The sequence below is a fragment of the Bidens hawaiensis genome, unplaced genomic scaffold, assembly GCF_021521415.1.
Source record: "Bidens hawaiensis isolate Kalapana, Puna unplaced genomic scaffold, B.hawaiensis_p1.1 tig00000905_1, whole genome shotgun sequence".
Classification (NCBI taxonomy): Eukaryota; Viridiplantae; Streptophyta; class Magnoliopsida; order Asterales; family Asteraceae; genus Bidens; species Bidens hawaiensis.
Genome location: NW_027491053.1, coordinates 4,728,101 through 4,789,048, shown reverse-complemented (window position 1 = coordinate 4,789,048; position 60,948 = coordinate 4,728,101). Strand labels below are relative to the sequence as shown.

The 60,948-nt window shown below is 39.2% G+C and overlaps 3 protein-coding genes across 3 annotated transcripts; all 3 read right to left on the bottom strand.

The window, feature by feature from the left end:
* Positions 1-2,117: 2,117 nt before the first annotated feature.
* LOC143547147 (uncharacterized) lies at positions 2,118-3,974 on the bottom strand. Its single transcript, XM_077038642.1, has 2 exons — positions 2,989-3,974; positions 2,118-2,228 (listed from the first exon to the last, which is right to left on the bottom strand). The coding sequence occupies exons 1-2, from the start codon at positions 3,959-3,961 to the stop codon at positions 2,119-2,121; spliced, it is 1,083 nt and encodes a 360-aa protein (XP_076894757.1). The 5' UTR covers positions 3,962-3,974; the 3' UTR covers position 2,118.
* A 27,499-nt stretch (positions 3,975-31,473) lies between these two features.
* On the bottom strand, positions 31,474-36,873 carry LOC143548107 (calcium-dependent protein kinase 1-like). The gene is made up of 8 exons (XM_077039363.1): positions 36,136-36,873; positions 35,824-35,967; positions 35,584-35,736; positions 35,357-35,472; positions 35,089-35,256; positions 34,877-35,004; positions 34,699-34,798; positions 31,474-31,662 (listed from the first exon to the last, which is right to left on the bottom strand). The coding sequence occupies exons 1-8, from the start codon at positions 36,812-36,814 to the stop codon at positions 31,579-31,581; spliced, it is 1,572 nt and encodes a 523-aa protein (XP_076895478.1). The 5' UTR covers positions 36,815-36,873; the 3' UTR covers positions 31,474-31,578.
* An 8,894-nt stretch (positions 36,874-45,767) lies between these two features.
* On the bottom strand, positions 45,768-48,779 carry LOC143547615 (aluminum-activated malate transporter 9-like). The gene is made up of 6 exons (XM_077039000.1): positions 48,438-48,779; positions 48,197-48,337; positions 47,084-47,353; positions 46,854-46,993; positions 46,229-46,375; positions 45,768-46,155 (listed from the first exon to the last, which is right to left on the bottom strand). The coding sequence occupies exons 1-6, from the start codon at positions 48,700-48,702 to the stop codon at positions 45,805-45,807; spliced, it is 1,314 nt and encodes a 437-aa protein (XP_076895115.1). The 5' UTR covers positions 48,703-48,779; the 3' UTR covers positions 45,768-45,804.
* Between the last annotated feature and the right edge of the window lie 12,169 nt (positions 48,780-60,948).

Genomic DNA, 60,948 nt, shown 5'->3' with positions numbered 1-60,948 from the left:
TAGAATAGACCTCATTCGCTAAGCAACATAGCGAATGAGCTCATACAGTAAGGATTTAGCGTATGGCAAGAAACATTAGCGAATGGTCATTTTCCGGTAGCGAATGAACACATTGATGAGTAAACTAGCTAATAAGAGGTTGGAAGCAGTTACTGTAGTCGGAAAACCGTAGCTCGCCGGAAAAGTTGGTTACGGTGGCCAGAAAAATGGTTATCATCACCGAAAAATTCAAATCTTCATCAAATCATCAAATTAAACCACCAAAATCATCAACGAACATGAATCAACCTTCAATTTCATCAAGCATCCACTAAATATTCTCAAAATCGATCAAACAGTAACATGAACATGAAGAACACGATGAACATCTCAAAATCAGAATTTAGCGATGAATTGATGTATCACGAGCAACCGTCTGCTCTGATACCAATTGTGGAAACGCCATACAAGCCAAGATCTAGTTGCAATTGGATATACAAAGATCAATGAGACGATAAATAACATAGAACGATATTCAATCCGAATGATTACAAGGATTCATACATGCATACATACATACAGTTAAGCTCGATGTGCACCTCGAGGCGGCCTATCATTGTAGAGAGAATTCAGCATGGTAACGATATGAATAGTGTAAGAATGACACGGATCTCTAGGTCCATTCTCTAGGAAAGGCCTATTTATAGGCAATCCCCATTCGTTGGACACATACTGGCGAATAGGGCTTTTCCACTAGCGAATGGCCTCCCATTTGCTAAATCTCTTAGCGAATGGGCTCTCTAAATAACGAATGAGCCTCTATACGCCAACACATAGCGTATGGGCTCCAATGGCTAGCGAATGGGCTGTCATACGCTAACATCTTAGCGTATGGCCCTTAGTCTATAGTGAAAGGACTCCATTCACTAAACACACTTAATGAATTAGTCATATTGCATCATAGAATATTGACTAAACTACCCCTAGGCTATTCGATTAGCTATGGACAACAAATCATGCACTAACACACTCTTAACAAATTTTGAAATTGAATATAAAACTTGATAAACAAATACTTTTGAAATAAACCTAACCAAACATCAAAGGTGAATTACATGAATGAAAGTGGGTTTTTAACCATTCGACCCAAGTGACATTCAATTTTCTGTTCCTATTAACTATCCAAAGTAAAGAATAACTAACAAGCGACAAAAAGAGAAGCTCCCTTTTCATATCACTAGCTTGAAATATCACCTTATTTCTTGTCTTCCAAATAACCCATCAACTCATGAAAGCAGTGGCCTCGTTAAACTCTCTCTTTTATCATCCCAATCTAAACTTCAACAATTCACTTTTATAATAAGATGTCCCAAACTAGATGTGTAAAACCTAATTAAGCTTAAGATTAAGTAACACGCTGAAAGGGGTTTAATTAAGTGCAACTAAGTCCCACATTGACAAGGTTAAGGTGATGAGTGGACCACTTTCCCCCATATTTGACCTCTTTCCTTCCATAAAAGACCACTTTTTCTTTGCTTTAGTTCCCAGCATATCCTTTAATCAAGAACAGACGACGCAATTCAATATTAATAAGTTACAACCCTTCATTTCTAATCCTGTGGTTACTAAATATTAAAAGTGTTACATTCCTTTATAACATAAACAATGCTATATAAGCAAATAATCATAGTTTTGTGTAAACAGCAATGTAGTTATAAACAAAAACACCTTTTTAGTAATTATCATCTGGATCCAAAGAGATATTCTAAAGAGTTTCGTTAATTATAACGCTCATATACCAGTGACATCTAAGAGCTACGAAAACCGTATATACCAGTGGCATCTAAGAGCTATGAGAACCGTATAATTATAGTTATCGAATATCCATAGGAAAGGAATTTAACAAAACCTATATTGTACAACAATATAAATACATATAAAATATAACATCTAATAATTTATTGTCACAGAAGCTTTGCAGAACCCATTAAAATCTAATTTACTACTGCGGGGACTATCCTAGACTATCAAATGTACCAACTGCGGCCCTCACTACTTTGATTCATCATTCAGAACTCATGTCATCTTCATTTCAATCACAAATCAACATTAAAATCCACAAGATTTTCCCGCTTTTCATCAACTTTTATTCATTTCCGGCGTCTCCTTGCCCTCCGCCGCATCCGAATTTAAACCGTTTTCGCATTTACCGTCCCGCGACGTCACTTCATTCGACGAACAATCCGAATCTGAAAATTTTAAACAAAATTAGAAAACAATCATGATAAATCAATTCAAATAAAATTCGATTTTTTTTTCCTTCCTTTTTCTAAAGGACTATAATATATTATAAAGCACCGACTAGCAAGAAATATGCGAAAACAGACAAAATCACATGACTAAGAGCATTCTCATCCAACCCCTCATTTTATGTGAGGGGTGTTTGTATAATTTAGAGAGTGATTTAGGGTGATTGTGAGTGAAGAGTTTTGTCTGATTTTGTCTGATTCAGGGTGTTGTGAGCGATGAGTTTTTATATTTCAAAGAAAGTAGTGATTTTTCTGTATATTTGAAAAGTTACTGTTCACCCCCTATAATTTTTTAATATATTTTGAGAGTGGTTGTGAGTGAATGAAAGAGAAAAGGTAATGATAAAAGGTATAAAAAGTATTATTTAATTGAAATTGATAGAGAAAATGTAACGAGTTTTTAGTGTAAATTTTGATTTAGAGATAGAGGATAAGATGAGAATGCTCAAAGAGAAAATTTGATTTGTTTTCTTTTCTTTTTCCAAAACCACTGTAATATATTAGAAAGCACGGACTAGCAAAAAAAAATATGCAAAAGCGGAATAAATCACATGACGACTAAAAGAAAATTCAATTTGTTTTTTTTTTTTCTTTTTTCTAAAAAACTGTTATATATTAGAAAGCACCGACTAGCAAGAAACATACGAAAACGGAAAGAAATTACATGACTAGGAGATAAATCGATTTGTTTTAATTTCACCTCTTGAAGCTTTGAATGATCGTTTGCAGTGAAGAATTGCACTCTGGATCCCATCCTGTTGCTGTAGTAACGAATCGTCACGGCGGTTGGACGAAATTGCCCCCAGAGGAGCAGCCGTAATAGCCGACCGGCTCTTTCTCAAATGGTTGCAGACGACTCGAAGTCCTGCGGGTAAATTACCTTGTTTGAGCCCAACAAGAGTAGTCTGCAGTAGCGGTGGTTCTGAAAGGTTGGAAATCGACTGATTCACCCTTGTAGGCTTTGCTACCAGAGACTGCTTCTGTACTGAATTTGGTATTTGAATTTGAATTAGTGGTAAGCTTAATTGCCCCGTGAACTTCAGTTTGTCACCATATCGCTTGGAGTATAGAGGCTTCACTTTCCTCAGGTATTCCTGCATCGCCTTTTTGGTAAATTTCTTCTCCTCGTTTTGTGGCTTTGAACTGTTGGCCTTCTTCGACTTGTCTGTCGATTCGGAGTTGGTTTTCAGTTTTGATTTCTTCAGCTTTAGCATCATGACTCGAAGCTTCGTAGCACGAGACGACTGCGGTGGTGGATTTGACTTCATCTTCATTTCCTCTGCTTCTTCAAAACCGAACAAGTCATCTGATACGGAAACGACGACGTCACCCGTACTATCACCGCTCGAACCGGACTGGAACAGTGGCGTCAGCTTCAGCTCACTCTCATCATCATCATCTTCTTCTGACTCAAGAGATCCATCTGAATCTTCTTCTTCTTCATCTTCATTTTCCTCACAATTTTTAACAAGCTCCTGAACACCAATTTCGTCCCCTGGTAAACTGAACTCCAAGTCGAAAAACGGTCCGTCGTCGTCGTCGTCTTCGGTTTCTGACGTCTGGCTGCTGACTCCGGTGACAATGGTGGTGGCGGTGGGAGTGCTTACGAAATCATTCTTGGTTGTGTCAACACCGTTGGTTCTCCAGTATCTTAGCAAGCTGAAAGCCTCCATGGTTGGGAGAGCCAGAATATGGAGAACTGGTAGGGTGAAAATGGTGTTATTTAGTAGGTGGTATGGTGGTTGTTTATGGCAATCAAGTACAGAAGCAGAGGCTGGAGAGTGAGAGTATGTATTATTTATTCTTTTAGTTTTGCCTGCAATATTATCAAAGTTATTATAAATATATATAGGATTTTATTTGTTTTTTTAATAAAAGATGGTGTCTGAAAATTAACAAATTTGGATGGTGGTTTTAATTTTTAATCACTTTAGGGATTTATTTACTGGGAAAAGTTAAAATACAAACAGAGACAGAAATGAGAAGTGTGAGAAGGATTTGTGGTCATACAAAAAAAACCTCTCAAAAAATAATTCTAAAAAATTAATAAAAAAAATCATAACTCAAAATATAAATAAAAAATTAAAAAAAATGTTTCCCTTATCATTCTCGTTAAAAAAAAAGTCGAAAAGACACAATGCAAAGACAAGACACAATGACGAAAATGAGCAAAAGATACAATTATAATTAAAAAAGACACAATAAATCGTAAAATATAACACAATCCCGAACAACATATAACACAATGTTGACTAATATAATACAATATTAAGAAAAAAAACACAATGTTAATGAAAAAAGACACAATCAATGATGAAAATAAACACAAAACACAATAATAAACAAAAAAATACAATGGTGTTTTTCATTCAACATTGTGTCTTTTTCGAGTTTTTTTTTAAGAATGAAGAAGACGGTGGAAACATTTTTATATTTTTACTTTTTTTGTTTTTTTATTAAATTTTGAGTTATGATTTTTTATTTATTTATTTATAATTTTTTTTGAAGAGTTTTTTGTATGGCTATAAATCCTTCTCATCCTTTTCATTTTTGTCTCTTTTTGTAGAACAACTTGACCCTTATTTACAATATGCGTCCTCTAATGTTAAATTTGTTTAAAGTGATTAAAATACTATTTGACAAATTAGAGGTGTTCTTTATGTCGTTTATATATTAAAGCGCACGCACACACACATATACAAAAAACACGTAATCATTGGGTTCATTCACCCAAAACTAGAATTAGACGTTGCAGATGACTTATGTTGGAACATCTCAATTTCGTTGACAAAGTCCAAGAACAAAAATTCGCAATCACAATTTTTATCAGACAGTCAAGCAAAACTATTAAAATAGGGAGACAATCAAATTAGCCATTAGTCAGACTAAGAACATGTTATCAAATTAATGCCATGAAATTTGTAAAATTACCAATTTATCATTTTTGGTGCTAGAGGAAGAAGAATGACGCACAAGTATTTGGTGGCGCAAGAGACGTTGGCACATGAGTTTAATGGCGCAAGAGATTAATGAATGACGTATTGGTGAAGGAGAAGAAAAATAATGGAACATAACGTATAAAGGTGTTGTCACATGAGATAAAAGGTTGACGCATGACCAAAAACCCGAGGCTATTTTTGTAGTTTAAAAATGTAAAGACTATCTTCATAGTGTTTTCGGTCAACGAGATTGTTTTGGTTCCTTTCCCTTTTCTTTTTTTTTTCTCTTTCTTTTTGAATGGTGAATTTCTTTTAATCGTTGTCTATCGTCAGAGATATTTGAACTCAAGACATCACCCTCCAAATCTCAAGTGTTTAAAGACATTGTCTTTGTCAATAGGCTACCACTCCATTGGTATTTTGGTGACTTTCCTATTATATTGTTACTGTTTAGCCGTGACTTTTTGTTTTACAGTAATATCGTTTGACTTTTCTTATTGTTAACTAAAATATGAAGAGTAGGTTAACTAAGATGGTGTTTGTTTTTTTTAAAGGTCTGTGCGGCCTCTTTTGTCTGCCCGCGAAACCACGCACAGACATTGTCATCTATAGACTGTTTATTTTGTCGAAGACGTTTCATTAGTGTTACCTCTTAACAATTAAGAGGTTATGAGTCATTAAGAGGTAGCCTTTTAATGACTGTTAAGAGGCTACCAAACAGCCCCTTAATGTTACCTCTTAACCATTAAGGGCGTTTGTTCTAAAGATAAAAATCTACGATTTTGAAGAAGACAACTTACCCCGGAGATGAATAGAAGAATGAGAAAATCGAGGCCAAAGGGATCTTAAACACCAAAGTCAAACTTAAGCTTAAAGTTCTTGAAGAAATCGACAATGGAGGAGAGGGATTTCAAGTTATAGAGGTGATGGCTGCTGTTTTCAATAGATTTTAGGGTTTAAAACATGTTTTGAATAAATACAAACCCCTTATATTCTTTATTGAGTTACTAACTCGTTTAAGGAAAAACTGAATAATCAATTTTTATGACAAAATCATATCCAATATCTTAAAAATCACATATTGTGCATCAGGAAAACAACTTGGGCTATTTTAAAACATTAATTGACATATCTTGGAGCTTAAGTTTATTAATTTAGTCGAAAATATGAAAGACTTGGCAAAATTAGTCCCTATACTTTCATAAACGCGATTTTTAGCCGTTTTAAGCGATTTTGAGAGTTATTAAGGACTATTTGGCATGATTTAAAGTTATGAAATTACAAAATAAGTTAAGCCAAGTTAAATACCAATAAATACAAGTTTTTATCAATACAAAATATCATAATTATATTCCCGAGTCGGGTAAACGAATACGGTTATGAATATGAAAAATCCGAAATGTTACAGATTTCATTATCCCATGTTAACATCATCTGACTCTTTTAATAAACAACCTATCTGTTTGTAAGAGTAAATCTGCCTGGTAAAAGATTTAAAGTTTAGCACATTCACTTTTCTAATCTGCTAGTGAACTTGGTTATGTAGTCACTCCTTTCTAATGCTTGACCAAGCTGCAGACGTTTAATAGGTATGCATAAACGTCTAGATCTTCTGTTGATCTAGCTGCAGACATTTGATAGGTTTGGTTTTACAGTTTTAAGCCTTTGATAAACATTCGCTTGTTTTATAGTTTAAAACTATTTTCGGAAAAAAAAATAATATATGCCATCAGTTAATCACCTGTCCAAATCCTTAAGACAGAGTGACATATAATGTAAGATTATGCAATAGTTCCTCTCACTTTGTTTAATCTCCTCTTGCTTCTATTTGTTGAGACCTTGACTGCAGTGTGAATAATCACTCAAGAGTATGTGAGATTTTTCTGTGTTTTTAGTGTTTTTAGTATTTTTATCAATGTGTTGTAAGGAGTGTTGCTTGTATTGACATGTAAAAGCCAAGAAAGGGTGAATATGTTCTTTTAAGTTTCTTTATGTTCTTAGCAGCTTCTTTTTCTTCTAGAAAATAATAAACGTTTTCATGTAATAAGAAAAAAGATAAGGGAAGAGGTAACACTAGACGTATAGTGGTTCAAATGGATGTTAATAAACTCATCACACATCTACTTCTCGAGTGATCACCTCTTTAATACCTGAAGAGGTAGGTCCCAGCAGAGCCCAGTTGGACCCGCAAGACTCACCTTGAAGAGGGACGTTTGCGCAAGGACCAACTGGTTCCGCAGGACCCACCATGCTCAGAGATGACGACCTTATGCGCAGTACGCCAGCTGTTCACGCAGGGAAAGCCTCCCAATGGTGAAGTACCCCGCCTGTCCCCGCAGCTGCGGATACAAGCCATCAGAGAAGGCTACCCGCACTAATAGCAAGGCTACACGCACAAGGCACTAACTCAATAATTCAGTGTCACCTGAAGGAATGAGCAAGGCGGGAATACTCCCGCCCAAATGAGCCAGTCCGTATGCTTCTGGAAGATCTTTTGTACTATACCTGCCAAGGTATGGACAAAATAGACAAGATCTGACCAAAGCAGCCCATGAACCAATCACAGAGTGACAGCTCACCGACAAACAGTACGAGGAGCATGCTCTAGTACTGTTTGTCACTATTAGCCGCTGCCTGCTCACCAACCCTTGTCGTGGCACGCACATAGCCTGCAGTTGGTGGAAAAGGAATAGTACACAGGCGGCCTGGTCACTATCAGCCGCTGCCTACCCACCAACCAGCATGGCACGTGCGTAGCCCGTAGTTGGTAGAACAGGAATATTATACAGCTGGCTGTACCTGCTTGGAAACCTACCTTCGGCTATAAATACTCCAACACCTTGGAACGGTATGATCATCTGGTATTTTACCTTCACTAGCTATTTCTCTCAATATACACTTATATTCGAAGCAATCTAGTCTGATTCTCACGCCGGAGGGTGGTCACAAGGAGGAACCCCCCCCTTCTCAGTGACGAGCTCACGGTGTCTGTTTTGCAGGTCATCTGAACAACATCCTTCTTTGCCGGACCTAACCCTCGTGGGAAACATTACTTAACCCCCAGATTATCCATAATCCACTCGGGGTCGATTAGTGTTTCTTCATTGGCGCCATCCGTGCATAAAAGCTAGAACTAATTCAGTTTTTTCAAAACTTCTGAAAAAATGGTTAACGTTACTCCGGTCCCAAGGCCAGTAAGTGACCAAGAAACCCCGGTAACCACAACCCCAGCTACTGGGGGGAACACCGGTGGTTACACAAATTTTACGAACACTACCCCGGTTACCCAAGCCGGGGCAAGTGCAGTAAACAATATTTCACTGGGGGTTCACTGATGCCCAGTTGGAGAAACAGACGAGGCTCCCTCGCCAAACACTCGATCAAGTTAAGGCGTGGGCCGAAGCACGTCAGAAGGAATTCCAAGCTGAGTTGGATGAACGCTTGCGTTCACTCCAACAGGCTGACGAATTCGGGAGCACTCGACAACACCTCAACATGAACAGTGAGTGCGAGTACTCGGACGATGATCGGGAGGAATCCGACACTGACGCGAACCCTCGCCATAGGGCGAAAGGGAAGCGTAAAGAAACGGACTTCCAACCAAGAAGGAATTTCGGAGAAACCTTCAAACCAAGGAACGCGGGGGGAAACCCACGCGACTTCTCCAAAACCTTTAGACCAACTGCTGCAAATGCGGGAACATCCAAGTTTGCAAGGGACATTGCGGAAGCAATCGCCCCGAGAAGTGCCAAACAGATGTCCAACATCGACACTTATGATGGTCTATCCGACCCAGACGATCACTTGAACAGATTCATAGCGGGGGCAACCGTTAGTAACTGGACGGAACCCACGTGGTGTTATATGTTCCAGATGACGCTGGTTGGAGCGGCCAGGGCGTGGTTTGATCGTTTACCGGTCCACCACATCTATGATTGGGCGGACTTTCAACACAAGTTCAGCCAACACTTCAGTCAACAGAGGAAATATACTGAAGAGCAGTGGACGATCCTCAACTGCGTGAGAGAGGAAGATGAATCTTTACTAGACTTCATCATTCGCTTCAACTCCAAAAAGCTGAGTCTGGGCAACATAAGTGAAGATCTTGTTCGCGCCGCTTTCATCCAGGGCGCCGAATACCCAGAGCTTATCCTCACGTTGACGGGTAAGGACGGCATGCCATCCACATGGGATGCCATCATGACGGCGGCCAAGCGCTTTGCCGAGACGGAGAAGCAACTGGGTAGGGATCTTCCCCAGAGTACACATCTCTACACGCAGAGGACCAGAGAAAACAATGTTCGGATCGCCCGGCAGAACAAGAAGAGGAAGCTAGGTATTTGGCAGTCAGGGGTAAACTTTGACACCTCATCCAGCTCTCGCCCTCTTGTTGGCGGAAGGGATAACACGCACCCTTCAAGCCGAAAACACCGGTGGTCGCCACTCACCAAAAGCGTCACGGAGATATTTGCCACCGAAAAACTCCCATGGCCAAAAGCTCCAATGATCCGACAACGACCTAATGCGGATCAGAGCAAATTCTGTGACTTCCACGGGACAAAGGGTCACAGTACAGAGGAGTGTACATCCTTGAAGGATATTGTTGAAACATTCGTCAAGGATGGAAGACTTGCACACCTTGTGGCATCAATCAAGAATGGAGGAAGGAATGATAACCGGTATAAAGGCAATGGACGAAAGCCCGTTGACATCAGCATCCACATGGTTCATGGCAACATCAGAGGAAGAAAAAGACGAACGACAGAACCATGCGAATGGAAGGAAGCTGAGGTGCGCTTCCCGCGAGTGCCAGGAGGACCCAGCAAGGAAGGCCCCATCGTCATCAAAAGCCAGCTGGGGCATTACATAACTTCCCGCACTCTTGCTGACAACGGCGCCTCGTCAACGGTTATGTACAGGCAGTTCTTCGACAAGCTAGACGACGAAGACAAAGAACGCCTGTAAACGGTTTACGCCTCAATGGAAAGGTTCGACGGCAGCACAAACACCCCCCTGGGTATCCTATCTTTCCCCGTCATTCTCACGGACGGGAAATACTCGCGCACAGAAGACGTGGACTTCGTCGTAATGAGGAAGCCACATCACACATACGACATTCTCTTCGGGAGAGACGGGATGGCAAGATTCAACGCCGTGGTATCTTCAGTCCACGGCATGATGGGATGGCCAACTGCTGAGGGTGTAGCGATGATCACCGGTATCCCCCAGGTATGCATCGCATCCGTCTCATCTAAACCCAAACCAAAGATGGCTAAACCAACCATTACCGAACCAGAAAAATGGGCCCTCAATGGCAGATACCCTGACCAGGCTGTTACAATTGGCCCAACAATCGCTGATCCTACGCGCACCTTACTCAAACGCTTATTACAGAGAAACGCTGACATCTTCGCGTGGACACCAGCTGACATGACTGGTGTACCTCGAAGTAAAGCAGAGCATAAGCTCAAGTGTGACCCGGCTTTTACGCCAGTCATACAAAAGCGCAGAGTAATGGGGGCGGAACAGGCTAACGCGTGTAGAACCCAAGTCAAGGAACTCCTTGACGCGGGCATCGTACGCGTTAGTACATATCAAACATGGGTTGCAAATCCCGTTATGGTACCGAAGGCTAACAAACAATGGCGCATGTGTATAGATTTCAAAGATTTAAACAAAGCATGCCCCAAAGATTGTTACCCGTTACCCGAAATTGACCTCAAAGTGGATTCATTAGCACCGTTTCGCCTTAAATGCTTCCTTGACGCATATAAGGGGTACCATCAAATCCACATGGCTGTAGATGATCAGGACAAAACCGCATTTCGGACGCCCGATGGCACATTTTGTTATCAAATGATGCCATTCGGACTTAAGAATGCAGGGTCCACATACCAACGCCTGATGGACAAAGAGTTTCATGCCCAAATTGGGAGAAACTTGGAAGTCTACATGGTTGATTTGGTCATCAAAAGCCCTGAGCCAGAAGCGATGTTGAAAGACATCGAAGAAACTTTCAACACGCTCAGAAAGATAAACATGAAGCTCAACCCGAGCAAGTGTTCCTTTGGGATGGAAGAAGGGAAGTTCTTGGGAGTCATTGTTATTAAAGATGGCTTCAGAGGGAACCCTGAAAAGGTCGAAGCCATTATCAAAATGGAATCACCTACTACCATCAAGCAAGCTCAGACACTGAATGGACGCCTAGTCGCACTTAACCGCTTTTTGTCAAACCATGCGGATAGGTCGTTCCCATTCGTGTCAACATTGAGAAACTGTTTAAAGAAAACGCACTTCCGCTGGACACCAGAAGCGGAAGCAGCTTTTCAGGAAATTCGGCCACGCTTGATCGAACTCCCAACGCTCACAGCACCAGAAGCGGGGGAGGAATTAATCATATACCTTTCTGCCACAGATAGAGCGACCGGGGCAGTCCTGCTAGTAGAGCGGAAAGGTATCCAGATGCCTATTTACTATGTTAGCCGTGTCCTAACAGACGTAGAAACCCGGTACTCCACCCTGGAAAAATTAGTCTTAGCACTTGTACAAGCTTCACGCAGACTAAGACGATATTTCCAGGGTCACCCAATCATCATTCCCACCAACTTCAAACTCGCAAACGTTCTAGGCAAACCCGAATTATCGGGACGTCTAGCCAAATGGGCAATTGAGTTGGGGGAATATGCGATAAAGTACAAGCCAAGACCAGCTATGAAAGGCCAGGTCTTGGCCGACTTTATTGCAGAAGTCCCCGCTTCGCGGGAGAAAGAGTGCCAGGAGGAGACTCAACCCTCCCCAGCACAGGACATCAATGATGTCTGGCGACTCTACACTGATGGAGCAGCCAGCAACGAGGGTTCAGGCGCAGGGTTGAAATTAACCAACCCAGCAGGCCAAGAATACACTTACGCTATTCGACTGGATTTTCCAAGTACGAATAACGAAGCCGAGTATGAAGCATTCTTGGCAGGGCTGAGAATTGCGCGTAAAATGGGAGTGAAAAACTTGGAAGCCCACGTGGATTCCATGTTAGTAGCCAACCAGATAAACGGAACGTACACGGCCGTGAACGACACAATGGCCCTGTACCTCGCACAAGCAAAAACCCTTATGCGCGATTTTAATGATTGTAAAGTCATACACGTCAAGCGTAGCGAAAACAAATCTGCGGATGCGTTAAGCAAGCTTGCATCATTAGCCTTCACCCATTTGGGAAAGGACATCCGCATTGAACTCCTTGAAGCACTATCAGTCCCGCACAAGGAAATTTGTGTCATCCAAACCGGTACAGAAACGTGGATGACACCAATAATAAATTACCTTGCAGCGGGTATACTACCAGAGTCAAAAACACAGGCAAGAAAAATACGTTGTAAAGCATTAAACTATCAACTCATCGATGACATCCTTTACAGACGTAACTTTCTTGGCCCACTCTTAAGATGCGTGGACAACCAAGATGCTGACTACCTCCTAAGGGAAGTACACGAAGGCATCTGTGGAGTACACGCAGGTCCACGCGCTGTTGTAGTTAAGCTAAACAACGCGGGATACTTTTGGCCGGGGATGCATACGGATGCGCTGGCATACATCAGAAAGTGTAGGTCTTGCCAGCTCTACGCACCTAACACGCATCGCCCGAAGAATGAACTTGTTCCAGTCACCTCTTCATGGCCATTTCAGAAGTGGGCCATCGATGTGACAGGCCCATTTCCTACAGCAGCAGGAAACGTTCAGTTCCTAGTGGTAGCCATCGACTACTTCACCAAGTGGATAAAAGCAAAACCCTTAGCCCAAACAACCGCAAAACATATTAAAAAATTTATTTGGGAATTTATTATTTGTCGTTTTGGACTTCCACAGACTTTAGTGAGTGATAACGGCACCAACTTTGCTGACAAGAAGCTACAAAAGTGGCTAGAAGAACTTCAAATCAACCACACCTTTACCTCAGTGGCACACCCGCAAGGTAACGGTGAGGTGGAAAGAGCAAATAAAAGCATCGTCGAAGGCATAAAGAAAAGACTCCTGGAACTCAGATCCGGCTGGGTAGACGAAGTTCCACACGTCCTTTGGGCAAACAGAACGCTAAAAAAGGCCAGTACGGGAGAAACCCCGTTCAGCCTCACTTATGGCACTGAAGCCATGGTCCCAGTCGAAATTGGTTTGCCCTCACCAGGGGTCTTGATTCAGCCAGAAGACAATGATGCGGAAAGACGGTTAGACCTTATGCTAACCGAGGAACAAAGAGACTTAGCCGCAGCGCGCGAAGAAAACTACAAGCGACAAATGCAAAAGTACTACAACACGCGGGTAAAACTCTGCAACTTCAATGTAGGAGACTACATATTGCGTAACAACGAGGCTTCAAACCAAGAGCGCCCAGGAAAACTGGCACCGGTCTGGGAAGAACCGTACATTATCAAAGAAGTTTTGGGAAAAGGCGCATACCGGCTCGAAAGGCTCGATGGCACTCCTATCCCAAGAACATGGAACGGAGCTCAATTACGCAAATGTTACATGTAGATCAATTCCAAACTTGTAAAGAAAAGGCCTAGAGCCACTTCTAATGGAAATGATTCTCCTTTCACATTGTGTTGATAGCCTTACCTTTATACTTATGAACTTCCCACGCTGATATGCCGGTATTCACCGCATAAATATGGGAAAAAGTAAGTCGTTGCGTGTGGAAGGCGGCAAAACCCGCATAAACACATAAAACGGTAAAAATTTCTAAGGAAAACCTTCACGCAGGTCAGCTATAGGTGAAGTTTGGTCATCCCAATAAATGAAAGTGACGGTCCTACCCGCACAATCATGATAAAGGAAACTGAACATTGACCTATTGGCAACCGCGCGTCGAAAGGTTAACTTATTCAAAACACATAAAAAATTTCAAAGGAAAAGATGAGGAAAACTTCAACGCAGGTCAGATATAGGTAAAGTTTAGCCATCCTACTAAGTGAAAGTGACGGTCTTATCCGCACAATCACGAAAGAGGAAGCAAAACTTTAACTTATTATCTGCCACGTTGAAAAGTTAACTTATCTAAGTACTAAAGAAATTGCTAAGTTAAAACAAAATATGAGCGAAATAAACAAGGCAAGGCATTAACAAATAATTTTTATTCCATCAACATTCAAACATTACAAGAATTGCTGGGTACATACCCGCATACAAGATTAGAAGTCTACAAACATAAAAATCTACTCTAATGGTGGAAAGGGATCTAAAGTATCAAGCTTCAGGACCACTCCCACTTGGACCTGCACCATCAGTAGAGTGTGGCGGTTCAAGGAAAGCTTTGAGGATAGCTAGCCCATCATCAGCAGCAGCAATCTCGTTTACCTTCTCCACCACCGGATGCGGGAAGACGGCATACTGATTCACTGCTTGGTCATACGCAGCTTCAGTATCCACATTGTAAAGAGGGAAGTTGGAAGACGGAATGCCTTGTTCAACAAACCCTAGACTAAGCAGGAAGCCAGCCTTTTCCCCATCCTCATGAGAAGCGTTGAGGGCTGCGCTCATCGCATCGTCATATGATGTGTTCGTGAACACCCGATGCACAACCTAAAAAACAGAAGTATATCAAAAACTCTTCAAAGTGCAAGGAAAAGCGTAAAGAAATTGTGAAACTGCGCATACCTGCGACAACGCTTCTCGAAGAAGCCATTCCTTGGTAACCAGAGCCTCCTGGAGGGCAGCTTGAGCTTCATTACGGGCGCGTTCGGCTTCGTTCTTTGTAAGGTTGGCAAGCAACACATCTTTGGCTGCAGCCTCTTCGACGCCCTTTAGCTTACGCTCAGTGTGGTCAAGCACCCCCCTCTGGTCCAAGATCTCTTGGAGCTTCTTGGCATCTTCCATGGCAAAAGCATCATGAGCCTGCTGGAGCCTCTCTAATTTGGCTTTAAGTTCCTCATTCTCGATGCGTAGAGGCTCAGCAGCAGCTTCAGCCTTGGTGGCCCTCTCGGTTGCGTTCCGTGCAGTTTCCTTAGCCAACCGAAGCTGTTCATTAACAGCTTGGGCGGCCTTGGAACGGGCCTCGAGACGAGCCTGAACGTCAACCTCAAGGGCCTTGAAGGCCTTCTCCTTTTCCGCAGCAACGGCGGCAAGCTTCGCATTCTCCTCCCGGATAGCCCGCGCCTGAGCCACTTTAAGGCTACGCGCCGTCTTTAACTTGTCGTTTTCACGACAAAGTAGCTCGACGCGCGGCTGCATCCGGGCGAGGAGGATTCGAAGCTCGTTGGACAGCCTACCTTCCTGGTAGCTGGCCATGGCCTCCTACAGCGCACCGCTTGGGGCGGCGTGACGCGCCCATTCGACGCAATCTTCAGCAGTCCGGAGGGTCGTTCCCCGGCGGATCTTCCACCGAGGAGCGTACACCTCGTTGGAATCACGAACTGCAATAAAACAAAAAACAGTTAAGAGAGAAATGATGAAAGGGATATAGGCCAAAATAACCCTACGCACCTGTAGGGTCGATAACAGGCCGATAGCCACCAAACCCATCACCTGAACCTAAGGGATATCCATCCAAAAGGTCAAGGAGACGGGAAGGAGGCAGGGATTGGCTAGACGCCCCAACCCCAAACGTACCTGAAGGACTGGCCGTAGTCGCAGGCGCCGGAGGAGGCATGGTGGAGGCTGCCGCGGTGGAAACCAACGGAGGTGAACTCACCGGAGGTGAACTCACAACCGTGGCCGCGGCTGCGGAAGAACCCGCAAGAGAAATCACCGCCGGCTCAGTGATGGATTCTGTGAAAATGGCACTGACAGCCGGCGGTGATAATGTTACAGCTGGAACAGTTGGCTCAACGGAATGAGCAACTGAACCAGTACTGCAAGCAGGCGTAGCCGCTTGGGTCATCGCCTCGGGTAGGTTGACCAAACCTACCTTCATGGGTCCAGAGCTGCTCCCTCCCGCTCCACTCTGGAATGCCGTAGCATCCACGCCTGCACGAAGACAAGATATATAAGTATAATAGCGGAAAGATATGAAGTTAAAGTTATGTGCACTTACGGGTCTTTTTGAGCTTGAAGGTGCGAACAGGCGGGGACGAACCCGATGGAGCCGGCCTCTTCGTACCGGTCACCGTCGTCGTCCTGGGCTGCTCGGAGGTGACAGCCGTTTCAACCTCCGGAGCAGTGGTCTCAACACCACCTGGGTTCCTCGCCGCCTCTTCACTCTCGGTCTCCGACTCAGACCTGTTCACCTGGTCGGCGGTGGAGGCTACCTTCGCCTTGCCCTTCCCGTCAGCAGCCTTCTTCTTCCGCGCAAGAAAAGGACCATCTGCGGATTCCTCATCAGAAGATGACAAGATTAGAGGAATTCCGGCAGAGGTTTCAGCATTCAGAGGGCAAGGGTTAAATAGTCTTTTACCTGGCCGCGTGGCGCTCAGTATTTCGTGGCCTGGCGGGTAGGCCTCCACAAACCGATCCGCAGTCTGCGCAAGGATGGGCAACTCGTTCTCGTCAAGAGCGCAAGTACCCAACCGAGCGGGACCGTCAGCTTCCCGCGGATGCAGGAGGGACTGCAAGTCATTTCCCTCTGAAATAAAAAGAAAAACAGTTAGAAAAAACCTTAAATCAACAAAGAAGACGGAGCATACCGTAAGGGATAAAGTTCAAACCGTATTCAAGTACGATGGGAATCTGTGGCGCATCCGCCCCAGCATCCTTACACACCCTGTTCATACCGAGCATCACCATCCCGGACTCCGGAAAGCAGTAAACCGGAGTCTGGATCCGGGAAATCTTGGAAAACCATTCCGCCTCCTGGTAGTTGGAGGCGTGAAGGCTGGGGAGAGCTCTCCCGTTCTTAAATTTCATCGCTATAGGGACGACACGGGCAGAGATGTAAAAGAACTCCCGCTTCCAAGACCGAAGACTGCGCTCGGTAGCGCAGATCTTCAAACCCTTGATCCGGGTGACCTGGGTGTACCAGCCTTGGATGCACCTCCAGGAGTAGAAGGTCATCAGGCGGTCGACGTGGGGATCCACGCCAAGAATGAGGCACACCCACTCAAAATGGCGGATCTTGGCGATCGCCATTGGGTGTACCTCCGTCAGGTGCACACCGTGTCTATCCAGAACACGGTATATAAACTTCGTCAATGGGAACCTAAGATTCCCATAGACGAAGAAGGCGGCATATACCCCTATTTTGCCCTTGGGGGCATCTTACACCGTCTGGTGTGGCTCCGGAAACTCAGGCTCGAACGGCTCGAGCATGAACTTCCGGACGATGTACCGGTAAAGCTCGATGGGAAGAGCACACTGGCATTCGCCAGCAGTGCTCTTATCGTCCTTATCGGACGTAGACGTCGGGTTCTCGACATACAAGTCAGACTCCTCGACGATAGCTTCTGGATCATGAGTAGACGACATGTTTTGGAGGTAAAGAACGATTTCAGGAGAATGCTCGACAGAAAGAGTATTCGCCGGAAATCGCTTAGAAGGAGAAGAGAGAAGTGAAAGTGTAGATTACCAGGAACCCTCTCCCCCTTTATATACTCATCGCAATGAATGCGATGAATTTAATGCGGAAGAGAGAGAAATCGCAGGTGCAATGAAACTATGACACGTGGCAAAGAGCAGGCTGGCAACAGCTGTTGACGGGACGCGCGCCGTAAAATCCGCACCCACGCGCCCGAAAAATCGCGCCCACGCGCCTGAAAAAGCGTCTGGAATGACCATGTACTGTCACGTCGCCATAACTTCCTGCACGTCCTGAAACTGTCAGAAGAAACCGTCGGACGACGTTTCAACAGTTTGGACTGTTCTTATCCTTTCACCAACTCTTCGAATTTCAAAAAGATTAAAAAAGATTCAAAAGTAGGCAGGACTATACCCCTTACCTTGGCAACCAAGTAACTATAAGACAGGTGCGAGTACAGCGTTAAGGCAAAACCCTTCACATACTTAGCACCTGCAGGGAATTGAAGCCAATAATACCTCGGCAACCAAGTAACTATAAGACGAGTGCGGGTACAGTGTCAAGGCAAAACCCTTCACATACTTAGCACCCGCAGGGAATTGAAGCCAGGAATACCTTGGAAGTAAAGTAACTATAAGAAGAGTGCGGGTACAGTGTCAAGGCGAAACCCTACACATACCTAGCACTCCGCAGGGAATTGAAACCAAGAAGGATCTGGGCCATGCTTGCGGAAACGGGAATAACATCCCCGCATAGCGGGAACGTCGAGAACTAGATTGTTTGAAGCTCCAAGATGGAATTGGTTGTTTTAACATAATTGATCACTATGTTCAAAACTACCAGAACCTCATGGAGAATCTACACAAGTGGAACTCAACGCTCCTGACTTGCGAGGAGGTTACAGACCTACCCGCATCATACCCAAAGATCAAGCAGAAAAGTCGGGAATTTCTGCACGTGACATTAGGAAAACCGCGGGAAGAATCCCCACGGAAAACCTTAAAACTTAAAACCCTTTTCAAAACCCTTTGCTTAAGTCCAAAAGTTCACCTCACTTATTTACAATTCATGAGAAGAACATTGGACTGGGGGGACTTGAAGAGGTAGGTCCCAGCAGAGCCCAGTTGGACCCGCAAGACTCACCTTGAAGAGGGACGTTTGCGCAAGGACCAACTGGTTCCGCAGGACCCACCATGCTCAGAGATGAAGACCTTACGCGCAGTACGCCAGCTGTTCACGCAGGGAAAGCCTCCCAATGGTGAAGTACCTCGCCTGTCCCCGCAGCTGCGGATACAAGCCATCAGGGAAGGCTACCCGCACTAATAGCAAGGCTACACGCACAAGGCACTAACTCAATAATTCAGTGTCGCCTGAAGGAATGAGCAAGGCGGGAATACTCCCGCCCAAATGAGCCAGTCCGTATGCTTCTGGAAGATCTTTTGTACTATACCTGCCAAGGTATGGACAAAATAGAGAAGATTTGACCAAAGCAGCCCATGAACCAATCACAGGGTGACAGCTCACCGACAAACAGTACGAGGAGCATGCTCAAGTACTGTTTGTCACTATTAGCCGCTGCCTACTCACCAACCCTTATCGTGGCACGCACATAGCCTGCAGTTGGTGGAAAAGGAATAGTACACAGCCGGCCTGGTCACTATCAGCCGCTGCCTACCCACCAACCAGCATGGCACGTGCGTAGCCCGTAGTTGGTAGAACAGGAATATTATACAGCTGGCTGTACCTGCTTGGAAACCTACCTTCGGCTATAAATACTTCAACACCTTGGAACGGTATGATCATCTGGTATTTTACCTTCACTAGCTATTTCTCTCAATATACACTTATATTCGGAGCAATCTAGTCTGATTCTCACGCCGGAGGGTGGTCACAAGAAGGAACCCCCCCTTCTCAGTGACGAGCTCACGGTGTCTGTTTTGCAGGTCATCTGAAGAACATCCTTCTTTGCCGGACCTAACCCTCGTGGGAAACATTACTTAACCCCCAGATTATCCATAATCCACTCTGGGGTCGATTAGTGTTTCTTCAATACCATACCCCTTTAAAATCTCACTAGTCGAGTATTGATCACCTTTTTAACATCTCACTAATAAAGATAGGAATCATTTTTACCTTTCTCACTTATAAGATGACTATCACCCCTTCAAAATCTCACTAAATGGATAGTGATTACCATTTCATTCTCCATAATCTTTGTAGGGATTATGTCTCTCAAACCTACATAGGTGTTCAGTAAGCATATTACATGAAATATGCATAGAGTGGATTAGTTGACGTCTACTTAAACCTTTATAAATATGGTTTGTCATCTTTATCCGTTAATTCTTTACTTATTGCATATCTTATATCTTGAGTTGTAAAAAGAAAGTTCGGCAAACGGATTAACATCTTTAATTAAACAAAACCAAGAAAACCTATTTACCCCATTATAAGTTATAACACTAAATGATGTCAATGATCAACTGTGTGGTGCCGAATTTCTGTTGTGCAATATAACCCAAAATTAAAATCTAGAGTACAACATGCTCTGAACCATATTCCTTGCCGTTCTATAGAAGGCAACATTTTAGGTAAATTAAAAGAACATTTTGAGTACCAACCCCACGAAAAAAACTCAATTATTACTCCTAGGGGTTAAAAAAGACTTATAATTGGATATATCTATGCATTCCTGCCCTTGTAATTGCACTTTACGTAGCTTAGAAACCGATTTTGATATTAAATTCATGGATTCTTCCTTTGTTTTTATGTGAGACGTGTTATTTAAGATATTTTTTATACATCTGCAATCATCTATTACTATTGCGTAAACTCTTTGATATAAGATTGAATGTAATAAATAGACTCAGGGTATGGTGGTCCAATAGTCTTTATTTCTCTTACACATGTAGAGTTTGGAATATAAGGTTGAAGATGATAAACACATAATAAATTAAATTAAAGGTCAAATTATATTTTATTATGTCTAATTATCCTTTCACTAATATTATACAATGGCCGTATAAAAAATGTATTTATTTATTTATTTATTTTCAGAATTAAAATTTGACATTATTAAACTGATAAAAAGAACAACATATAAACATCTTTATTTTATTTAATAATATAAAGTTCTGAAATATATTAAAATAGTAGTTGTTTTCTTGTTACAAATCGGGGTAGAGGGTTTGTCTGGTTGTCTGGGAGACGTGGTTGAGTGAACAGAGCGGTCATGTGAGTGCACAAGTATGTGTAAGCGTGTGTGTCAGGGGAAACAAAATTCACACTTTCACCCATTTGTCTTTTTATTTAATCCTTTTCCAAAATCTCCAATTTACTCAATACCAAAACATCTTTAGACGCACACATATATATAATGTAGGTGATATTTACTCATCATCTTTAGTTACTCATTAGTATAATATTTATTTAACTTTAACAAAACAACAACCGTACCATTTAAATTCCACGAATATCATAAACTATTGGTAGGGTTTAAAAAGTTTAGGATGAAGGCAAACATTATCTCTATCCATGAGGATAGAGAAACTGTTTCCATAAAAACCTCCGACTCCAAAAGAAACAACATACAAACATGCATTTACCAATATCAAAACAAATGATGGCATAGTGATAAAGTAAGCTACAAACACGTATAAACATCCTGTAACACCATTTTTAGTTAAACATGTTCTCTGAATGTATTTCATTTGGATAGCATTGACATAAGAAGTTAATAGGTCTATAATATCGATTGACTAGATACTTATATTTTGTCTAGTAATAGTAATATAGTGATTTCTGAGTCAAGAGGTCAAGATTTGTGGTCAAATATGTTTGTTAAGTCAAACATAGTGGCGGGAGCTTGTGAGATTGATAGTAGCAACTGAAGACCATTACCATTCTAAAAAAAAACTAGAAACGGCTTGTCTAAAAATGGCATAAAAAGAAAAGAAAAGAAAAGAAAAGAAAAGAAAAGAAAAGTGTCAAGGTGGAAGCCGCCGCGGTAGAAACCAACGGAGGTGAACTCACCGGAGGTGAACTCACAACCGTGGTCGCCGCTGCGGAAGAGCCCGCAGAAATAGTCACCGCCGGCTCAGTGAAAGAATCAGTAAATATGGCACTGACAGCCGGCGGCGATGTCATCACAGTTGGAACAGTTGGCTCAACCGGGTGAGCAACTAAACCAACTGAAGCAGGCGCAGACGCCTGGGTCATCGCCTCAGGTAGGTTGACCAAACCTACCGTCATGGGTCCGGAGGCGCTCCTCCCCGCTCCACCCTGGAATGCGGTAGCATCCACGCCTGCACAAAGAAGATATATAAGTATAATGGCGGAAAGATATGAAGTTAAAAGTAAAGGAAGTTTGTACTTACGGGTTTTCTTGAGCCTAAAGGTGCGAACAGGCGGGGACGGACCCGATGGAGCCGGTCTCTTCACGCCGCTCACCGTCGTAGTCCTGGGCTGCTCGGAGGTGACAGTCGTCTCAGCCTCCGGAGCAGTGGTCTTATCACCACCAGGGTTCCCCGCCACCTCCTCGCTTTCGGTCTCTGAATCAGACCGATGCACCGGATCGGCAGTGGAGGCAACCTTCGCCTTCCCCTTCCCGCCGGCAGCCTTCTTTTTCCGCACCAACGGAGGACCATCTGCGGATTCCTCATCAGAAGATGACAAGATTAGAGGAATTCCAGCAGAGGTTTCAGCATTGAGAGGTCGAGGGTTGAATAACTCCTTACCTGGCCGCGTGGCGCTCAGAATAGGGTGGCCTGGCGGGTAGACCTCCACAAACCGATCCCTCGTTTGCTCCAAGATGGGCAACTCGTTCTCATCGAGAGCACGAGTACCCATCCGGGCGGGACCATCACTCTCCCGCGGCTGCAGGAGAGACTGCAAGTCGTTTCCCTCTGAAATAAAAAGAAGAAACAGTTAGAAGAAAAACCTATATCAACAAAGAAGAAAGAGCATACCGTAAGGGACAGAGTTCAAACCGTATTCGAGGACGATAGGAATCTGGGACGCCTCCTTCCACACCCGGCTCATCCCAAGCATTACCATCCCAGACTCCGCAAAGCGGTACACCGGAGTCTGGATCCGGGAGATCTTTGCGAACCACTCCGCCTCCTGGTGGTTAAGGGCGTGAAGGGCGGGGAGTGCTCTCCCATTCTTAAACGTCATCGCAAGGGGGACGACGCGAGCGGAGATAAAGAAAAACTCCCGCTTCCACGACCGAAGACTGCGCTCGGTAGCACAGATCTTCAACCCCTTGATCCGATTGACCAAGGTGTACCACCCCTGGATACACCTCCAGGAGTAGAAGGTCATTAACCGATCTACGTGGGGCTCCACGCCCAGAATGAGGCACACCCACTCAAAGTGGCGGATCTTGGCGATCGCCATCGGGTGTACCTTCGTCAAATGCACACCGTGCCTCTCCAAGACACGGTATACAAACTTCGTCAATGGAACCTGAGATTCCCATAAACGAAGAATGCAGCATACACCCCTATTTTGCCCTTGGGGGCATCGTACACCGTCTGGTGTGGCCCCGGAAACTCAAGCTCGAACGACTCGAGCATGAACTTCCGGACGATGTACTGAAAAAGCTCGGCCGGAAGAGCACACTGGCACTCGCCAGCAGTGCTCTTGTCGACCTTTTCGGACGTCGACGTCGGGTTCTCGACGAACAACTCCGACTCCTCGGCAGTGGCCTCAAAATCACGGGTAGAAGACATGTTTCGGATGTACAGAAAAACGATTTCAGAAGAATGCTCGACGGAATAGTGAGTATTCGCAGGTAATCGTTTAGAAGATGAAGAGAGAAGTGAAAGTGTGGATTACAAAGGACCCTCTCCCCCTATATATACTCATCGCAATTAATGCGATGAATTTAATGCGGAAGAGAGAGAAATCGCAGGTGCAATGAAACTATGACACGTGGCAAAGAGCAGGCTGGCAACAGCTGTTGAAATGACGCGTGCCATTAATTTCGCGGCCACGTGCCCGAAAAATCGCGCCCACGCGCCTGAAAAAGCATCTGGAATGACCATGTACTGTCACGTCGCCATAACTTCCTGCACGTCCTGACACAGTCAGAAGAAACCGTCGGACGACGTTTCAACAGTTTGGACTGTTCTTATCCTTTCACCAACTCTTCGAATTTCAAAATTTCAAAAAGATTCAAAAGTAAGCGGGAAAATACCCCTTACCTTGGCAACCAAGAAACTATAAGACAGGTGCGAGTACAATGTTAAGGCAAAACCCTTCACATACTTAGCACCTGCAGGGAATTGAAGCCAAGAACACCTCGGCAACCAAGTAACCATAAGACGGGTGCGAGTACAGTGTCAAGGCAAAACCCTTCACATACTTAGCACCCGCAGGGAATTGAAGCCAGGAATACCTTGGAAGTAAAGTAACTATAAGACGAGTGCGGGTACAGTGTCAAGGCAAAACCCTTCACATACCTAGCACTCCGCAGGGAATTGAAACCAAGAAGGATCTTCTGGGCAGTGCTTGCGGAAACGGGAATAACATCCCCGCATAGCGGGAACGTCGAGAACTAGATTGTTTGAACCTCCAAGATGGAATTGGTTGTTTAAACATAATTGATCACTATGTTCAAAACTACCAAAACCTCATGGAGAATCTACACAAGTGGAACTCAACGCTCCTGACTTGCGAGGAGGTTACAGACCTACCCGCATCACACCCAAAGATCAAGCAGGAAAGTCGGGAATTTCTGCACGTGACATTAGGACTTCCGCGGGAAGAATCCCCATGGAAAACCTTAAAACTAAAACCTTTTCAAAACCCCTTGTTCAAGTCCAAAAGTTCACCTCACTTATTAACAATTCATGAGAAGAACATTGGACTGGGAGGACTTGAAGAGGTAGGTCCCAGCAGAGCCCAGTTGGACCCGCAAGACTCACATTGAAAAGGGACGTCTGCGCAGTTGAACCCGCAAGACTCCTTAACGGACGTCTGCGCGGTTGAACCCGCAAGACTTAACTAAAGGGACGTCTGCGCAGAGACCAACTGGATCCGCAGGATCCACCATGCTTAGAGACGTGACGTCCTTACGCGCAGTACGCAAGCTGTTCCCGCAAGAAAAGCCTCCCAATGGTGCTCTGCCTGTTCCCGCAGCTGCGGATACAAGCCATCAGGGAAGGCTACCTGCACAGCAAAGCTACACGCACAAAGCACTTAGCTCTCATAATAATTCAGTAATGTCACCTGAAGAAGGAATGAGCAAAGCCGGGAACTCTCCCGCACAAAGCTGGGAGAACTCCCGCCCAAATGAGCCAGTCCGTACGATACTGGAAGATCTTTTGTACTGTACCTGAGGAGGTATGGACAAAAGATCTGACCAAGGATACGACAGCTCACTGACAACAGTATGACGAGCAGCACGCTCTTGTACTGTATGTCACTATTAGCCGCTGCCTACTCACCAACCTGTCGGAGGACGTGCATAGCCTGCAGTTGGTGGAACAGGAATAGTACACAGCCGGCCTGGTCACTATCAGCCGCTGCCTACCCACCAACTACCAGCATGGCATGTGCGTAGCCCACAGTTGGCAGAACAGGAACACTATTCAGCCGGCTGTACCTTCTTGGAAACCTACCTTCGGCTATAAATACTCCAACATCTTGGAATGGTATGGCATCTTGTATCTTATCTTATATCTTATACCTGATATCTGCTCTAGTCATCCTCTTAATATACACTTATATTCAAGAGCAATCTAGTTTGATTCTCACGCCGGAGGGTGGTCACAAGGAGGTACCCCCCCCCTTCTCAGTGACGAGCTCACGGTGTCTGTTTTGCAGGTTATCAGAAGAACCATCTTTGCCGGGTCTAACCCCTCGTGGGAAACATCTATTTAACCCCCAGATTATCCGTAATCTGCCCGGGGTCACTTAGTGTTTCTTCAGTGATAAAGTAAGCTACAAACACGTATAAACATCCTGTAACACCATTTTTAGTTAAACATGTTCTCTGAATGTATTTCATTTAGATAGCATTGACATAAGAAGTTAATAGGTCTATAATATCGATTGACTAGATACTTATATTTTGTCTAGTAATAGTAATATAGTGATTTCTGAGTCAAGAGGTCAAGATTTGTGGTCAAATATGTTTGTTAAGTCAAACATAATGGCGGGAGCTTGTGAGATTGATATTAGCAACTGAAGACCATTACCATTCTAAAAAAAAACTAGAAACGGCTTGTCTAAAAATGGCATAAAAAGAAAAGAAAAGAAAAGAAAAACATGGTGTCAAGGTATTAGCATACACAAAGTTTGTGACCAAAAGTATTATCCAAAGGGTACCAACAATGACGGTTACATAATACATAACGTCAAGTACCAAGGACTTGGACAAAATAGAATACAAATAATGCATGTCACCTTTCGTTATCATGTCAAAGGTTGGCAAATGAAGGTGGCTCCAGTTTCAAAAGTGGTTCTTTAGAGTGGCATAAGCCTAAGAACAAGAGGCCCAAAAGATCAAAGGCTGATGTTACGTAGTTTTATGCTATATAGAGAAATCCTTATGACAATCACTAGTAGATACAAAGTTACGTCCTACTAGAGTTATATATATGTCTAGTGTTTATATTCCTTTAATCCTTTTTTACTTCTTTTTTTGTTCTTAGAGATGATTATACTAAAAGTATGCATATGTTGAACTAGGGAGACGAGAAGTAACATAGATCGCCAAAAGGTCCGACCCATTGACTAGCATAACCAAAAGAGATTCAGAGATTCAATGGGTTGAGGCGGCAACAGAAGAACCCGTTTATCTTCGTTATGCTCTTATACATATGAGAGGGGTTAAGCACGAACCTATCCACTCACTAAACCTAACCCGATAACCTAGTTTTTTTATTGATCACAAGGTGCTCTATTCTAAGTAATGTTTTTGAAACCGGACCAGACCGGTCCGATGGGATTCGGTCCACTGACCGGTCCAATTTTGTGTAGTTTGCTCGGCTCCCAAAGAACCCGAACCGGTTCAACCGGTCCGACCGGAAGTCCGGAAAACCAGAACGGTTGAACCAGTTTACTATGAAAAAAATAATTTTTTTTTTTTGAAAAATCATTTTTCCAGCCTTACCCGTCGTTTGTTTACCAAAGTTGTTCGGCAGATCTGACCGGTTCAACCGGTTAAACTAGTTAACAAGTCGCCTGTCCGATCCAAAAACATGGATTTTAAGATGTTAGAAATCAGTCTAAATGAAAAACCAATAAAAAACATTAGGACATGCAAACCAATTGAAAAGTCAAAATATAAAATCTGTCTCAATTGAATAATTCTAAAGTTATCTTTTAGGCCATTGGGTATGGTCCTCATTCACCCCCACCATAAAGTCATAAACTATGAGCTAGTAAAAGAAAAATCAAATTACCAAATGCCCCTAAAAGGACAGTGTCTAATAATGCCGAATGTGAATAACTCCAAGGGTTACAAAGGTAAATTACACGACTCTGAAATCACACCCTGATAGGAATTTATGACAACCATGGTACAATGATTCAGCTGTTGGTACTATTTTTAATGGGGCATAACCTTTCTTTTCGTTTTTTTTTCTTTTTTTATTTATAAATAAACAAATATTTTAGGAAATACAAAAAAATCTGGAAAAACACTTGACACACAATCATGAAAATTAGTATCGAATATGCTAATTACTAATATAATGTCATTGTCTTCATATATGAATCCAAATATTGTAATCATATATAAGCACGTGAGCATGATCCCAAACCTTTTCATTGCCTTAATGTTGACAAAACATTAGCATATAAATCACTAATACATTGATGATTCCTCACTTGAGGATTATATCTTTAAAAGAAATATCATACTAACCTTTAGATTGTTGTGCTTAATAAATAGGCCCTCTGTCATAATTTGGTTACTCATCTCGTCATAACCGGCCCTTCGGTTACGTGAGGAGATCAATCAGCAATCACAGTATACCAGTTTTCCGCTTGAAAATTTAGAAGCCAGAAGGTTACTGAGTCACTTAGAACATTCCCATCCCATCCCATCCCATCCCATCCCTTAAATCTTTTGTGAGTAGAGTTTGTAAATTATAGGGTGGGGTTTTGAGTGGTTGTGAGTGTAAATTATAAGGTGGAGAAAGAAAAGGTAATGATTTTTTATAAATTTGGGAAAAAGGTAGTGATTTTTTGTAAATTATAGGGTGAAGAGAGAAAACTGTAATGATAAAAGTATAAAAAAAATATTTTTTAATTAAACAGTAAAGAAAAATGTAGTGTTTTTTAGTGTAATTATAAAAATGGAGATAGGGGATAGGTTGGGAATGCTCTTACAGTTATTTATGGGTGCGTTCGTTTCACAGAATTCGTGGGAATTCAAAGAAATTGGAATTAAAATCCCATGAAATGGCGTGTTCGTTTCGTTGGAATTGGAATCTTAATTCTTGGGAATCCAAAATGGGTGTGTTCGGTTGTCAAAGAATTGGAATTGGAATGGGATTCAATCCCTTCAAATTCCTTTAAATAAAGAGATTCTAAATCCTTCCAAAATGTGGAGGATTTCAAGTGAATTCGTTGGAATCTTTTCTCGAGTTTTTTTTAACGAGAACAACGAATAAAACATTTTAGTTTTTTTACTTTTTTTTGTTTTCGAAAACCCCTTAAAAAATATTCAAAAATAATAATAAAAAATTCATAACTCAAAATATAAATAGAAAACAAAAAAAAGTAAAAAAAAACTAAAATATTTCCGCTGTTATCCTTGTTAAAAATAAATAAAAAAATAAAAAATAACTCGATTCCAATTCATCAGCCAAACGAGCACACCAAGAATGAAATTAGATTTCAAATTCCAATTCCTATTAGAATGTTTAGATTCCAAATCCAATTCATTCCAATTTCAAATCCTATGCAAATTTCAATTCCAATTCCATTCCATTTCATAAAACGAACGCGCCCTATGAGTTATTAAGTTTGTATTTCCAGGTCCATTGTTTTACATATAATAAAAGAAAGGCAACACTAATACTAATATTGTGTATACATATAATTAAAGAACTGGTCAATCTTAATGGACAAGTAGCCAAGTTAAAAACAAAAACAAGTGGTCCACCAAAAATGTCCTGTGTTGATGAAATTTGGTTAGATGCGTCGTGAATTTTGAAGCAACATCGTCGTTCATGTGCTCAACCATCATAACGAAAGATATATATATTGAATAAAACCAAGAAGTCATAGAATGAGGACTCGTGAAATATCTTATTTAAACATGCATGAATTATATCGGCATAGAGATCGAATGTATATAACTTTTTGTTGCAAAATAATTCTTTCATGACTTTCTTAATTTGCCCTATGCATTTCTTATTGTGCGTAATCTGATGTAGGTTTCCTTCACAACCACAGGTGCGAAAACGCCTCAAAATCGTCAGCGTCACAACATTAGCGGACTTAGGAATTCTTTTTATGGGTGCCGCTAATTATCGGTGTGGGATATTTATAAACTTGATCATATGTTTTTTTATTCCAGTGTCAAGTTGGCCTATTTTTAAAACTCAAAACCTTGCATTATTCAAATTTAAGATTGTAACCAATGGTTTCATGACTTTAGCTTTGTAAATAATTAGTTTAGCTTATCGTAACTTATAGGTGCTAAACAGACCGCATTCGGGGTTGGCAGGTTCAACCCAACACAAACCCGAAAATTTGACACAAAGTCGACCAACAAGAACTTAAAAATAGTGTCAGGCATGTGAATCGATCTCAACATGACACGAATATTTATAGGTTGACACGAACACGACATGTAAAGGACGATTTTTTATTTTATTTTTCTCCCAAATGATTTAATAGTTTTACAACATAAAACACAAATGTATATAAAAGAGTTGCGTTTTAATTATAAAAGTATATGTCAGAATTGTTTTTTAAGTTCTAATATTGATATAAAATATCCAACTAATTGAGTTTATAACATAAAAATAGAAAACACCTTTAGTAAAATACGATGTATATGGATTAAATGGGTTTGTGGGTTCAACTTACATGAACCTATTTTACTTAAAGCATAAACAAAATAGTAAAGGATGACTGATGTTATCGTTATTCAACTTTGACAACAACTAACTTAGTCTAGTGGTAAATGTGTATAGCCTTTTTTTAAATGGTTGCGGATTCTATTCTTACTTAAGGCATAGGGTAAAATAGATAGAAATAAAAAAAGATATTACTTCTTAGAAAAAAATTATTCAACTTCGTGTGTATTCATAAAGTGTGTACTTATAGACAGCAGCCTCAACTTTTGCTAGAACAATCAAAATGGTAGAATCACTAGGTTTAATAAACATTTTTAAATTAACACACACCCTTTAATGCTAGATTGCTAGTACTAAACCCATATCATTATTTACTATAGAACTTGAACCTCAATCTCATATGAAGACAATATTTTACAATTAGCATACCTTATATTGATACAAGTAGACTAAAAGCCCCTTATATTCTATGAAATAAAGAAATGTTATGCCATGCAAGACTGTTCTAACTATCACGAGAAACCAACATAGAGCACATCATCATCATCATCATCATCATCATCATCATAATTATTGATTGAAAATATGTTAATTGATAGATAAAAGTGTATAAAATTTTCAATTACCCCTTTGATTAAGCCCATATCATTACCCAAAAATAATGGACAAGCCTACCAGCTAATGACCTAGTATAAAGTTCAATCATTCATAAGTCAATAGTATTTGTATTTGTAGCAACCTCGACATTTGTGCCTCTAACTTTTGAATGATTAATATGGAACATGTCGGTGGACATGATCTCCGATCAAGAGACAATCATAAGACTCAAAATCTGGCGTCTGTTTCATCTCCCATGCTTCTCATAGTCGGTTCTAAATATGCTCTTTCCAAGATCACAATTCCCAATGGCGGCAAGTTGGTGACATACTAAGCATACACTTGTCCCTGTCATGGGCCTACGAAAGGTGGGCCTTGGGCTCAATTATAGAGCATTAGGTGGATCACATTATAGGAAATCAGGCCTTTTAAGACGATCAAGTGTAGAGGTACACATATCTGTTTTTGGGTCCAAACCATGTTCAATTTCGGTCAAAGAAAGTCAAAGTCCACGATTGCCCAGCTTGTTTGGTTTGAAACCAGTTTATAAGAGTACAAGGATCGGTTTGGTTCGGAGTTGGTTTTTATTCAGCTATGTTCGATTTTAACATGAATCAACGAAGCGATTCTCAAATTAATTACAAACTGGCGGTTTGTTTCGGTTTCAAACTAGTTTATAAGGGTAAAAGGATCAGTTCGGTTCGAAACTGGTTTTTATTAGGTTCTGTTCGATTTTAACATGTTTCAACGAAGAGTTTATCAAGCCAATTACAAACCGGTGATTCGGCTCGGTTCTAATCCAGTCTCTCCAAAACCAGTTACTGGAAGTCCGGAAAACAAACTGGTTTCAGTTCATGAACCTGTTTTCTTCCCACCTCTAATATAGTGTACATACTGTATTCTTCATTAAAACGGGATGAAAAAAGGACAAAAAGGAGTAACACAAGCGCTCAAGTCGCTCACAAGCGGCTCGGGTTGGCTTGTTGAGACCCTGAATTTAAGCAGACACAGGTAGTCAGAATTCTTATATAAAGCCCACTACAGGACAATAAAAATAAAAATAAAAACATATATAACAAGCATCAGTCTGTTTTTTCAGCCTACAGGGATAACAAATAAATGTAGTACCCCAAATGAAAAGAGAAAAAATATACCCTCATAAGTAGAACTTCACACCCGCGAAACAATATTTTTTAACAGTTTAGAAAAATCATTAAACCAATCGAAACCTCGGGTTATGTGAAGGGAAAAACAGAAAAACGAATTCTGTTTCACTTACGACGTCTTAGTGTTACCATCTCCGGGTTGCCTTTCCTCATCATGGCTGCAAATTCATCATAGTTTATTCTCCCATCCTACAATACGAACATATTAATTATGTCATTTCACTCAATCGTATAAATGTCCAAGTTAGGCCAAAATAGTTGGATAGAGTGTATAAGAATCAATACTGACTATGTCGGTTTGGGGTATGGTTCTAAGACTGTTTATGGTCATCTGAAACGTGCAGCCATGTCACCACCACGTAGACAGTAGTGGGTCCACCTTTCACACTAACTAATATGTGTTATGGTCAAGTGAGTGTGAGTGTGAGTGTGAGTGTGAGTCATTTTGTAATTAATTTTTCAAACAGGTTCAATAAAATATTTTTAACAATTACTTGCCATCCAAAATGTAGATCCAAGTACGTGTGAAATCCGCTTACGAGACCAGAAATGTTTTTATAAAAGCAATTCTGTTTTCCGATAAAATGTATACCAGAGGATTCGGAAAAACAAAAAGAAAAAAAACAAAATTACATATATATATATTTTTTAAATTACGAATCACAAGTCATTTGAGAATAATCAAAATAATGTTTACATTAAATAAAAAAGTATAAAATTATAAAAAAACAGACAAGAGTGTTAAGTGTGTGAATGTGATTGGTTATTCAAATCCTCATGCCACGAAAAAAGAGGCAACACCCCACCAAGCGCAGTGTTGGAGTGGGCGTGAAACTGAGGAGGCTCACTTTTGGGTGTGGACCATAGCGCATAGCTTAATAAATCTCCTATCACTTACGAGATGATTATTGTTAATTTTAGATAAATATTTAGTTTAGTATTTTAGTTGATCTCTTTCTTAGTTTAAGGGCCTTCGAGTGGAACTTTAGTTAGTAAATCATGTTTTGATTTCTTTTCTATTGTTATCGATTTTGGGTGTGTTTGGGATTACTTATTTAAGCCCAAAAGGACTTACTAACTTATGACTTTTCTAAAAGGAGTTTTTAAAAAAGTGTTCGGATGAGCTCATGTGGTTGGGAAAGCCAGTAAGTCAATAAGTTGTTTTTAAAAAAGTGTTAGCTTATTCATGTAAAAGGGGTGGAATGGGTTTTGAGGGTTTGAGGGGTTTAATGGGTAATTACCAATAATAAGTTAAAAGGAGTACCAAAAAGTCACATGCCATTAACTTCTCAGAAACAACTTATTAACACTATTTCAAAAGTGAAAATAAAAGGCTCTTTTCAGTTACCCAAACAACTTTTCAACTTAATAACTATTTAAAAAAGTTGATAAGTTAAAAGGAGGTTAAAATAAGCAAATCCCAAACACACCCGAAGATAAAAAGAAACTTGTATGCTGTTCGACAAGAAGAACAAGTGATCAGGTTCACGGGTGTTCAGCCAGGTTAAGAAACATGTATGTGTTGGGGTCAAGAAACTTTAAAAAAACGAATTTACAACACGTGGTCTACTTGTATGATGTTGTGTCTACAAGGACAGATCTGTGAGAGGTTGTTAATGGTGCAGAGAACGCATCCTAGGATTGAGACGAATGGGGCCATACACAAGTGGATGGTGAGAGTCTGTAAAGCCATGTTCGTGCTGAAGACTTCCGTGGACAAAGAATTCTGAAACAGTTAATCACCCAAGGCGGCTTGGGATATCCTTACAAAATTGTTTTCCATGACAAACAATACAAAATTGCAATTGTTGAAAACTGAATTGTTATTGACAGCTGAATGTCCAAACACGATCATCATGAAAGGTCCAAACAATGTGGATGGGAAAGGAAGGACATGCCACATGATAAAGACAGGAGCGAGATGAAACCGACTGTGGTTGTAGAGGTCACATGGTGAAGGACTATCAGTAACCAGCACAAGATGAAGGCAATACTGCTGAAGTTGAGACAGAGCAGGCCTGGAATGCCGAGGCGTTAGTCGCCTAAGATCTTGAAGTAAACGCATTCACAGCCACGGAAAATCCTCGAGCCAACAAATTTGATGAACAGATTGTTGACTCGGGGTCTTCAGATCATATGACTAGAGAAAGAGATCGACTGTCCAACACGGAGTAAGAAGGTAACCGTATTGTGGTTATCGCTGACAATTCAGAGCACCCTAGTGCTAACATAGGTCACATGGTTTTTTCAAACAATAACAGGAATGAACAATTTCTAAAGAATGTATACCACGTACCTGGCATGAAGAACCTAATCTGATTCCACAGATTATATCAGCCGAAAACTATGTGAAGTTCAGGTCGGATGATGTTAGGGTTTTTGAAAAGTTTGAGACCCCATCTAAACCGATACTTCAAGGTTGCAGAAAGAAATCAATTTATGTCTTGTCATCCAAATCCAAATATGTTGAGAAAGCAAAAGTTAACAGCGTGACTATATGACATCTACGACTCAGTTGTGTGGCTTATGACAAGCTAGACAAGATGATGAACAAGCAATAGGTGAGCGGGATGCCGAAACTTGAAGTTCATAGTAATTAAGTTCGTGTAGGTTGTCAGTTTGGAAAGGCTCTCTAGCAACCGTTTGATCGATCAAGTTACAAGACAGAAGCACCTATCGAGCTAGTACACACAGGCGTGTTTAGACCAGTTAAGCATAAAGCGCTTTAAGGTATGGAAAACATGATCACCTTTATAGATGATTTCTCTTGTTTTGTTTGGGTATATTTAATGAAGCAGAAGACCGAAGCTTTAAGCAAGCTCAAAGAGTTTCGCTTAGAAGCCGAACACATAATCGGTGTGCCAGTAAAAGTTCTAAGGTCCGACAATGGTGGTGAATATGTGGGGCAAGAATTTTCGCAATCAAGGTTTGCAAGATTCAGAGACAATTGACATGTGTTGATTTCTTTTCTATTGTTAGTTTTAGACATATATTTTGCTTAATAGTTTAGTTTATTTCTTTCTTAGTTTAAGGTTCATGAAGAGGAAGTTTAGTTGGTATAAAATCACGTGTTGATTTCTTTTCTGTTGTAAATGTTTTTCAAGTTCATTCTTATTAATGAAAAGTGTTACACAAAGTTGTGCAAGTTTTGTGCGTGTTTAACGAGAAGAAGACGTGAACGTGATAAGGTTCAAGGGTGTTTGGCCAGGTTAAAAGAAAGCATACATTATCTGTGTCAACTTCTGCAATGATCTCCTTTATTGTTTTCTCATCACCCATATTGTATTTCTTCAAGGCATGTTCCAATTCTTCCACAGTTATATATCTGCATTTAACCAAAATAATTAACAAATGTAATCCCGACAAATAAGGTTTTGTCAACATAAAATATAGTTTTGAGTACCCGCTATTGTCCTTGTCAAAGTATTCAAAGGCTTTATATAAGTGGTCTTCCCTTTCCACACGATTCAAATGCATTGTGGCTGAAATGAATTCAATATAATCTATCGTTCCATTGCCATCAACATCGGCCTGAGAAACCAAAATAATAACATTATTATATCATATGAGTAGGTGAGACAGATATTTGTGGAAATAAGAATAAATGGAGAGTACCGCTTCCATCAATTGCCTGACTTCTGACTCGGAAAGCTTGGTACCGAGTTTAGGAAGTCCCGCTTTCAGTTCTTCAAATGTTATAGTACCACTGTTATCAGTGTCCATGGATTTGAACATTTCTTTCAACCCAATAATCTCTTCTTCGGAAAGGTTCTCTGCAATTACCTAACTCAACAGAGTACAAGACTAAATCAGAATGAGGTGGCTCGTTTGTTTAATGCAATCTTCTAAGTTAGCTGTTAAGAAAATACTCAAATCGTGTTACCTTGAGAGCCACTTTTTTAAGTTTGTTCATTGCACGGAACTGTTTCATTCTTGTAAGAACAGCAATATCAATGGGCTTATCTGGTGCATCACCATCTTCTCTCATCCACGGATGATCTATATTACAATTAAGTGCAAAGTTTAATGATACAAACAAACCCACATGACAACCAATACTTGTAACAAAAATGGGCTTGTGGGTTTCATTTATCAGGGTTAAACACTAACTTAAGACTTCAACTGCAGTAAGCCTTTGTTTAGGATCAGATTGTAGCATCTTTTTGACAAGATCTTTAGCACTACTTGATATGCTTGGCCACGGGTCAGATACAAAATCAAGATTCCCACGTAGCACCGAATCAAATATGCTCTGCTCGGTTTCTGTAAAACAAAATAAAATACCATATATTAAAGATCTTCAACGAGAAGCGATATTACTTATCAAGATTATTAAGCATACATGCATACCTCCCCAAAATGGTGGGACACCGCTGAGCAAAATATAAAGGATGACGCCCGCACTCCATATATCTGCTTCAGCACCGTAATGCCTGCGCAATACTTCAGGAGCCACATAATATGCACTTCCCACAAGGTCTCTGAATGCATCACCTGCACTCGCAAGTAATCGTATGTTCAAACTTCAAACTTTAAAATGCATATACATAGATTCCTTGAATTTATAAAGTCTAATTCGATTAAATTCCATGCTGCTGAAAGTTGAAACCCTAATTTAATCAAAGTATTGTGATTCAACATTGCATTACTCGCAACGAATACCTGGTTTGAAGAACACCGAAAGACCGAAGTCAGTAGCCTTCAACGGGGAGTCTTCATCGGTATTCAACAGCAAAAAGTTCTCAGGCTTCAAGTCTCTATGAAACACCCCCATCGTGTGACAATTATGCACAACGGCCACAATCTGGCGGCACAAGCCGGCCGCAGCACGCTCCGAGTAATGTCCTTTGGCGATGATCCGATCGAAAAGCTCCCCACCGGCACACAACTCCATAATCAAGTAAACCGAGTGGCGATCCTCATAAGCGCCTTTAAGCTCCACTATATTCCGGTGTCCGGTCAAGTGATGCATGATCTGCACCTCTCTCCGGACATCCTCGATATCATCCTTGTTGATCAGCTTCCGCATGGCGATTGATTTGCACGCGAACTGCTCACGGGTAGTTTTGTGCGTGACGAGATGCGTCACGCCAAACTGCCCGCGGCCGAGTTCCCGGCCGAACGTGTACGTCTCGCGAATGTCCTCCATTGGCCGGCCGAGAACTCGGCCGACGGAAGCCGGCATCGGACGGCGAGGAGGCGCCGGTTCAGATGCAGGCAGTATCGTAATTCCTTTAGGTGGAGGTTGAGGTTGTTGTTGCTGATGACGTGGCGGCGGTTCGTTTGAGGTTGTTGTAACGCCGTCGTTGGCGGCTGTCGGAAGGCCGTTCCAGTTGCCCATTATTATCCGGTTGGTGTGAATAAAGTCAAGATCGAGGTCAACGGGTTATGTGAAGGCATGTGGAGAGAGATTTGGACGGTGTATTGAAGTTAATGGGAATGTGAGATTACTAATATGCCCTTGGACGTGTGATGATATTTGGAGTGGGACAAAGGGTAGATTTGTCAAATGAAAAAGGGTGACTCTCAGAACGAGTCAACTTTCGTGGTTAAAGCCTTAAAGGTGAGTGGTGATATGATATCACACATGTTTTCTTTCGTTTTCTTTTCTCAACTATAGCTTTTATAAACAAACCGATCAACCGTCAAACATGACTCCACAACCCGGAGGCATGCCCTCAAAAAAAAAAAAAAAAAACACTACATAAACTTAAAGATTCATCAATTCTGTAACTCTAAAATATTAAATCCAGAATGATTTTTAAAACAAAAAGAAAACCTAATGATTTGATATCACTTATTATTTTCTCCATCTTCACCTTTTTTCCCATACAATTTATCATTTCTCACTTTTCATATTCTCTAACGTATAATAATCATTCCGTAAAACACCTCCTCTGACACCTCTAAATCCATCATTTTGGACAGTTCAAGCAAGTCTGTAATCTTGAACCTATAAATTGATGAAACTTTACACCGACTTATATTTTCCCAAATACCCGTCGCAATCGCGCAACCCGTTAAAATATGATCCGCTGATTCCCATCCAGACTTGCTTAAGGTGCATCAACGACTTGTAATCAGTACGTTCCTTTTTTCTAATTCCAACTTAGTTGGGATTCTGTTCATCTCCACCCCCAAACGTGAATATTGCACTTCACCGGGACCCATTTACTCCATTCACGATATAATTATTGCTATTATCCCGACTTTGAACGATCAACCACTAAACCAAGTTGACCGAGAATTTCCCCGCCTTATCTCCTATGCACTCCCAAGAGTTTGAGACTTGATTCCAAGCAATAGCATTAACAATATAAAATCATCTTTCCCATTCCCCCATTTCCATTTCCGTACTCGGGTTTCTCGACCAATCCAAAGTCCAACCTAACTGGTTGCCATTTCTCCAAAACAATCACTAAATTTGCAAAATTTTGTATAAATTTGGAAGTTGAAAAGTTATGTAATGTTAAATATTGTGATATTGTAAAGTTTGTGTTATCAATTAAGCGGAATTTTAATTGATAAAGATCTGATTAAGAAGACCAAATATCAAGAACAAAGAAATCACAAATCTACAGCTTAGGGTTTCACTAATTGAAGAAAACAGATTACAAAATGCATGAATTGAAAAACTAACTGATTACAAGCCCTAATCCCCATAATAACAAACATATTAGGCCGTTAAAACTTCAGACTCTTTTGTACAACTTTAGTCCTTCAGTTTTCACAACCAGTCCCTGAACTATCAACAAATGTCACAACCAGTCCCTGAACTTATTCAAACACATGATGACCAAGCTTATAACACCAACAATCTCCACCTTTATGACTTGGTCAATCACTAACATGCAACAAATCTAAACATAGATCAAACTTAGCACCAGAAACAATTTTAGTCAACATGTCTGCTGCATTGTCTTCAGAGTCCACCTTGTTGACTTCCACCTCTTTAGAACCAATAATCTCTCTAATGAAATGTAACCTAACACTTATGTGTTTGGTTCTATCATGAAATACAGGGTTTTTAGACAGTTGCATAGCTCCTTGACTGTCACAAAATACAACATTTTTATCAACATTGATCTTCAATTCAGCACCTTTAACCACATTGCTTCTTTAATTGCCTCAGTCAAAGCAATATATTCTGATTCAGTTGTTGACAAATCAACTATATGCTGCAAACTTGACTTCCAACTCACTAAACTTCCATATACTAAGAAAGCATAACCAGTCACAGATCTTCCCCTATCCAAGTCTTTAGCAAAGTCAGCATCTACATACCCTTTTATCATTGCTTCTGGACTTGAATCAATCCCAAATATCAACCCCACCTGTTGACTTCCATTCAAGTATCTCATAATCCACTTGACAACTTCCCAATGTGCCAAATCAGGAGATGACAAAAATCTACTAACCAAACTTACAGCATAACCAAGATCAGGCCTAGTACATACCATAAGATACATCAAACTACCAAATGCATTAGCATAAGGCAGTTTTTCCACTTTTACCCTTTCTTCTTCTATACTTGGAGAATCATTCTTTGCCAATTTAAAATGTGCACCCATAGGAGTAGTCACAGCCTTGCTACAATTCATTGAGAATTTAGCAAGTATCTTCTTTATATATGACTCTTGAGACAGTTTTAAAACTCTTTTGCCCCTATCTCTTTTTATCTCCATTCCTAATATTTTCTTTGCCTCTCCTAGTTCTTTCATCTCAAATTCTTTCATTAAAAGAACTTTTGTTGCTGCAATCTCTTCTTTATTTTTGCAGGCAACCAACATATCATTTACATATAACAGTAGATACAACATATTACCACAATCACATTCTCTAAAGTAGACACAAGTATTATAACTGCTTCTAGAGAATCCATGAGTTGTCACATACTCATCAAACATCTGGGAGATTGTTTAAGTCCATATAAAGACCTTTTTAACATACATACTTTCTCCTTTTCCTCTCCCATCTCAAAACCAATAGGTTGCTTCATATAAATCTTCTCATCAAGATTACCATGCAAAAAAGCTGTTTTAACATCTAGTTGCTCAAGTTCCAGATCCTCACATGCCACTAATGACAATAATACCCTTATTGAAGTATGCTTTAACAACAGGACTGAAAATTTCATTATAATCTACACCCTCTTTCTGTGTAAATCCTTTTGCAACTAATCTAGCTTTAAACCTAGGTGATTCACTTGTCAAACCTTCTTTAATCTTATAGATCCATTTACAATCTACAAGTTTCTTATCAACCGGCCTATCTACCAACACCCAAGTTTCATTCTTTATAAGAGACTCCATCTCTTCTTTCATAGCTTTAACCCATTTATCACTTTGTTTTGAATTACAGCTTCTTTGTAAGTGATAGGTTCACAAACATCTTCACTCTCAGCAATCATGAGAGCAAATGCCGAGACATTCTCAACTGAGCCATCTCCTCTGTATCTATGAGGCTTCACAATTTGCCTCCTTGTTCTATATCTTGCTAATTGGTAACTATTTGCTTCATTTTCATCATTAACATGAGGATTATCACCAGATTCCTCATCATCTACCAATTAAGGATTTAACTCCACCTCAATCTGACCATTTTGCCCTTGATCAGAATTGTCCTTTCCTTTACACAGAGCATCTCTATACATCACTTTTTCATTAAACACTACATCCCTACTGATAACCAACTTAGGACTTACATCATCCAATCTCCACAACCTATATGCTTTAACACCTTCTGGATACCCCAAAACACACATTTGATTGCTCTAGGATCCAGCTATTTTGTTTTACATGAGCATATGCTAATGAACCAAATACTCTTAAATGACTATAATCTGAAATCTTACCAGACCATCTCTCCATGGGTATCTTTAAACCTTCATTAGCTGTTGTTGGAGATCTATTCACTAAGTATGCTGCAGTAGACACAGCTTCTGCCCAAAATGTCTTAGGCAGCCCTGATTTTGACAGCATACATCTTACTTTGTCAAGTAATGTTCTATTCATCATTTCCACCACACCATTTTGTTGTGGTGTACCTGGAACCGACATATGCCTAGAAATCCCATGATCCCTGCAAAACTTATTAAACCAGCCACTGCAGAACTCTAGCCTATTGTCTGTTCTCATCTTTTTGATTCTTCTATCTGTCTGATTTTCAACCAAGGCTTTCTATTCCTTAAACTTGTCAAACACTTCATCTTTAGATTTTAACACATGCCACAAATCAGCATGTATGTAATCTAAGATCCCTTTAGTACTATGTACACCCTTAGTAAAACTTACTCTATTTGCTTTACCAAGTACACAGTGCTCACATTGCTCTAAATCACAACTACCCAACTTGTCAATAGCCTGCTGTTTCTTTAATTCTGATAAACCCTGATTACTTATATGACCCAGTCTATTATGCCATAATTCATCCAAATTGACAGATTTACCCTCAACCAAAGACACATACCCTTTCTCAGCTTTACCATCTAAAACATATATGTTATTATCCTTTCTTAAACCAGATAATAACACTAAAGAACCATTGATTACTTTGGCCTTTCCATTTCTAAGATTAACAGATAACTCTATACTCTCTAGTGACCCAAGAGATATTAAGTTTCTTTTCAAATCAGGAATGTACCTTACTTCCTTCAACTCATACTTAGTACCATTTCCTAATCTTAGAATAACAGAACCAATTCCCATAATCTTGCATGGTGTATCATCACCTAATTGAACCATACCTTGTTCTTTAAACAATAGATTACTGAAAAACCCTTTATCTGATGTCATATGGTATGAGCATCCGGAATCCAAGATCCAATTACTTCCAGAACCACCTTTTTCTGCCACCATCACATTACCAACATCAAAACCATCTGATGACTCAACATTAGAAGTAGTAACATGGTTCATTGATGAATTCATTTGTCCCATTCTTTTCCCTTTATCAGGAAAATCTCTTTTAAGATGCTTATCAGAATTGCAGATATATGTCACACCCCGACCAAAGGCGGCGGAACATGCCGAGGTGTAACGATTGTCCATAAGCACATGACACTAATTAAAGTGACAGTATTTAATAAACTCATTTCATTTCACAACATCGAAAATGTCACATAACAATTATCCATAAAATAACCATAAACAAGATATCACAAAATATGACAAATTTGATATTGTTCATTTTTACTAATATCCTAAGGTCTTTGATGTCGTTTTCTTCACAATCATATGAAGTACTCACCTTCAAGTAGTAAACTTGAAAGATGATAATTTGGAGATTTGTCGGAACGACGAGTTTAACGCACAATGCCTAAAAAGAAAAGAAGTCTTGAATTTAGAATGGTTGTCTTGAAGGTCTTTAAACAAAATAAATGTTGAGAAATGTAAATAATTAAAGTTCAAGGTTTTAAAATGTAACTATTTAAGAATTTATAATAATCACCCTTTAAAAATGTAAGTTTGCTCGAAACCGGGTTAAAGTATCTAACCTTAATATTTACTCAACCTATGTTAAGTAATAAGGTGGATAAAATGCAAGAATGCAAATCCCTTTGAAATAAAGATACTAAAACGGGTTTTTTTATCGAGTGTTCGGGTTGTTGGTTCGGGTCTTGATAATTGGTCAAACCCAAAGTCAACTTTCCAAAATATTGAATGTTATGAGATAACTCAATAAAATTTAATAAGACTTAACCAAGTATGTAGTTCCATTGTTTTAGAACTAACAACGCACGTTAAGCGAGTGTTCGGTTTTGTCGGTCCAAACTTTGTTATGAGATCAAGTTGGATCCAACATTTCCAAGTACTTAAGAAAATATTTAAAAATCAATCTGTAACTATTTTTAAAGAAATATACAAGTCTTGATGGCTAAAAAAAGACACACTTGTGTGTCTTAAGCGAGTAAGAATCGGTTTGGTTTCCACATGTCCAAACACTAAAGAACTTGTATAATAATGTACAAATAAAAAAAATACTTTAAGTTTTACAACCAAAAGTTAACAATAAAGTGTTTAAACAAAAGTTCGGTTTTCGGTTCAGATCGTGTTTCGGGTTAAGACCGAGGTAAGATTCTACAAACCCATAACCATAGAATTTGTAAAAATGATTTTAGAAACTTAGATCTAACAATAAGTATGTTTAAACAATTATTTAACAAAACTAGTAACAAAGTTCGGTTTACGGTTTAGAGCTATTTACGGTTAAACCGAAGCATAGACTCTTAAAAACCCATAACCATGGAACTTGTAAACATGACCAACAAACTAAAATAAGCAAGATTAATATGTATGAACAAGTTATATAGATGTATATATATCAAGGACACGAAGTCCTCCATGAAGCGTTGCCTTATGAGGTCCGAAACCTCACCGACCGGAATCGGAGAAGTAACTACCAAAGGTAAACAAGGGGTGTATATTATATATATGTTGCACAACCATAAACAAGTATTAATAAGGCTACATAAACTAATTAAGATGAAAGACTAAAAAACCTTCAAGAACACTTAAGAAGATAATCTTGAATCTTTGATGTTTGAGAGATTTTTTTTTTTTTGGAGTTGTAGCAAGGGAAAATAAAGAGGAAAGGTGGTGTATATATAGGGTAATGTTGGTGGTCAAATATGGGTGTGAAACACAAGAGTCTTCATGCAAAATGGATCAAGACAAAAACACAAAACAACAAAAAAAAAAAATAATAATAAATAAATAAATAAATAAAAATAAAAATAAAGGTAGGATGTTTTCAAGACCCAACAAGTGTAAAATAATATTGTAACATAAATCCATCATTTTGATTATAACATAAGCTTCGGTTTACAAATCGGGTCGGTTTACATAATAAACAAATACAAACAAGACCCGAAATTGACGAATGTCACAATATAGCACCTTTTTTTCACTTTGGATTTAAATCTTGCTTGTCCTTTGGACTTGAAAGACCTTTGATCAGATCTTCCCCTTGCAAACAACCCTTCTCCAGATTCCTCTTTACCATATGATCTTTTCTTTAACTCTTTTGAATTTAGGGCTGCAAGAACTTCCTCCATTGTTAAAGTTTTTCTACCATACATCAAAGTGTCCACAAAGTGTTCATATGATGAAGGTAGAGAAGTGAGGAATATAATAGCCTGATCTTCATCTTCCAACTCCACCTCTATATTTTCAAGATCTAATATGAGTTTATTAAACTCATCAGTGTGATCTTCCAAAGTCTTTCCAGAATTCATATTGAAGGTGTATAATCTTTTCTTCAAATAGAGCCTGTTTGCCAAAGAGTTGGTCATATACAATGATTCAAGTTTGACCAAACACCGGCTACCGTAATCTCTTTTGAAACCTCCCTAAGAACTCGATCCCCAAGGCTCAAGATTATAGCACTATGTGCTTTCTCCAAAATATCCTTCTTCTCTTTGTCGCTATAACTCTTTGGCATATTCGGTTCACCTAGTAAGGCATCAGAGATCCCCTGGTGAACCAGAGGTGCCCTCATCTTGACCCTCCATAGCGAGAAATCATTCTGGCCATCAAACTTCTCAAGATCGAACTTCGTTGTGACCATCTCTGCAACTCAACTGTGAAATTAATCGCACCGTCTTCGATAATCAAGAGCTACAAGGCTCTGATACCACTTGTTATCAATTAAGTGGAATTTTAATTGATAAAGATCTGATTAAGAAGACCAAATATCAAGAACAAAGAAATCACAAATCTACAGCTTAGGGTTTCACTAATTGAAGAAAACAGATTACAAAATGAATGAATTGAAAAACTAACTGATTACAAGCCCTAATCCCCTTAATAACAAACATATTAGGCCGTTAAAACTTCAGACTCTTTTGTACAACTTTAGTCCTTCAGTTTTCACAACCAGTCCCTGAACTATCAACAAATGTCACAACCAGTCCCTGAACTTATTCAAACACATGATGACCAAGCTTATAACACCAACAGTTTGTATTGAATATTATTTGGATGTTTAATTCATTTGGATATGTAGTTTTATTGGATCTTTCTGTTCTGTTTTGTATATAAATACAAAATACTGGAGTAGTAATTTTATTTGTTCTTTTAACTAGAAATCAGAAAATTGTCCCATGTTTCTCTCGGTTTACATGTAATCAGTCCATTACCCATGTTAACACCAACTGTATAGTTGGTTTTACGATCCCTAGTTGAGGACCCCTTGTTATATTGAAGTTTTACTAGTGCATTAAATATTGATTCACCCAGACGTATCATATGACATTCAATAAATTTGTCTATATATGAACAATCCATAAGAACCACTCTTTAATCCTCTCTAATCGTATTATTTATTATACACACTTTAGATCATAGGTTACTACTATGCGTTTCCTGTTTGATAGTTTACTCAAATGCTGATTAGGGAGGTTATCCGAATACACTTTGATCCAGACTTGGCCTGGTAGTGTGTGTCTTGGGATATAACTTGTAGCCATTGTATCTCTTTCTAGTGTTGAAGCGGAATATCATGGAATAACCAATGTTGTCGTAGAAACATGTTGGATTTGTAATTTATTTCTTGAGCTTCAGTGTCCTCTAGTTAGCGAATTCATTATCTATTGTGATAACACTAAATTCGTCTACATGTCCACTTGCTCAATACAACATCAACACAGCAAACATAATAAAGATCGACCTTTGTTTTGTTAGGAAGAAGTACTGGCGATGGGCCAACTTCGCACTAGGAACACCATTTTCGAACTTATATTGTTCCTATAAAGACTAAGGGTGCGCATGAAATCGAAATACAGACATAACAGATTCCAACCCAAAACCGATGAATATTGGCTTTATGTTTTCTCAATAGCCAAACTTTCGGTACGGTTTTGCATGTTTTCTCAAACACCAATGGTTTGGTTTTACATATACTGACATATATGGGCACCAAGGCCATGCATGCAAGATTAACAAATCCAGGAGGCTTTAAATCATTTAATTTGTTGTACTCGTTTATTGGCTTAGTTTTATAGCCACAAAAAATGCTAGAGATATGAGAAGAATAGAAGATATATGCTGTTAGTTGCTTGTATCTATTATCGAGTATCTTACTTCTTGTTTTTATGTGTAGTATACAAAGAATGACCGTGATTCACCATACATATTCGAAGAATGTAAAACAAAAGTTTCAATAATGCATTCAATTTAATAAACTTAAATTACAATTATAGCAACCAGAGACAAAATCCCAGCATTTATATCCCATTTTGTTATTCCTTCGGTTCATGTTCTGATGACGATTGTTTTATAGCTTTCACATTATTATATCTTGATTAATACTAACACGAAAGCCGCAGGTTGTTCATAGACTCTGACCTTTGAACTTGGCCATTTTGGAAAGGTCATTAACGGCTTCAACCAAATGATCAAGTCGGGCCACAAACTCTAACAGCAATGATGTGAAAGTAACAAGTGACATTGACTGCCTTTGACTTTGGTAGTTCATCTCATCCTCTTCTACATTCTTAAACAAACGCGCGTCTATTGCTCTTTGGAGTCTTTCCGTTGAACTATGCGCACTTTTCAATAAAGAACACTTTCGTGTTTGCTTCATGTCACATATATCTTTGCTTAAGCATCTGATTAACTCTGCGGCCTTGCTTGTTGCTTCTAGTATCTCTGTTTCAAATATGACCCTTATATTATACGGTGTCTGCGAAAAACAACTAAAAGTTATCAATTTTTTAAAATATTAAGATTATAAAAAGGTTGAAATTTGTAGGAACCTGAATTTGGGAGTGAAGAACGCCATGAAGTCCCATGACCTCGTATGCACAATATCGTAAGACCGTGCCAACTTTAACGTATTCACTCCAAGGATAGAACGCTTGTCGAAACCTGCCATGTGGTGGTTCCCATTTAGCTGAAAGAGCCTTGAGAATTTCACCAGCAAGATTATTAGAATCATTTTTATAATTGTAAATAAAAACAATCGAAATTGTAACCCAAGGGGTTTGGCCATTTTTAACCACTTTAGTCAAGAATGAAATTGTCGTATGTGCGACTGCGGTTCAATATTTAATCATTATCGTCTGTTATATTTCTTTTGATAGTTTTGCCATTTTATAAAAACTAACAGCGTTAGTGTCAAGGACAATAACGGTTAAAAAGTTGAATATGACAAAAATCTCCATAATGGTCCCAGCTCAATTTTTAATCATTACCGTTCATGACATTAACTTTGTTAGATTTTTACAATAGTTTTCATTGAATAACACTAAAAATTAATTGTATTTCATTTCATGAAAATTAACAGTAATGGTTAAAAACAACTGAGCTACTGTGGTAGATATGACACTCCATTTTTGGGCCAACCCACAACTCTTACTTATTTATGTATAAATATATTACCAATGATTCGAGTTTAGCAGAAGAGTTCAATGTGGATCGGAACTTTTTGTAAGCGGGTTCGTCTGGAAATTCGTCCATCAAAGTCTTCATAAACACGGGTTGATCTGATCCATCATCAGCCAAGTACTTTTTGACACATTCTAAATTAAGTCAACCCAAGTTTTGAATTTTTAGCAGTCGATGTAAGATTAAGTTATTTTAGATTGCACAAGGTAGTTAGCTGTAGCTACCTTCAAGTGAGTCTGCCACTGAGTTAAAGTTATTGACAAGTTCCTTGTGCAACTGCTCACCAGCCCATATAGGGAAAATTAAAGTATTCACTGCTAGTGTTGCAATTGCTCCAATCACGATGGAGTAAAACCGATCAATCGATGTTCTGATTGGATTTCCCATTCGGTACCCAGACACGATGATCAAACAAAATGTAAATAGTATAACTTGAAAACCGTACTCATATGGCACAAAGGTTGGCCATAACTTCATGAATGATGTTACAGTCCCTGTGAATGAAATGCAATTTTGGGTTAGCAGGTTAATTATAGAAGCAAGATGGGTTGGGTTGAAAGGGTTATCTTTTATTTGGGCCAATACAGTTCGGGTCGGGTTGGGTTATTTTGGTCATTTTTTTAACTTTCTTATACATAATTTATTCATTAATTAGTTATGATTACAAAAACAATATTATTCGGTAATAATCAAAATCATAACAAATCTATGCAACTTTAGGGCTGTTTCGAAAGCTGGCGGCTCGCTCGAAATCGGGTTCTATGTAAACAAGCCGAGCCTAGCTGGTTCGGTCTTTAAACGAGCCAAGCTTGGCTTGTTCATTAGATAGCTCGTTGACTCGCTCGTTTAAATTAAAGCCCAAGTTTATATACATGTAAGTTGTAACTTAAAAAGCCATATGACATTTTTTGATGATATGAAAAGAAAAAAAAAATTAAATATTCTCTTAATATTGAAAATTCTAGTTCGACTCGCTTATAAGTAGAGTCCAAATTTTAATGTATATAAATCAAGCATTTGGTAGTTTATGCATTATGTGTATGTTGTAAACGTAATGTTTAGTTTTATGCGTATCAATATGTGTAAATTAAAAAGAAATTTAGAAATAAACAAGCTGACTTGAGCTTCTGACAAGCCGAGCATGTGCTTAACATTTCAGCTTGTTAAGATATATAAGTCAGCTCGACATGCAAATGAAAAGAGCTCGGTCTGGCTTTTTTACAGCCCTATGCAACTTTCAGTTCGACCCATTTGACCAGATTGAGATAAAACACAACTCAATGTGACCCACTCATAATAAACAGGCCAAAATGGTCACATATAGCTTATAAATTTACCTATCATAAAAATACTGATGGCTATTATAAAAGGTTCAGCAACCGGACCACCCATCAAAGCTAATTCCGTAACAGCAATGGCCAACACTCCAGCAAACAAGCTTCCAAGGGCACGGTTGAATCCTTTATGAAATGTTGCCCCTTCAAAAACCCATAACCAAAATGTTATATATCCTGTTAATAAATATGTTCATTTTTAACATAAATCTTTTTGTTATATGTCCGGTTAATATGCACATACCAACGGTATATTCAAACATGATAGCAACCGTGAGGATGGACCAGATGATGGTGGTACCAAACACTTGATACGGTGCTTGGACAAGAATGAGTAAAGACACGAGGAGAACAGCAAGACCAACTTTTAGGGAGAATGTCACGCGGCCAATGTCTTCTTTAGCAAATTCCAAGATTGTGTGCATAAAAACCGAGACTTTGTTTGAGGTTTTTGGTTGTTCATCTTTGGTACTAGTCGATATTTCTACCACAAAACCACCCTCCTTCATGGTTTTTTAAATCTTGTTATGATCTGTATAAGTATTTTGGTAGGAAAGAGTCGTTTAAATAATCGGTTCTTGTGCTCCCTTCTGACTTATGAAGAATCAAACTTTGCCCGCATGGTATTAAGTTCTATTTTGAGAAATCTTGTTACAGAAGTTTCTACTAGTACATTGCCTGCATATCAGATGTGCTCACGCACTTATGTTTCTTGGTTCAAGCAGAATAAGGGGTTCTAAAAATCTATGAAAAATAATGAAAAAAGATCGATTTTTTCAGCAGTGCATGAGAGAATATTACATTTCGATTCCTGAAAATAACGGCTCATTTTCCACTTTTGGAGACGTCGTATAAAGATTAAAGATTTTTAGATGGCGTATAGATTGGGTACATTTGTTTGTTTGCTTTTATATTTATTCTAATGCATACATTTGTTTATACTTCTATAGTGTAAAAAAGATCCGGACCCCTATTTATTACTGAGGTTTTTAATGGGTACATTTAATTTGTTTGGTTGCTTTTATATGTATTCAAATGTAGTACTGCTACTTATTTTGCATCGCGCTTTTACCCGCATTTATCGAAGCATATTGTTCCTCATCCATAGATCTGATATCTTATCTTGTTTTTTATTTTACGGGAAAGATTTTCATAAAAATGACTAACTGGTATCCATTCATTAGCATCTGCCATCATTATTCTGACTGTTTTTAACACATACACCTTTTTCACTTTTTGTAGTTAAGCTAATATTCCTTGCTTCATTTCTTTATCACCATTGGCTGCTTGTGTAAACTACAGTTGGATGTCATATTCCTTCATACCAGTTTTCACATACCTCCAATCTTTTTCTGCGCTTGTGTTACATCTGATCCGATGGTGAATAATAGGTTGAATATATTCGAGCTTATGTACTTACGTAAGGCGTGTGATTTGATAGGGCAGCTTTTGTCTACGAGCGTGATCTTGTCGCTTTATTTGACATGTTTTCTATAGATCAGGAATATATATATGCATAAAATCTCAAGTCACATGAAATATTGATATGATGGTGTTAACAGGCTTTGGATTATTAGAGATTTTAGAAGTTGTACTTGATCAATCCTAGAAGCTTTGGCTTGATTCCTGAAGGTGAGCTGTGATTCTTGTTGTTGGGAGGTGGTGCTTTTGATAGGTATACAAAAATTGTTAGAAGTTAAATTAAGAATATGATGCTAAAATTTATATGATCCACGGAAGGAACACAGTGCTAAAACGGCACACAACATTATATATTACAGTTACACTTCCACTCCATCAATCATATTCGTAGAGGACGATCGATAACAGTGCTTTCTTCACATTTTCTGTGAGAGATGGTGTACTGGCATGACATGCATGAGATGGGATATATATGCCACATTCGTTAACTTTTTTTTATGCCATGTTGACCAAGTTAAGTACTATGAGCATGCTGTGCTTTTATTTCCAATAAACTTTAGTAGCTTATTATAACATGGGTAGGAAATTTAATATCAGAACCAATGTTGTTGAGAACCCATAATCACATGTACATATATAGCGTTTCAATAAAAAAAGATTCACCATGAAAAGAAAAAAAAATGTTTTTTTTTCTCTCAGAGTCTCCTCTTTCTTTAAGTTTATCTTCACTCTCATGAATTAAAAAAAACATATATACAAAATTTGTGAAAATACTGTGTGTAGTGACGCATTTAAACAAAAGACTATTAACTAGATATTTTTTTTAAATTGAATATTCTTAAATATATGGAAATACATAGACATTCAACTCCATTCCATTGCTATAATAAGTAGTATAAGGGTTAAAAGAGTTATCACAGTTTCAACATACATTATAGTTCTAGAATTGAACGCACCCTTCTTAATTTCTTTGCATATGTATTCACAGGTTATGCATGTTTCTCTTACACTACAACAAGGAGCCAAACGCTATCATATTGGATTAGTCTATACGAATCAATATAACGGTAATCGATTCCATCAAAATTCTCGTCAAGCTAGAGGTACCAACAACATAACACATAAGGTAAGTGCATCAATGTTTGCAAGTCGTATCGACAGCAAGACACTAGTCAACGAGTCCAACGTTTTGTTTAATCACTAACATTTTAAGTGACATGGAACAATTAAAATAAAAAAAATCTAATTGTAAGAAATCATGATGGTGTTTGGAGGTGTTTTTGTCGTTTGAAATCTTGACCCTTAAATAGACAATACTAAAAGCATTCTGATCATACTCCTTATCTCTAAATCAAAAATTACACTAAAACTCACTACATTTTGTCTCTTCATTTCAATTAAATAATACTTTTTATACCTTTTATCATTACCTTTTCTTTTTCATTCACCCACAACCACTCTCAAAATATATTAAAAAATTATATGGATGAACAGTAACTTTTCAAATATACAGAAAAATCACTACTTTGTTTAAAATATAAAAACTCTTCACTCACAACATCCTGAGTCACTCTCTAAATTATAAAAACACCACTTACACAAAATAAGGGGTTGGATGAGAGCATTCTCATATTCCCTATATTTTTGTAAATGAGTTTTGCAAATTATATGGTATAGCTATGAGTGCTTGTGAGTAGAGGAGAGAGAAAATGTTATGTGGGAAAGTTAAATTTAGGGTTTCATTATTTTTTAATATTTTCTGAAAGTGGTTTTGAGTAACTGAAAGAGAAAAGATAATGATAAAAGTATAAAATGTATTAATTAATTGAACAGAAAAGAGAAAATACAGTGATTTTTAGTGTAATTATATGATATATATGGATATATGATAGAGAATAGGTCGGGAATACTCTAAAATACCAAAATGGTGTGTGTAAGTTCCTATTGTAACACTTATTATTATTATTATTATTATTATTATTATTATTATTATTCACTTCACCAATATTTTACACTAGATATGAGATATGACCTAACATTTTTTTGATCTTAAATCAGTTCTCACTCTCATTATAATCGAAACGATTATAATAAAGTGGTAGGCAAACGGGCAACAAGCTGCGCCGCAACCGCCTTCTGAATAGCAAAACCAATTCTACTAAAAACAAAGCGTTGGATCGTAGGAGACGAAAAAGTACTGTGTACAACACGCTGAACCCTGTTTAGAAAATTCACAGCCTCCGGGGCCAGAAACCCAAATGTATCAAAAGCAAAAGGGAGAAACACATGTTGATTTTCTAAACAGGCCTTTTCGTGTTTGACAACTTTGCCCGATTCGGCCTTCAACGCAGCCTGACCCACAACAAATCCGCGGTCCCTGAGCCCGACAAGAGGAGACAGCCCTGTAAGGTCCACACAAGCGTGCTTCCCCCTGCCCACCCAAACGCAAGAATATCAGCTGGTCGTAACGTGGACCTCCCTTCGAGCGGATCTGTAAGAAAGTTAACAGGGGCCTCCCTTTTAGCAGAGATCCCTACCCGTTTAAGAACATCACACAGAACATCCCTAACCAAATCATGTCTGTATTTAAAACCAGGCAATTCTTTGCAGTGCACCGCATGGTCCCCAAAAGAATCCAAACAGACTTTGGGGCAAACTGGGCAAGGCTCATCAATAGGAAACATAGGGATCATTAGCCGGTACTTAAGGATAGCCCGGTCATCCAACCCCGACATGTGTTGACCTAATCCTTCAATAGGGATGACCGTAAGAAAATCCTGAGCCCGAGGAGCTCGAAGGCATTCAAACACCGCTTTTTGGCGAGGAGATAGATCAAACTTCGCTTCTACACTATGGACGATTCCACTAAATAAGGCATTCGCCAAAGCAAGTTGGGCTTTAGGGAGGGGGGTTGTCCTTATTAGAGAAACCGCTAAGATCAAAATTGGGAAGTGAAGTACGTAAACGATCAATCGCACACCCATAATCAGTGTCCAACCCATCAATACCACATCCCTGAAGAATGTGGTCTTGCAAACTCCATGATTATGCTCTCGAAGCCACAAAAGCATATGTAGATACATCCCTGGCGAACATAAACCCAATCCCCCAAAACAGGGTTGGAAGTGATGCCAACCTCCATTGGAAATCCCCAAAAACGGCCCCCAACAAACCACGATGTCCTCAATCGCCCTTCGAAGGCCATTATCAAAAATAGAAACAGCTTCTTCCATATACATAGGTTGGCATGTTCTAAGGCCAAACAACAGCTTTGCGACCCCCATACATGAGCGTAGCAAAAGAAGCTCGCATTGAGGGTCCTGAAGCCTTGGGAGACAACTCATCAATTCTACAACACTAGATGCCATTTTTACCGCCAAATTATTGATAAACCCCGCATCCCGACTCACAGCGCCTCCAAGGAGTTTCACATCAAGCACTGGCCTTCCAATCCCGCAAGGGAACAACCCATCTTGCACCTTTTCCCCATTGCACGTTGGCCAAAATAATTCTGTTTTCTTAACGTTTAATTCAAGACCCAACTGAGGGCCCTCGGCCCTGATAATATCTAATGCATTAGCCACCTCTTTAGTGTCCCCGATAATCGTACTATCATCCAAACACCAAGCATGGAAAAGAAGCTTGCAACGATCTCTGATTCGGTGAACAAGAGGATGCAAAACTAATGCAAAGAGAAGAGGCCCAAGAGGGTCCCCTTGCTGAACCCCAGTGGTGGACCTAATGTAAGCATCTCCCACATATAACCTAGCCGATTGCCCATATAAAAAAATCCACCCATAAGGAAATAGAAGGACATCGACAACGTACCTCCTGTAGAAGGGCCGTCCTATCGACTAAGTTGAAGGCATTTGAGAAATCAACAGTAAGCATAGCCAATGACCCATCCGAGTGAAACTGATTTAAGAACCTGTTCGCGCTATGAAGCACAGCCTCCGCCCTACTAGGGACTCCCACCCCAAATTGAAAGTCACAAAGGTATTTAGCAGTCTCCTTCCCGACACCCCTCATAGCCACCTTAGAGACTAATCTCCTACGACAATAGGTCTAATCCCATTGTCCGGTTTAAGCAATGGCGTAAGGGGTGCAGACGCAACAAACTCTGCCAACACCCTAGGGCACCTTCCCCCCAAAAATAAATTAACAACCACTGAAATAGCTTTGAGCAAACTATCCGCAATAGGAGACCCCTCTCCACATAGCGCATCTAAAATGTGTTGGGCTCTCAATCCGTCTCGCCCACACGAAGTTCCTTTAGGGAAAGATTTAATGCAACCGAGCACACTATCGACGTCCACAACAAGGGGATGGTCAGAAAGCAAGTAAACAGGCATACTCGGAGGGGGTAGGTGATGTGCTTGAAGTAGTTTAATATTTATTAACTAATTTAACTAAAAATAAACACTAAGTAATACTCTAGACTCTCTAAAACTCGACTAAACTACTAACCGGCAAGTGAACCGATCGACTCTAGTAAAGCTAAGTAAGTCCGGATATCGAACCCACAAGACTCTTTAAATTACGTTTATTAGCTAATTAGACTTGACTACAAGACACGACTTATTATTTATATTTGTTTGGAGGATTTTTATTTAAAATACTAATTTAATACTATAATTAAAAACTATTTAAGAAAACAAGTAAATTAAACGAGAGCAAAGTTTGTTATTAAAATACGATGATGATGAGAAGACTACCTAGGCTAGACTCCCTTAAATTTTAGTAATGACTTGACTCGGGAAAATACTTAGTTATGGACTGGGATCGTAAAATAGACACTTAAAAGAAAACCCGAATAGGACCCCTGACCCTTCTCAATAGAAAACCTATGGATTTCTAACAAGTTTTAACGTACACCAGTATTAAAAATCAAGTTCGCTTACGGTCACCCAATTGTTTATAATTTAGTTTCTTTATACGAAATCCTACCTTACAGCGCGGAAATTAAAGGCAATTTACTATACTTAATTGATTTGATAAACAATAATAAATAATCAATCCTAGACGGACTCCTTACGAAGAACTAAATCTAGCAAGATTAAATAGTAAAGACTTATCAATAATCTAGTACTTTACAGATTTTAGATTAGCAGCACACTTAGGTTTATTTAACAATATTATTCCTATGATCTTATCGCGAAATCAAATCATAAAATAATCAAGAACACAAAGTAATTGACCTAATAGCAATCCTATCATATGACAAACAATAATCAAGGAAAACTATGGAATAAAACTCATCAAACAATCCTAAGCATCCATACGCATCAATTAATTATAGACAATCTTTTACTAAATCATAAAAACCATAACGATAAATAATTCCCAAAGTCAAATCAAAACGTCAAGATAAGTTCATGATAAGCCTAGGCAGTCTATAACGTTTAGCCTAGCATCTTAAAATTAAACGAAACAAACAAGTAATAATTCATGGTGTAAAATAAATGAAAACGAAAGAAATAAAAGATAAAACCCATGTTCTTCGCCTTCAACCAATACGCGCAACACCAGCTGATTCTCCAACTCCAAAGCTGCTGAAAACTCGTCTCGGTCGCCTCGGAACTCACCAAATTCGGATGGAAGATTAAGGTATGATTAATGGTGAGTTTAGGGTCTTTATATAGGCAACAGGAGTCCAAAAATAGGTTAAGTCGGCCAAAAACGAACATTCTGGAAATCCGGACACCGCCACCACCTGTCGCGCCGCGCGACGAGCCTCTTCCCCTTGGCCGCGCGGCGCACCGGCCTAGGGGGGGTGAGGGCTGGTCCACCTCGCTGGTCCGGTTCACTTCCTGGTTCGGTCCGGTTCGTTTCCTGATGCGTCGGTTCTCCGGTTCGGCTTGTTTTTGATCGTTTTTCGCCCTCTTTTCACCGGAATTAAAACCCGAAACCTAAAACATACAACTATGTTAGTAGTATACAAATCTTACGAGAAACCGAACTAAATTATTAAAATATTAAATAAAATGTACATGGGATTTAATGAATAATAAGCGTTATATCAGTAGGATGGGATGCTTAGACACCAACGCGTCCAAAGTATCCTTACCGAAAGGCGCAACACCTGAAGAGCATAAAACTTTAACCGCAGCAGTGAAATGCCCATCCGCAACTTTCCTCAAACATTGTTTAACATTAGCACACAACCCATAGCTGCCAGACTCGGGGACAAACGTATCACCCCCCGAAGCACCTCCTAAGGGCTGGTCAAAAAACGATAATATAAGGTCAAAGAAACCGTCACTGTCACCCCAGGCTGCCAGCGCCCGCTGAATACTATGGCATTGCAGAGACTTCCTATTCCCAGACTTGCGCTCCTGCCGACTAGACGGTCTGGAAACTCGTAAGGTGCAACGTGGTAACAACAAAAGTCTCACCCACGTCTCAACAGACTCTGGCATAGCCGCCACTTTACTCAGAGCAGCCCCTAAGGCTTGGGAAAAAGCCATATGACAACTATGAAGAATGCTTTTAACAGTTGTGATAGGGAGAGCGAAGACACGGTCGAGGAGGGCTACATCCACCCCCACCCTTCCTGCCGTGACAGCTTCCCTCCTGACATGCGGCTTAGCAATCCCCACTATAAACTCCTTCACATCTCCCGTGACCCACTTGAACCAAACTGTCCCGCCATCATGATGGCACCCCCGACGGAAAGCATGTAACTCCATACACACCCCGCACACCCATTGGCGCGAGACCTTTAAAGCCTCACCAACCGAAACAAACAACTCCAAATTTGTGGAGATCACCTCCCGCAATAAATTTTTCTGCTTTTCTTTTGAGATTGAAATATTTGTTTATGCCCGAGTTTACATTTTTAGTTGTATGTGTTAGTGTCTTAAGCGGATTGACTAGTCAATGTGCTGCTGGTCTTGGTAATTTACCAACATTTCACAAACTAGTACCGATCTAAACAAACTAACTAGTACCGATCTAAACAAACTGTAGAACTTACTCAGAACTTGATGCACTAGACTCCAAGTGGACAAACCACGAACAATAAACAAACTGCAGAACTTATAATTCGAACTTGATTTTTTCATTACATGCTCCTTGAGCTCAATGATAGGAATGCAATGCTCCCGATTCTCTCCGCAAATATAGATTTGTAGAGAGTATTCTTCACAATTTTGTTTATAAATAGTATACCTTTGAGATTTGGTTTCCTATAATGATGCGAGTCTCGATGTAGATATATATACATTTAACTAGCTTTTATCCCGCGTATTACACGGGTTACTTTAGTTTTTTTCTTTTAATTTATTCTGATGTATGTTTTTATTGATTTGTTGTGTTTTGTGATTATGTGGGATTTATATTTTTTGTAATCGATCATATAAACTTTGTTTACATGGGTATATTTATCTATGTTTTTGATTAGTTGTTAGGTTTGGTTGATAATATTGAATGTATATTTTGGTTAATGTATCACCTCAAATGGGTACGCGGATGTATATAGTAATCCATCATTTTTTTTAAATATATAAATTTTGGGCTTTATAAGACATCGCGCTTACATATGACTTTATCACGCTCACGAACAATAAAACCCACAACTTTATTCACCTAAAAAGGTTTTTTCGCATTTCTATTTATTGCTCTACGTCCCAAAAACTCTATTGAATGTATCAGTAGTCCCATAATCATTCAACAAAAAAAAGTTCACAAACTAAAATAATCAACTAGCAAGTTACAGATATTAAGTGCAAACATCCTAAAATTTGGATCCTTACATATCGGAGCATGCTAACAGACATACAACTCATGCATCCAAAAATCATAAAACATCACTTAAAATAGTCAAGAAAAAAGTATTGTACCTTGTCATCTAATGACATAACTAAAATTTACAATTTCTGAGTTGACCCGTTCCAAACACTATGCCACGCAGCCGACCTGACCTGCAATTTATACAAAAAAAAGAAAGAAAGAAAAAGAAAAGAGAAAAGAAAAAAGACGAATTTCCATTGTTAGCATAAGCCTTCGTTATCATGAAATTCCATCTTTATTACAAGGAAAAACCAAATTTGTAGTGTTATGTAACATCTCACATCGGTTGGGGAGGAGAACGAACTCTTCCTTATAAGGAGATGGATACATTTTCCACCATAATGCGTTTTGGGCGCTTAATGGTAGTGGATGAGAGGAGAACTCCACAGTTAAGCATGCTTAGGTGGAAGTAGTATCATGATGGGTGGCCTCCTGGGAAGTCTTCACATGGACAACTAAAAACAAATCCGTGAGACGATGGTGGTACGTCCCGGCCAAAGCAGACAATATTATGGTGCGACGGTAGCTGGACTTTTAAGTGCAAGCAATTCTTCAAAACTCGTATCTTCCAAGCAATCACCCAATCTTTGCCTAGACAAAATCCATCAATATCTTCCAAGCAATCACTTAATCTTTGCCTAGACAAAATCCATCAATAAGAAAAGGCAAAATAGACCCATGACTGTATATTTGATCACAAATATATTATATGAATACATAGCAGAATTAAACTTGAGGAAGTAAAGTGAAAGTTAATGCGTTAATGGTAAGCAGTTTGTAATACATCATTCCTTTAATACTATTTGTTTTCTCCAAGTATTATATAATTTGAAATATCAAAACTAAGGCTGAAGAAACAAACTTCATTAGAAATCAAGACCTCCGCATGCTTTACTCTGTAAATTTTTCACATCAACTGGTTAGCCATCCTTTTGACTGTCATCGTTTACCCCTCGAGTCCTTCCAATCCCGAGCTTTGGCAAACCGCAATTCATCCCGTCCAACAAAACACACGCTTTACACCATTTCTGCAAGTTTACAATAAGCATGTGAAATATGAATAAAAAACAACCATCATTATAACACTTAACTATTTAATTAAATAAACAAACTTACCTGGCTAGAAATATAACCACATCGTTGGCATGTTCCCTGCTCGGGCATCTTTGTAGATGTGACGATGATGTTGAGTATAGCTCGGGGTCTATATTGTCAAATCATTCAAATTCTATTTGATGTAAACACTATTTTTTAATAAAATAAAACATCTAAAAGATAGTTATACATATGCAAACAAACCTTATTCTCCCTAGATCTTTAATAAACTCCCGAGCAAAACCATGATATGCATTTGGTGAATATATGCATGCGTTTTAAAAAACACAACTCTTTTAATAAAAGAAACAAAACTGTTGCAACTTTTATTGAGGGTATATAGCAAACTTACATTATGTCGAAAAGTAGTCCAATTTCTTAAAATATGCATGCGTAACCAATAATTAAGGTTTCGCAACAACAATCATAAAATACAAAAGCCAGTTTCAAAGAAAGGATATATAACAATTTCCTTCTCATATGTGTACTTAAACACGGCTTGCATCTAGGAATAGGTCCATCTTCACAAGTAATTATAGACGTGCATCTGCTTAATCTATGAACAAAACCACATGTATATTAATAGATTAATAATCACACGAAAAACATAACTATAGAAACAAAACAATTCAAAGTTTTATATAAATTACCTAGCAATGTCTCCATGAAGAATATTAGAACCGTTTCAACAATATCATCAGCGTTATGTCCGGTAGCTAACTTGTCTACTTTTAACAAAGTAGCACCACGATCAAGTGCCTTAAAGAAAAAAATATTCAAACACTAATAAATAATTACTACTAGAAAATTGGGCATCTGCAATTGCCGTTTCGGTCGCAAATCGGTTGCGAATGCCCTTTTGCAACCGAATTACGATCGGTTTTGACGGTCGGTTAAGCCTTGGTCGGCAATTATTTTGCGACCGAAAATATTGTTGCGTCCATTTTGCGACTAGAGTTTGGTGGCAAATTTAGCAACCGAATTTGCGATCAATCTTTTTTGCAACTAATTTTGTGACCAAACTTTTTACGACGAGATTGCGACTGAAATTTGTTACGATTGAATTTGCGACCAAATCATTTTTTTGACCGAACCTTTTACGAACGAGATTGCGACCGAGACCAAACTGTCTGCGACCATAATCGACTGAACTATTAGCAACGACAATCGCAACCGTACTGATTTAGCGATCGGGTTCTTTGTGACCGATTTAGCTACTTTAATACCATAATCAAATACTTATCATTTCGGTCGGACAAAATTATGTAGAATCGAAAGAATAACTATTTTTGATTTTGCATTCTTTATTTACTTTAATACCATAATCAAATACTTGTATAGGTTAACATAACTATATACCAAATCATAAAACATAATCAAATGTTGTATACGTTAACACAACTATACAAAATCATAAAACTACACATTAAAAAAGATAAAAGTATCCAAATAGAAGTACAATAAGTGATATCAAACATTGGTAGCAATAACAAATAGTTGATTTAACTAACTAGAGACATTTTCTTATGTTTTTAAAAAATGATTGACTTTGCTCTTCCATTTCGATGTTGTCCTCTTTCATTTTGGTTATTTGCAATCCCTTTTCCTTTGATTTGCTCCATCGTTAAAGTATCTTTGTGCTCCATCGTTGAAGTATCTTTGTGGTGTTGGGTGTGGTGATGTTATTAATGGTGTTAAGAGTTGTTGATTTATAAAAAACCTTGTTTTAAATTTATAAAAGATGATTTCTATTAAGACTAAACCACACATAAATAGGCAAGCATACATATTGTATATGTAGGATAGTATTTGTAAGAACCAAGTGTCGATCCATGGAAACAAATAGATTCTAATAATAAATCATTGTTTTAATTTAATCGGAAATAATAATCATTTAAAGGTGGTTTTTAAGCCTTTTCTTTTTAATTTAAGATATATATATAAAATATGTGACAAGGAGATAAGTTTTTAAACGAGAAAATCAATAATTAAAGGTTAACATCTTAAATCAAGAATCCACTCCATTCTTTCTTGATGATTATAATGATTAATATGTGATAAATTTGATATAACAATATATGATAGAATAACCCCTCATTTCTAAGTGAATTACCCTATGAAAAAGAAGAAAGTAAAATGCATATCTTCATGTCTACCACAAAAATGTCAATTTAAGTAAGCAAGTAGTTTTAGTGAAGTATTAAGATTAGGATTGACTTCGATTTCTCAAATACAAATTCTAACAACTTCGGGTGGTTATAGTTTATTTACACAACCTCCCCTTGTTTGATTTAAGTAGATTATAATTACACATTCCTTTAACATATGACTTCTTTAACTAGCATGATAACCTAATCAATCGTGCTAACAATTTTATTTCAGAATTACCAAAACTAGAGAAATTGTTCATAGCTTGTATCTCATCATTTCTAAGTACAATACAAGGA

Coding starts and splice junctions, on each gene's coding strand:
- LOC143547147 (XM_077038642.1), bottom strand. CDS start 3,961: ATGGAGGCTTTCAGCTTGCTAAGATACTGGAGAACCAACGGTGTTGAC. Junction 2,229..2,988: donor ATCATTCAAAGCTTCAAGAG/GTGAAATTAAAA, acceptor TAAAATTTTCAG/ATTCGGATTGTTCGTCGAAT.
- LOC143548107 (XM_077039363.1), bottom strand. CDS start 36,814: ATGGGCAACTGGAACGGCCTTCCGACAGCCGCCAACGACGGCGTTACA. Junction 35,257..35,356: donor TTAAAAAAGTGGCTCTCAAG/GTAACACGATTT, acceptor CTGTTGAGTTAG/GTAATTGCAGAGAACCTTTC. Junction 35,005..35,088: donor TCAGGCAATTGATGGAAGCG/GTACTCTCCATT, acceptor TTGGTTTCTCAG/GCCGATGTTGATGGCAATGG.
- LOC143547615 (XM_077039000.1), bottom strand. CDS start 48,702: ATGAAGGAGGGTGGTTTTGTGGTAGAAATATCGACTAGTACCAAAGAT. Junction 46,376..46,853: donor CTGCTAAACTCGAATCATTG/GTAATATATTTA, acceptor GAAATTCTCAAG/GCTCTTTCAGCTAAATGGGA. Junction 46,156..46,228: donor TTCTTCACTCCCAAATTCAG/GTTCCTACAAAT, acceptor TGTTTTTCGCAG/ACACCGTATAATATAAGGGT.